Raw genomic sequence first — 72,089 nt, 5'->3', positions numbered from 1 at the left:
AACATTACAGGGACAACTGACCAATAATGGGGGCAATTTAGCCCAAAAATAGAGTTTGCATGGAACTCACCCACAGTGGAGCATGGGAATAGAATTCCCACATTCTATGGGAACCATCATTCCCAGGGACTGATATTATCGCCATGCCAGATTCCAATCCCAAAACAAACATGGGAACGGGATGTCAATAGACATCACATTTCTGGGAAAGTTCGAAAGATACTGCAATAAAACGCCCCCCAAGAATAAAAAGAAGGGGCAGAAAAAAGATACTGTCGTGCATTCCATACTTCCACATAAGGATATTTTCATCGTATTTCTTCTTTCTGACATTATTGGGGTGTTTGCAACTTCTTACACATCATTTCTAACCCATTTTCCACAAAGTAGTATTGGGTCACACCCCAAGCCCTTCCGCTGCGTGTTCCTTTATTTCAAGAGAGATGAAAATTTTAACATACTAATGCCTGAATGTTTGGCAGAGATGTATACCCTTGAGGGAATAGATTTGTTACATGAGGGAATACATTTGTTGCATTTGGTAACATCAGTGCCTGCATGACTGCATACTTGAGCAGGCCTGTAATTTGGGATATCTACAGTATCAATGGATATTCATTGATTCTAAAAATATTACTGGCAGATGACCTCCTAAACAATTTATATGAGTAAAATAAGACACGAAAATATACATATATATTACTAGCAGATGACCTCCTAAAACAATTTATATGAGTAAAACAAGACATTAATATATATATTGCACTAACTTAAGAAAGAGTAAGCTAACCTTCATGTATGGACAGGAGGCACAACCACCATGAATCGAACATCCCTCACCAGTTGCAACTCCAGGTATAACAGGGAGTTTTATGAAATCTCCCATTTCAACAGGATTTAGCACTGGGGACGAATTTCTTGATGTGCTTGTCATTGAATCAAATGAGACTGGAAAAACAATCTCCACATTAATTTTTGCTCTCCCAGAAGAAGAGTCAACAGAACCTAACAATCTACGAACAGCTGCAACAATAGAGGTCACCATTCCTGATTCGGTTCCCAAAACAAATTGAAGGTGATCACTGACATTTCTATCCAAAGCTTCTTGAACTCTTTGCTTTATGAAGTCTAATATGTTCTGGGTGGAACCCACTACTCCCATTCCTCTTCTCTTTGCTTCCATTGCCAGAGAAAACATTTCTCCAGGAACCTCAAAGTGAGCAGTTAGAAACGCATCACAGTACATTTCATTTATCCTGTCTACAACCTCATGTCCAAAAAGGTGGTGTACAATGCATGTCCCATCCTGGTTCAGAAAAGCCACAGATCAATAAGAAATCAAGCACTAGCTAGGCCACACGGTGCACATACAAAATAAAAATTGGACTGCTGATAATAAATCATAGAAATATAACCACTAGAAATATCCATAATTTAAGAGAAAAAAAAATACATCATAACTGGTCGGCTGGGGAGGGACTTCTTGTTAGACATGATTCTTAGCCATGTAGAATACAAATTTAAAAGTAAAATAGGCAAAGAGATCTGCATTAAAAAAATTTATTTTATGACAAAGACAGAAGAAAACGCAGTGAACTGTTGGTCTCTCCTTCTATCTGGCACTCAAATTGAGTGAGGGAACAAAGTAACTCAGCAGCATATGCAGGTAATAATAGTACAGAGTACAGTTTAGTGCATGGTTAAAATACCAAAAACTGACTTATCCAATATACATAAATATAAGCATTATGACAGTCATATTTACAAGCATTCATAGAACACAGCAAAGTCATCTCCTAGGCTGCATCACGAATTACAAGATCTAAAGAGAAAAAATCACCTGATAATAGTGTAGGCGAGGTAACAAAGATCTAATTGAATCTCGATTGTGCTCTGGATGTATCTCAGCAATTTCATCATCAGTCATCATAGTCATCTGCTGAAACAACTCCCTAATATTTGCACCCATGTAGGAGTCAGGGCCATACCATATATTCAAATTTGGCACTTGAGCAAAAGCCTGAAGAGAAAAAAACCACAAGGCTTGCGTTAAAACAAAGTAAACACACTATAATTAAGACTTTTGAGCACTTAATGCACTGCAACAAAAGAAACAAGCACCAACTGATGCTGTGATGCGAAAATATGAACGATAGAAGCCTGTGGTACTACCAACCTGCAGAATGGTTTGAACAACATTTGAGGAAGTACAGGTTATTGTTGGCACAAGTTCATGAGCAAAAGCTTTTGTCTCTAATGAAGTATTTATGTAGATAACATGCAAAGAAGGAGGAGAGATAGAGGCTGCCTCGAGATAATGCATATATGCAGGATTAGCTGCAGCATCTGCCAACGAGCAACCAATGCGTTCATTTGACATCCTGTAGACACCAACCTGCAAGTAGCATAACACCATCAAGATACAATACAGTAAAGAAACCAAATCAGGGTTTTGTTTACCTCTCAGCAAAACAAAAAACTATCAATCCGTAATTGTACTTCCAGGCTCCTATGATTCCCTTTACATTATATATTATGAATGGTCTTAAATTTCCACAAATTTTTTGAGATTCCTTCGAAATTTCCACTTTCCTATGACCCTCGAAATCAAAATGACAGTCTATTTCCATCTTACATAATTTCTGTCAAAATTTTAATGAATGATCTGAAATTTATCAGAATCTCAAGTTCAGCAAAACATGCAGAAATTTTAACTATAGAATAAAAATTTCCTCTCTCAATCTATCTTATTTTTTTTATTGAAACAAGAGATTATAACAAGGGCTTTGAAATTATATGAAAATTCTAACTAAGTACAACATTTATTTTTATTATTCATGCCTGAATTATCTTTCTTTGTATAATAAATAATATTTAATAGATTTTTTAATTTCTTAACAATTGAATATATTTAATACACATACCATATTACAACTATTGCACCTTGTACACAACATAGATGTATTTAGTAATATATTTGTCTTAAAACTAACAATAGTATTAGAAATGACGCATTCCTTGTTTTACTACTAATTTTCATCATTTTTTCAAATCAAAATTGACATGGAAATCAAATTTTCCATGGAAATTTTTGCACTTTTGGAGCTTCAAAATTTTAGTCAAAATCAAAACTTAAGACCTTGGGATCATGCAACAATTGCTAATCACATAGGTTCCTACTAATCACATAGGTTCCTAGAGAAGTTTCTTAATTCATCATTTCCATCTACCTTGTTAGCTGTATAAGACAATTCAAAGTTGCATTGCATATATAAATGTCAAAGTCCTAAAGCAATAAGACATGATTGGGAAGAAAAAGAATACCTCTCCAAAACCAGCCTGATCAAGGATTGCACGAACATTTTCCGACATAAAATCCACACCAAGGACAGTGATGAATTGGCAACCAGCTTCTGCCATCTTGACAGCAGTATCTGCCATAACCAACGAATCAGATATATAGATGTGAGGCCACTCCTTCTGTGCAGCCGTTAAGACACCTTGGACCTCAGGGTCCATGTAAAAGTGAGCAACAACGCCAATTTTCTTCTCCTTTAGCACACTAACAAGTTCTTTAATCTTAATCTCATCAGGGAACAAAAATCTAGCCTGCAATTACACAACGGAACTTAGAAACTCATGGCTGCCAGCAAATTTATCCTTAGGAACAAATCAAAGTCGCTATTAATTAACAATCAATGAACCAGATTCTATCCTTTCCTCATAACAGACAGCAGCATCAAAATCTTAGGAGAAATATGTTTTTCAAAATACAAATTAAGTGCATATTTTCTAACATTTTGTATCCTTTGCTTCTAAAGTAAACATTTTATATAATTTTTGGTAAAAAAAGCTACTTGTATAAATTTTTACGGGGTCACATTTTTTCAGAAAATCACTCAAATCCAAACAAGCAGTTTATTCTTAATGGTTGCTTTACCAACAAGTGCAACTATAATTGGATGGCAAACAAAAAGAATTAGCTTTCAAATAAAGGCATGGCATACAAACCAATATACAAGAACAATGCTTTGAAAGGCAAAGGCATAAAGTAGGGGTGGTCATAGAACCGACTAACCCAACCCGACCCAATCCAAACCACCTACAAAGAATGGTTTGGGAAGTGTTTGAATTGTGTAACTTCGCACAAACCAAACACGCAAATTGGATGATGGGTTGATGGCGAAACAACCGGATCCAACCCAAGCCGAATAGTATGGCAAAAAAGTAAAAAAATAACAAAAAACAGAGGGAGAGAAGGTCGAACGTTGCATATTGTGGGTGTTGCTTTGAAGTTAAGGTTCTTTAGAGAAATTTTTTCTAGTTCAATCTCTTTGTTTCAAGTAATCACGGACTTAAGTCATTTGCATATGTATTGCAAAATTTCATTTTCACTTATAACTTTTATGTCATTTTCTTCTTAAAAAAAAAATACTAAACCACCAACTCAACCAAATCCACCCAAGTATCAAACCGATCCAAACCACACCCAATACAGTTTGTCTTAGGTTTGAGTTCTTTCCCAAACTGACCTAATTGGTTTGGTTGAAAATTTGAGCTCAACCCAACCCAAACAGACCCATGAACAGCTATAGCATAAACCAAGCATTTTAACCCTAATGAGGCAAGATGATAACATGGTTTTAAATAACAGCTGCGACCGTTACGTAACACTGTTACGTAACAGTTTTTTGGCTTACCGATACCGTTACACACCGCGAAATCGGTGAGAAGAAAAATCACAATAGTAGCGGCCATTACGGACCGCGACCGTTACATAAAGGCCGCCATAGCCGTTACGTAATCGTTACAGGACTGTTACGCCAAAAAAATTATTTTATTTTTTACTTTTTCTTCTCACTTTTTTCCTCTCTTTCATAAATCATTCTCAATATACCATGTGGTGAGAGGGGGAAAAGATTATAATGAGGATGACAATGATACAAAATTTACTATTTCTTTAAATACTCACAAGAGAAGCATTAATTAAAAATTTGAAAATACTAACTTGTTAGGAAAATATTTTATTTTGATGATATTAGTAATTTGATATTTATGTTCTATATTTTTCAACTTCAAACTTCTTCTTTTCTAGTTATTCTATATTTGTATGTATTATGTGTCTAATAGATTAATGGACTGTATAATGTATTTTATTTTATTAATTAATTTAGCACACATAAGAATTTATCATAGATAAGAACAATGAGAAGTATAAATACGCACACACATAATTTTTCTTTCAATGGTGGTTTAAAACAAATGTAAACTTACTGCCCTTACCAAATAACTTAGTCAAACTAAGTGATCCAAAATATACTAAACTCTTTCTAACAAGGGTTAAAAGCTTAAAACATGCAACTATGCTAATGCACAAAGTTGTGTGTGCTTGAAAAAAGTTCACAGTCGTTACACCCGCTTCCTGTTATGTAACATCCGCTACTCCCGCTTCCCATTACACCTGTTACCGTTATGTTACGCTACCCGCTACCGCGATTTAAAACCATGGATGATAAGCCATAAGAAGTTGAAGCATAACCCTTTTGAGAATTTTATTTTTTAGATAAAAAATATCATATGTTCTTTATAAAAAAAAATATTAAGTAACATATAAAATTTTAAAAATTAAATATAATTTTAAACTACTTGTAAGTCATTCTACAAATACTAATTAGAATTCACAAATAAATCTTGCCAAGATAATTATGACATTGCAAAGTTCAAATTATTTTCATGATCTAAGACAACTCTCAATTATTTTGGAAAGATTGAGTTTCAAGGGTTTTTAGAGTCAACACATATTAAGGTATTCCTTCATATAAACATGTTATAATTTGCTATTTAAATCTAAGCTGAGGTTTAAACCCAAAATGCATAAGTCTCAATTAAAAATGTGCAAAAAGGATGGCTTTTGTACAAAAGAAAAATTCCTGTGCATAATGCAATGCAATTTTTGGGATTAGGTATTTTGGAATATGCCTCAAGTTGTTTTGAGCCTGCCTTGTCCTGAGGTCAGCCTCCATTGAGTCTTTCAAATGCCTCAACTAGAAAGGTGCAAAAAAGCATGCCTTTGGTACAACTATGTAAGTTTCAATGTTCAATGGGCTAGCCTTTTCGAGATTTGGTATTCTAAACTATGCCTCAGGCATTTTGAGCATGCCTTGTCTTAAAGTGTCTCCATTCAGGCCTTCAAAACACTGTATGGAAACAAACTAGTTTCCTTAATATGCAATTAACCATCATTATTCCAAGTCAAAAGTTAATATAAAAAAGGCAGTCACAAAAAAATTGCATATAAATACAGTAAATATAAATCACTCACTCCCACCAGCGTTCTTGAGGGATGCACTAATTCTTCCCTCTATTTCTCTTTTGTAATTAACTAGGTGTGTTACAAGGGTCAGATGTAAACAGTGCAAGTGCATAACTCTTGCCCATGGTTTTAAATCACGGTAGCGGGTAGCGTAACGTAACGGTAACGGGTGTAACGGGAAGCAGGAGTAGCGGATGTTACATAACGGGAAGCGGGTGTAACGGCCATGAATTTTTTTGGAGCACGCACAACCTTGTGCATATTAGCATACTTGCATGTTTTAAGCTTTTAGCCAACCTTAGAAAGGGGTTTAGTGTATTTTGGACCCTTTAGTTCGAGTAACTAAGTTATTTGGTAAGGGCAACAAGTTTACACATCATTGATAGAAAATTACGTGTGTGCGAGTATTTGTACTTCTCATTGTTCTTATCTGTGATAAATTATTATGTGTGCTAAATGAATTAATAAAATAAAATACATTATACACTCCATTAATCTATTAGACACATAAGACATACGAATAATATAAATATAAAATAGCTAGAAAAGAAAGAAGGTTGAAGTTGAAAAATAAAGAACATAAATATCACATTACTAATATTACTAAAAAAAAAATTTCCCTAACAAGTTAATATTTTGAAATTGTTAATTAATGCATCTATTGTGAGTATTTAAAGAAATTGTAAATTTTGTATCATTGTCATCCTCATTATAATCTTTTCCCCCTCTTGCCACTTGGTATATTGAGAATGATATATAAAAGAGAGAGAGAAAAAGTGATAAGAAAAAGTAAAAAATAAAATATTTTTTTGGTGTAACAGCCCTGTAGCGGTTACGTAACGGCCGTAGCGGCCTTTACGTAACGGTTGCGGTCCGTAACGGTCGCTACGGCCGTGATTTTTCTTCCCACCGATTTCGCGGTGTGTAACGGTATCGGTAACCTAAAAAACCTTTACGTAACGGCGTTACGTAACGGTCGCAGCCTTTATTTAAAACCATGCTCTTGCCCTTATACCAACTGCAAGATTTTGCAAATTTACTCAATTTTCCAATAAATAACTACTAATTTTTTTTCATGTAATTCATAATCTCACTGTTCCATAAATTTGCTCCACAATTTTAAGATCTTTCTGTTTTTTTTTTTGGGGGGGCTTCAAAAACTTCAAAATTAATACATGCTTCTTATCAACTTTTTTATTTCTAAAATCATCACTCATTGATGTTTTTTTCTCAAAATTCATTGATGTTTCAATTTGTCTCAAACTCGGTGCCCCCCATCCCCCCCCCCCCCCGGGGCGGGTCGATGGCCAAACAATGCTGTCCCAATAATTCTGGAATATATTTGAATAGATTTCTCAGATAATCCTAGGTGAACTGGTAGGAGCAAACATAGAATTCTTGGTATGATTGTATCATAATTTTTCTTCAGATGGATATTTAATAAGAACTTCAGAGCCTCGCCCACTATACATAAGCATTTGTGGGCTTTGGGTTGTCATTACCAACCAAACAGCAAAACTGAATATTGATGTAAGAATACAAATTCCAAATACCCAAAGAAGTCCCCACGAGCCCAAGATAGATGCAGAATTTTACAAATAATTAAAATTTCCCATAATAAGGTAGCAAAATAATATCTACAAGAGCAGGTTCTTCCCTAAATTTCTTCCACAGTTTATCCTAATCAAAAGCTATTTTTGAGTTTTTGGTCTTTGAATATTTAATTCCATAATTCTCATTCATGCTACATCCTATTAAATCAGATCTTCCTGCTACATACTTCTGCAGGATATATTAAGCATGCAACCTAATGTAAATAACATTTTCCTTAGGCACCCACAAACAAAAGTTTGAACAAGGTAAGCATGACTCAAGCACCTGCAATCATCATTTTCCCATAAAAGCAAACTAAGGGGTCATCCCAGTAATCCTGGAAAATATCTGGATTGATTTCTTGGTTACTCCTTGTTGAGCGAGCAGGAGCAAACACAGAGTTCACATTGTGTCATACTTTTCCCAAACAAGTGATTGATAAGATTTTTTTTCCCCTTTGATAGCAAAGTGATTGATAAGAAATTCAGAGCCTCATCCACCAAGTATTTTGTGGAAGTTCGGTTTTCAATGCCAATCAAACAGAAAAACCAGCTGTCGAGCTAAGAAAAACAATTACAAATGCACAAAGCAATCCCTAAAATTGGGAGACAGATGCAGGATTTTATACAACCGAAAAAAGAAAAAAAAAATGTTCCATAATAAGGTAAGTAATATCTGCGAGTGCAACTTCTTCCCATCATTTCTTCCACAGTTTTGTCCTAACCAAAAACTTTTTTGAGTCGGGCTATTTGAAAATTTGAGTTTTCACAACATACTTCTGGAGGTTATATTCAAAGACGCAACGTAGTCTAAATATCATCTAGTGTGAAGAAGATAAGCACAAGTCAAGCAAGCACCTGCAATCATCATTTTCCCATAAAAGCAAACAATAAAAGATTAAAGAAACATCAAAAGTGAAACTAATGACTAAAAATGGACAGATTGCTAACTTGTGTCTCAGCGTAGCTTCCCTGTGCCTGAATACCATCAGCAGTAATCAGCAGAGAGGGGAAAGGATCAAACGGCGGCCTTCCTTCTCTCTGTGCAATCAAAGCCTTAGTCCTCTTCTGCATACTGATCAAAACGTTGTGCCAAGTATTTACCCTAGACTGAGCACGCCCAACCACACCAACGTTCAACGCTGCCAAATCCTCCGCCCTCAACCCCAATACCTCTTCCGGCGCCGCCCCATCGAGCACCCAAACTAAGCACGAACAAAACCCCCTCGTGATCTCCGAATCGCTATCCGCCGCAAACCTCATCCTTCCCACCTCGTCCATCCTCGCCTCCAGCCACACCTGCGTCGTGCACCCCATCACTCGGTTGACGTCGACCCGCGCGGCGCCTTCCATCTCCGGAAGCAGAGTCGCGTAGTGCAACAGCCTCTTCACGCGATCGATCGGCTGCGCCAGGGATTGAAACTCCGCCACGATGCGCTGGAGGCGGCACGCCGCGCCCTCCTCCGTCTGCGACGGAGCCGCGGTGACCGCCCAGCACGAGAATGGCGCACTGGGGTTCCGAGAACACGGTTTCAGAGGCGACGCCGATGCAGAGGACGAGGAATTCGAGTCGGGAGCCGCAGACTGGATGCACTTGAGTGATTTGAATAACGATATCCCCTCGCGGAACCTCAGCAGAGGCTGTCTAGGATTGTGCCTAGGGTTTGCCAACACAGAAAAGAAAGAAGAAAGAGAGGAAGAAGACGAGCAAGAAGAAGCCTTCATGGCTACAGATACCGAATCCATTACCCAATCCAATAGCTCACAACACGGAATAGATAGAAAAAATGGTAGAGAGAAGAGAGACAGAAGTTGATTAAGCAAGGGATGGCCTTAAACTGCGGGCCAGAGAGATAGAGAGAGGAAGAGAGAGAGGGAATGGAAGGCAGAGGAGAGCAGAGGAGCACAGAGGAGGTGCAGAGCCTTAAATTGGATGAGGCGAAAATGGCACGAAGGGAGGAAATAGGCGCGAAGGCAGGACGTTGACACTTAACATACGGCGGCATGTAGAATAGCAGTTGGGACATGCTAGAGTTGCACTACATGAAATGTTCCGTCCTCCCTCTTTCTCTTCATTTTCCGTCTGCGACTTTCCATTCAATTTTCGCGAGAAAACCATCATTCTGAATTTTCTTTTTGGGGTGCCAATTTTCCTGTGGACCCTAAATCGAAGTTCGTCAATGTCAGTCCTTCTTTGGATCGAAGGATAAACCCACCTTCGCGGTTGGGGTTGGGCGAGGAGGAAAGAAATTTGAGATGGAGATGGCTTGATGCACTTTATTTTTGTATGGTTCTGTGGTTATTATGCTCGCGTTTGACCTAATAATATCATTCCTTACCAAATATAGTTAATTAATTAATTAAAATTTTCTGATGACGGCAATTAAATTTTAATATATAAATATTTTTATTTAATATATTATTTTACTTTTACATCATCCTATCACTACGAAAAGAGGTGATCAATTTGATATTACTTTAAAATTGTAATTTTGTCCTCACAAATATAGAGCAGTGGAAAGGTATTAGCATGTAAGAAAGAGTATCGAGAATTCAATTTTAGATAGATACACTCACGGAACCAGCGATGCCTGTGGATTGTGAGCATTTACTCTGTGAGCTAGCGAGGACTGTGGATGGTGAGAGTTCGCTCTGTGAGTCAGCGGAGACCGTGGATGGTAAGAGTTCTCTGTGAGCTAGTAGGGACCGTGGATGGTAATGAAAATGTATCTCAAGAGTCGAATTGGCCAAATGTCTAATTGATGCACGGAAGTCGTATCCGCCTTCCAGACTTTACCTGATCAGCGAGACTTACGGGGAGGACACTGATTCGTAGGTATGGTGTCGCAATAGAGAGTCCGAAGGGCTTATTGGTTGGTGGAGTTTCTATGTAATCAAAAAAAAAAAAATGGTAATTTTGAACTCAATTTGGACTTGGATCAATTTTTAAATTTTTAGCCTCAAATTCAACTTGCTAAAATTTAAATTTCATTAAAATTAAACTCAATTTAACTATAGATTAAAACTAACATTATAGCTATATATAATACCAAATATATATTATTTTACTTATATAGCATAAAAATAATAAAATTAAAAAGTCTGATTAGACTTGAGAGTAATATTATAGAGTCTGACTTAACTTATTAGGGCATTTAAATAGTTCAAACTTTACTCGAATTCAAGTAAAAGTGAATTGAATGAAGTTACAAAATAAGTCAAATTTGAGTGACTCGTGATGAGACTTGACTTGCTTATAATTAATAATATAATTAAACATAAAATTAAATAAAAGTATACTAAAAATAATAATTAAATTTTATTTTCTCTTGCTTAAATTTTTTTACATTTGCCAATATTTGGACATGAAAAAATAAAATCTCAAACCAGGTCAAGCCAGCAAATATTATATTTGGTAAGAGGGAAAAGTTGAGAGTAGAAATAAGATAAAAAGTAATTGGAAGTCATTTTGATTCATACAACTAAAATTAAGAAAGAGAAGACTTTTCTTTGATTACATTCCACAAAGTGACACTGACAACTATTTTTCCTTTTGTTTTTTTTTTAAATAATTTTCTTTCAGCCAAACAAAAGGAGAAAATGAGAAGCTCTTTTTCTTTTTCTCCTTGCCCTCCAATCACAGCTTGCCTAAATTCCATTTTTTACCTGTCAACCATAACCTAAATTGTCCTCTTTCAAAAATTTAGGAAAGTAGAAAACTAATAATGTTAACGTTTTGATACCATATTGAAAATCTTAGGGTAAATTGCTAGATTGAAACGTGAAAAAGTAGCAAATCTACATAGGCAAATAGGGTTTGATTTTGATTATGATTTGTTTTTTTCTTTGCATGATCATACTTTAAAAGGTAATAGTAGTCATGTGTAAGCAAGTTATATAGCATGTGAGACCTATGTTCATATAGGTCTAGTGACGCCTCTTGATTCTAAATTCATTCTAATATTTTTTACATGTATAAAAATAAATAAATTCAAGCATATGATATTATAGTCAAGAGAGTTAGTAAAAGCATTCCAAAAAAAAAAAAAAAACGTTATTCAAAAATAAAAATTAAGTTTTGTATTGTGCATATTTGTAATATATATAATTAATTATGCTAAACATCCTCTGGATTTGGTCTTATATCAGGATGTCAAATGTGGCGCAATGGTGGTTGAAGTTCTCGAATCATTTAAAAAAAGGTGTATATATATAATTAATTATATATAGAGAGAATGTCCTCGTCCATAATTTGTTCTTCCAAGGACCATTGGTGTCCACGGAAGAACCAAACCCTACACCCTTCTTTATTCCTGCCAAACAAGACTCTCTATCTCTCTCACACATAATTGTGGTGGCAAATGAACCAAACCCTACACCCTTCTTTATTCTTACCAAACAAGACTCTCTATCTCTCTCACACATAATTGTGGTGGCAAATGAGTTGACAGGCTGAGTTTGGGCAAATCACAAATAGGTGAAGATTAAATGGATTCGAATTCGGGTTGATCCATTTATTAACGGGTGATTAATTTATAAGCTTAAAAACACTTATTTAAAAACACAATCTATTTATTTTTTTTTAAAAAATACTTTTAGAAGAATAAAACAGCTTAAAATGGATGGTCCAAAGGCTAAAAGAATATATATTAGTTCAATGACTTGTCAAAGTAATTAATTCATTAGTGGGCAGGCGCATATGGACATGTGTGGGTATCATTATGATATGCGGAGGGTAGGAGGGAGAGGGACCAAAGGGTGCGTTGGAGTTGGAAGAGGAGGAAGAGAAGGTTGATTTGGGTTCTTCGTCCTTGGTGAGAGAGCTGGCACCAGCCCACCCATAGACGCCACATATGCCTACATGCCATGTGTTCTAAGGGCAATAGTTTCATTATAGGGCATATGCCATTCTATAGACACACACACCTTATGCATCCCCTTGATATATTTTTTCTTTCAAAATATCATAGACATCTTATGCTTAATTACTTGCCCTTCTTAACTACCTCACCCACACCTCTTTCATGCCCTTCATATATATATATATATATATATATATATATATATATATATAGACACCTCATGCTTAATTACTTGCCCCTCTTAAACACCTCACCCACACCTCTTTCATGCCCTTCGTATATATACACACACACACTCGTGTACCTTAAGCACGCCATACATATATATATATATATTTGTATAATCACCTTGATAGGGTATGTAGTTTCAACTGCTTACTTGCTCCTCTATGTTATCTCACCCACATTTCCCTCTCCTTGGCCCTTGATTTGAAGGCTAAGAAGAGTAGCCTTTGCATAATTAAATTCAAAAATTCTATTGGCAATAACTCTTTTTGAACAACAAGTGCATCTTCAAAGTTATGTTTCCATTACCAGCAAAAAATGAAAGATCACATTCAAACATTTGTTGTAATAACCACGATAATTATTGGAATCATATAATAAAGAAAAGAAAAGAGGAAAAGAATTTTAAAACTCTGCTTGGGCTCGTCGACGTGGACGCATGTCTCATCAACGAGAATTTACTGAGAGGCTATTTTTCAGGATCTGAAATTCGTCGACGAGGACACCGTATTCGTTGACGAACTAACTTCATGAACTCGTCGACGAGGTGACGTGGCACGTCAACGAGGCCACGTGAACAGTATTTTTATATATAGCCTAAATCAAATTTTCCTGTGAAAATCCATTTTCCCTAGTTTCTTTCTCTCTCTAAAACGCACTCTCTCACTTCTCTCTAGATTTCTAACTCCGATTCTCCCCGGTTCGACGATCAGAAGTTATCACGATAATCATGAGGAGATTCTCTATAACCTAACTAGAGCGAAATTCAATTTGAACAGTTGGGGAATCATCCCAAAATTAGGGTAAGTAGATTTTTAGGTATTTTCAGTATTACCAATATTATTTGAGGTCAGATTTCGTATACTATGAGAATATATTGGTGTTTTAAAAAATAAATTTGGGGTGTCATATTTTCAAGAATAGGGTGTTTTGGGCCCGTATAATCATATGTTGAGGACCCCAAAAAGTACCTGTTCGGGAATCCAGGTAAATAATAGGTTAAGAGAATTATGAATAGGCAATTTTAGGAATTATGGATGTATTGATTTACTGGAAATATGTGTATATAAATGCAGGTTTTTGAGGTTGGTACACCAGGGGTGCGAGAGTAGAGTGTTGAGTGGAGGCCAGCCTCTCAATTAGATAGGTAAGGGAAATATGATATGCTAAGAATTTTAGAAAGTTTACTAGAAAATTATGTATGTATCAGTATTATTATTCATTTTTATAAAATTTTATTATTATATCAAGAGATGCAAATTTTAGAGCATGGAATTTAATTACTCTATTGTGTGACATGAGTTTATTATAGTTTAGTATAGTATTTATACAACTTTACAAATATCATATTTTACAGTTTATTAGCAGGAAAATATTGATATCAGCTTTTAGAAAATATAATTTAAAGTATTATTTAGAATGTCATGACTTCAGAATCATAACACCCAGTTATTCAGCTAGAAATTTAGATTATGCATATCAGTTTAAAGATGGTATGGTTATTTCAATAGCATGGTAAAAATAGAAAGATAATTATATATATATCAGTACTAAATAGTATCAAACCCTGTGGAAATATTCAGTCAGATTCAGACAGCAGAGCACGGTACCGTTGTAACGACCCGAAAAACATTGATATTCAATATTAAAGAGAGAGGAAAATGGAAACAAAAACAGAAGGAGGCAGTAGGCTTCGTCACATCGCATTTTGAAGATAATAATAAATTTCAAGGATTTGCCAGGGCTTCGTCGACGAGTACATAAGGAATTTCATCGACGAATACAAGACTTCGTTGATGAGCACATAAGAAAATTCGTCAACGAATACAGGGCTTCGTCGACGAGAAAATACCGAGAGGAGGTATGGAGCAGCCTGAATTTCATCGACAAATACAGGGACTCGTCGAGGAATTTAATAAAAGACTCGTCGACGAGGTGACGTGTCTCGTCGACAAATCTGGCAGTATAAATATTTGAAAACCAAGATTTTTATCCATTTACCAGCGCCCCTCTCTCTCTCTCCTCTCTCTCTCTCTCTCTCTACGACTTTCTCTCACTTCTCTCTTCGTTTCCGGGCCCGTTTCTCACCGGATCGAAGGTCTAAAGCTACCACGACGCTCCTGGCAGAATTCTCTACAAGTCTGCCAAAACGAATCATCAGGAAAATGAATTTGGATTTCATCCCAAATTCAGAGTAAGGTTTTTATTCAATTTTTGACTTCCTAGCAGTTATAGGAAATGATGTAAGCAAAGAAATACTGATGTTTTGTTCTAGGGGATTGTGTTTTCAGGATGTTAAGTTAGGAACCCTGCGGGTATAGTGCCAAAATTTTGTAGGGGGCTTTTTAGAGTTAAGGTAAGGGAAACATGCTATGCTAGGGGTTTTCATAATGCTATTAGAGATTTCATCGACACATGTTTATACCAGTTTATTATACAGTATTTACAGATTATGAGTTTAAATACTTGTGTGGCCTAAGTAGACTTTTATGTGACAATGCAGTTTATATAGCTTTTATTATATATATATATATATATATATATATATATCATACTATATTGAATGCATGAAAGTAGACAGTATATACAGTTTAAATAGTTTTTTCCAGTGTATGGAGTTATACAGAATATGCAGATACAGATATATATTCACAAAAAATTATATTGAGAATTGTACATGCATACACAGTTTTTATAGAAATAGTTTCATGAAATAGATATATATATACACACACACACACATATACATGTATATAGTGTTATTCAGATCAGTATTTATATCACAGCTTTATACAGAACAGTATATATAGAGTTTAGTATACCATGTTTCCTATTACCATAACATACAGAGTATACAAACAGAGAATATAGACAGTGATACATACAGATATATATATAGAGATAGCATCAAGATGCTACAGATACAGTATACAGAATTTATAGTATTTACAGTACGGTAAGATAGCAGGATGGTAATTTTGGAAACATGGTAAAAACTGTTAATGGGTATATATGTATATAGTATCAATTCCCTGTGGAGAGATTATAGACAAATACAGTATAGATATAGATTACAGAGCACGGTACCATTTCTATATACAGATAGAGTGCAACCACATATCTCAGATAGTGTGTGGCTACTGTCTAACCATGCTCAGAGAGGATGTAGCTCCCCAGTACGCTAGGTAGAGGGGGCCGGTTAGACAAGGTAGCAGCCAATCCCGCGCCTAGGAGAGGATGCAGTTTGGCCGAGCTGAGGTAGTGTAGAGTATATTGACTTATCTGGAGAGCCGACCAGATAGAGTCTCACCTACGGGCCGCACAACCCTGTCATGAGGGGTCAAATCATGACATACAGAGTCCTAAGGATAAAACACAGTTATGTATATGTATACAGTATTACAGTCTATGATGAGTATAGTATGATATTATTAGTATGAAAAGTAGAAAATACAGATGATACAGTATATTTTAAATTGAGAAAGATAGACATGCTTGAAAGATGTATTTTACAGATTGTTGCATTACAGTTTAGTTGCTATTTTTTAAAAGTATTCTTAACTTAGCTGCCACACACTAGTAATAGCATATTTCCACTTACTGAGCGTTGACTCACCCCGTTACTCTAACATTTTTCAAGTGAGCCAGTTAGGCAAGCAGATCAGGCTCGCGGATAGAAGGAGTGTTTGATCACCCTGGTTTAGGGTGAGTTTTTGACAGAGTTGGGTATATTTTTGGGTAGATGATGATAGAAGGGCATTTTTGTATGGCTATGGTTTGTAGATACTGGATTCTGGTGTTGTTTTGTACAAATGTAAATGGTTGTATGATTTGTGTTTCCACTGCTTAGGTATGAACGTTGATACACGGATATATTTATATATAAAAAAATGGTAAGAATTTTGAGGTCGTTACAACCGTTTCTATTTTATTTTAGAAAGCAACCATATCTCAGATAGTGTATGGATTCCATCTAATCGTGTCAGGAGAGATTGCAGTCTCCCCAAAAGACTAGGTTGAGGTGGTTGGCTTGACGAGGTAGAGTAGTAGCGTGCCCAAAGAGACTGTAATGGGTTAGATTGTTGATTGATAGAGATTCAAATTGACTTACCTGGTAGGCCAACGAGAGTAAGTCCCACCTATGGGTCGTATAACCCTATCGTGAGGGGTTAAATCATGACATTCTGTTCCAAGGGTAGTATCACAGATATACAGTGCAGCAGTAGTTTTATTAAAATATTAGAATTATGTGTAACAAGAAAACTTAGATATACGGTCGTATTTTAAACTATAATAAATGTAATCTATACAGTTTACTAGACTATCAACTTTACAGTTTCTGTATTATAACAGTATATTAAATGTGTAACTCATTTGCCACACACTAGTAATAGCATATTTCCTCTTACGTTGTCTCATCCCAGTGACTTAACATTTTTCAGGTGATCCAGTTAGGCGAGCAGATCAGGCTCGTGGGTAGAGAAGTTCTTGCGCAGTACTTTTTGGAAAGGTGAGTGTTTCCTAGGTTTTGGTTGTTTGGGATAGATCTTAGGGTTCTTGATTGATGTCACTAGGTATTTTGTGATGTATATTTTGGGATTTTATAGATTTCTAGTATTGTAAATAGAGTATACAGTTTTATGTTTATCGCTGCTTAGGAATGTAATGTGGACAAAATTTCCTCAATGCTCCTTTGGGGCCTGAGATGTTTTTGGTAGTTAATACAGAAAGATTTGCTATATATATATATATATATATTAAGGAAAAAAATATGGTATGGAAAAGGCAGGTCGTTACAGTTTGGTATTAGAGCCTAGGTTGTTAGGTTCTGTAGACCCTAGAGTATAGCGGAAACAATACCAAAATATAGGAAAAGGATTTGAGGTTTTATTCTGTGGTATGGGTACAGGATTTTTGTGGTTGTTTATGTGTCTTTCCTGGGGTGATGATTTCAGGAAAGTCATAGTAAACTATTGACGAGTTATGTGTCTAGGTTGCAGGATTAGATTTTGAGTTAGGAATAGGGGGGATAGTTAATAATGAATTTGAAGTTTTAGTTGAATGAAATAAATTGGATCTGTATGGGAGATATGATTCTTAAATAGTGTTGTTTGTATTTTCAGGATGGATCCAGGGAGCAGTGGTACGAATGCTAGAGGTGATAGAGCAGGACCTTCTAGTATAGAAGGTGGAGATACAGATGCGGTGTTGCGCAGCGTCACCCAGCAGATGATGGCTGAGATGGCTAGCAGTACGAGGGAGCGTGGCTGCACAATCGAGCATTTTACTCGGATGAAGCCTCCATCTTTTGCTGAAGGAGCTAATCCAGATGTGGCTGAAAATTGGGTTCAAGATGTTGAAGAGATATTGGTGGTGTTTTCATGTACAGATGAATAGAAGGTGTTGTTTGCGACATTTAAACTAACAAGAGAGGCAAAGCGTTGGTGGAGATCAGCGCGATTGATTGAGGAACAGAGACCTGATTCCGTGCCAGTGACATGGAGTCGATTTAAGGAGCTATTTTTCCAGCGGTATTTACTTGCTATCGTTCGGAGTGCAAAGGTAGCAGAATTTCTGCATTTAGCTCAAGGTCAGATGACTATATCATAGTATGCAGCACAGTTTATTGAGTTGTCTCGATTTGCCCCACACTTGGCACCAAATGAGGAGAAGAATGGCAGAATTTGTTTAAGCAAGTCATTGGTTTTCGAGCTCAGATGTTTGCTGAGGTGGTGGACAGAGATGCCATTATTAGGAGTGGCATGCAGAGGGGTGCTGCAGCTCAGAGTTAGAGGAAGAGACCCACTCCTTAGGATTTTCAGTCGGGCTCTAGCCAAGGGCCATGGAGGGGAGATCGATATGGAGGTAGTCAGGGACTGATGATGGGGCGCAATGGTCCACAAGGTGGATGAGCTATTCTTACTTGTCCCAGATGTGGCCGGAGGCATCTAGGTGAGTGTAGGATGGGAGAGGAGTTTTGCTATCATTGTGGAAGACACAGGCACAGGTCTTAGTCATGTCAGGGATTGCCGGCACAAGGACCAGCTCCCATATCATTTCGAGGTGGTTATCAGGCGCCCCATGGAGGCCAACAGAGGAACACCGCACTAGTGAGGGTCTATGCGTTGATGTCGAGTGACACCAAGGTAGCTGGAGACGTAGTTGCAGGTGCTTTTACCGCTTTTTCGTATAAAACTGTTGTTTTATTTAACATAAGTGTCACCCATTCTTTTATTTCATCAGGGTATTCTAAATTGACTGGGTATGAGGCACGGTTGTTAGATGTTGAGTTGGTTGTAGCTACGCCGATTGGATCAGTGGTGAGGTGTAGGAGGGTACTTAGGGATTTTCCAGTGGCCATTCAGGGAAAAGTACTGTCAGCTGATCTTGTGATCTTAGATATACAGGGGTTTGATGTAATTTTAGGTATGGATTGGTTGGCAGTTAATCACGCCAGTATTGATTGTCATTTGAAAGAAGTAATTTTCAAAACTCCTATTGAGCAAGAATACAGATTTCTTGGTTCACGTGTGAACTCTTCGCCACAGCTTGTGTTAGCTATTCAGGTGAGGAAACTGATTCAAGATGGCTGCTAGGGATTTTTTGCCTACGTAAAAGAATTGCCAAAAGAAGAACTGAAACAAGTAGATATTCCTGTGGTCAGAGAATTTTCAGACATTTTGCCAAAAAAATTACTTGGTTTACCACCATACCGTGAAGTTGAATTTACCGTGGATCTTCTACTAGGGTTAGCACTGGTATCTAAAGCACCTTAATGAATGGCTCCAGTCGAGTTAAAAGAACTGAAAGATCAATTGCAGGAATTGCTAGATAAAGGATTTATCAGTCCCAGTGTGTCACCTTGGGGAGCACCAGTTTTATTCGTGAAGAAGAAAGATGTGACTATAAGGATGTGCATAGATTATAGAGAAATAAATAAGCTGACAGTCAAGAATAAATATCCTCTTCCCAAGATCGACGATTTGTTTGATCAACTCCAGGGGACCCAGGTCTATTCTAAAATTGACTTTCAATAGGGTTACTATCAGGTGAAAGTTAGGGCAGAAGACATTTCAAAGACAGCATTCCGAACTAGATACGGGCATTACGAGTTTCTGGTGATGCCATTTGGGTTTACCAATGCACCAGCAGTATTTATGGATTTAATGAACCGGGTGATCCTTCAGTACTTGGACCAGTTTGTTGTTGTATTCATTAGCGATATACTGGTCTACTCGGGAAGTTTTGAGGAGCATGAGCATCATTTGAGGCTAGTGTTGCAGACATTGAGAGAGAAGAAGTTGTACGCAAAATTCAAGAAATGTGAATTCTGTCTGAGGTAGGTTTCTTTTCTCGGCCATGTGATCTCTGAGGTGGGTGTATCAGTTGACCCGAGTAAGATAAAGGCAATGGTGAGTTGGGTAAGACCAGGGAATGTCCAAGAGGTTAGAAGTTTTCTGGGTTTGGAAGGCTACTATTGACGCTTTTTTGACGGTTTCTCCAAATTATTAGGTCCGCTGACCGGACTCACGAGAAAAAATGTGAGGTTTGAATGGACCGATGACTGTGAACTGAGCTTTCAGGAATTGAAACAGAGGTTGGTCACTGCCCCAGTGTTAGCTATTCCATCAGGAGAGGACGGGTTTGTGATATACAGTGATGCATCCCTGAAGGGACTTGGGAACGTATTGATGCAACACGGCAGGGTTATCGCATATGCTTCTAGGCAGCTCAAAGAATATGATAAAAACTATCATGTGCATGATTTAGAGCTAGCTGCAATGGTGTACACTCTCAAGATTTGGAGGCATTATCTGTATGGAAGAAAATGTGAAATCTTTACGGACCACAAAAGTTTAAAATATTTCTTCACTCATAAAGAACTAAATATGAGGCAAAGAAGATGGCTGGAACTTATTAAAGATTATAACTGCACTATTGGCTACATCCAGGGAAAACAAACATGGTAGCTGATGCATTGAGCTAAAAGTTAGTGGGAGCAGTATTATCGGTAGTAGAGATTCAGCACCCTATTCTGATGGATTTGGAGAGATTGGTCGTGGAGCTAATAGAGGATGATCACCAATCATTCATTTCTAACTTGGTGATTCAGCCTACGTTGCAAGAAAGAATTAAAGCTAACCATAATTTTGATCCAAAGTTAGCGGAGTTGATACAGAAAGTGCAAAATTGACAGGAAGAGGATTTCGGCATATCAGAAGATGGAGCCCTGTGGTTCCGTACTAGATTATGTGTTCCTGCAGATGCCGAGATCAAAAGAACTATATTGGAAAAGGCTCACAGATCCCTATACACCGTACATTTAGGTAGTACTAAAATGTATCGAAATCTACGAGAATCCTTTTGGTGGAGCAGTATGAAGAAGGATATTATAGAATTTGTAAAGTGGTGTTTGACGTGCCAGCAAGTAATGGTTGAGTACCAGAGACCCGCAGGGCTGTTGCAGCCACTCTTCATTCTAGAGTGGAAATGGGATCACATCTCTATGGATTTTGTTATTGGGTTACAACTAGTGCGACAAGGGTTGAATGCTATTTGGGTGATCGTTGATCGTCTGACGAAGACCGCTCACTTCATCCCTATTAAATTCGGCTATTCCATGAACAGATTGGCAGAAATATATGTTCAGGAAATAGGTCGCGTCCATGGTGTATCGGTATCCATAGTCTCAGACTGAGATCCTCGGTTTACTTCACGATTTTGGAAAAGCTTTCAGGAGGCTATGGGAACACAGTTAGCATTCAGCACTACTTTTCACTCTCAGATGAATTGTCATACTGAAAGGACGATCCAGATATTAGAGAATATGTTTTGTGCATGCATGCTAGATTTTGGGGGTACCTGGACCCAGTTTATGTCGTTGGTTGAGTTTGCTTATAATAAAAACTATTAGGCCAGCATCAGCATGGCACCTTATGAGGCACTGTATGGTAGGAGGTGTCGTTCTCCTCTATTCTAGGATGAAGTAGGCGAGAGGCAAGTTTTGGGTTCAGAGATGGTACAGCAGGCGTATGATAAAGTCTGACTAATTAAAGAAAGAATCAGTACTGCTCAGAGTCGATAGGAAAGCTATGCAAACACTCGCCATCGGGAATTAGAATTTAATGTGGGGGATCGAGTATTCTTGAAGGTGGCTCCTCTGAGAGGGGATATAAGGTTTGGAAAGAAGGGCAAGTTGAGCCCAAAGTATATTGGCCCTTTTGAGATACTAGAGAGAGTGAGGTCAGTTGCCTACAAGCTAACTCTGCCACCAGCTTTGTCTAGAATACACTACGTATTCCATGTAACCATGTTAAGGAAATATGTTCTAAACCCATCCCACGTAATCAGTTATGCAGAAATAGAGCTTAAAGATTCACTAGCCTATGAGGAAGCACCAGTACAGATCTTAGATCATAAGACACGGGAATTGCGGACCAAAGAAATTCAGCTGGTGAAAGTTTTGTGGAGAAACCATGCTATAGAAGAAGCTTCGTGGGAACTTAAGGAAGAAATTAGAAAAAATTTCCCATATTTATTTAATGAATTATAGTAGTAGTCGGTGTTGTTTAGATAAAGATAAAATTTGTTTAGTATAGAGTGATATATATGGTTGGATTTTAGATTATAGGATAGGTAATTTTTTGGTTTTAAGAGAATTTTCTTTTTGAGTATATTTGTAATCTCCCAAGACCTTGAATGTAACCATGGTATTCCTCCGCCATAAGTGAGGGTAATAAATAAAATAAGTAGCCAATTTTCTTTAGAAAGTGGTATATGATACAGATAGTAAATTTTGAGGACAAAGTTTTATAAGGAGAGGAGAATGTAATAACCACGATAATTATTGGAATCAAATAATAAAGACAGGAGAAGAGGAAAAGAATTTTAAAACGGGTATAGTCACTTTCGTCAACGAATCGTTAGCTTGGGCTCGTCGAAGTGGACGTGTGTCTCGTTGATGAGAATTTACTGAGAGGCTATATTTTAGGATCTAAAATTTGTCGATGAGGGCACCGTATTCTTTGATGTACTGCCTTCATAAACTCGTCGACAAGGTGACGTGGCTCGTCGATGAGGCTATGTGGACAGCATTTTTATATATAGCCTAAATCAAATTTTCCTACGAAAATCCATTTTCCCCAGTTTCTTTCTCTCTTTAAAACGCACTCTCTTACTTCTCTCTAGATTTCTAGCTCCGATTCTCCTCGGTTTGACGATCAGAAGCTACCACAATGATCCTAGGGATTCTCTACAACCTAACTGGAGCAAAAATTCAATTTTAGCAGTTTGGGAATCATCCCAAAATTAAGGTAAATAGATTTTTAGGTATTTTCAGTATTACTAGTATTATTTTAGGTCAGATTTCATATACTATGAGAATATACTGGTGTTTTGCGAAATAAATTTGGGATGTCTTATTTTCAGGAATAGGGTGTTTTGGGCCCCTATAGTCATGTGTTGAGGACCCCAACAAGTACCTGTTCGGGAATCCAGGTAAATTATGGGTTAAGAGAATTATGAATAGGCAATTTTAGGAATTATGGGTGTATTGATTTACTGGAGAATATATGTATATAAACGCAGGTTTTTGAGGTTGGTACACCGGGGGTGCGAGAGTGGAGTGTTGAGTGGAGGCTAGCCTCTCAGTCAAATAGGTAAGGGAAATATGCTATGCTAGGAATTTTAGAAAGTTCATCAAAAAATTATGTATGTATCAGTATTATTATTTAGTTTTTAAAAATTTTATTATTATTTCAGGCGATGCAAAATTTAGAGCATGGAATTTAATTACTCTATTGTGTGGCATAAGTTTATTACAGTTCAGTATCGTATTTATACAGTTTTACAAATATCATGTTTTACAGTTTATTAGCAAGAAAATGTTGATATCAATTTTTAGAAAATATGATTTAAAGTATTATTCAGAATGTCATGACTTCAGAACCATAACACTCAGTTATTCAGTTTATTCAGTCAGAAATTTAGATTATGTAGATCAATTTAAAGATGTTATGGTTATTTCAATAGCATGGTAAAAACAGAAAGATGATGATAATAATAATAATAATAATAATAATAATATATATATATATATATATATATATCAGTACTAAATAGTATCAGACCCTGTGGAAATATTCAGTCAGATTCAGATAGCAGAGCACTGTACCGTTGCTATTTTATATCAGAAAGCAACCACATATCTCAAATAGTATGTGGATTCCGTCTAACCGTGCTAGGAGAGATTGCAGTCTCCCTAGAAAACTGCCTTGAAGTGGCCGATTTGATGAGGTAGAGTAGTAGCGTGCCTGGAGAGACTACAGTGGGCCAGATTGTTGATTGATATAGATTCATATTGACTTACCTGGTAGGCCAACGAGAGTAAGTCCCACCTACGGGCCGCACAACCTTGTCATAAAGGGTTAAATCATGACATTCAATTCCCAGGGTATTATCACAGATGTTTCTATATATATATATATATATACAGATATACAGTGCAGCAGCAGTTTTATTATAATATTAGAATTATGTGTAACGAGAAAACTCAGATATACAGTCATATTTTAAACTATAATAAATGTAATATATATAGTTTACTAGTCTATCAGCTTTATAGTTTCAGTATTATAACAGCACATTAAATGTGTAACTCAGTTGCCACACACTAGTAATAGCATATTTCCTCTTACCAAGCGTTATCTCATCCCAGTGACTTAACATTTTTCAGGTGATCCAGTTAGGCGAGCAGATTCGGCTCGCGGGTAGAGAAGTTCTTGCGCCGCCCTTTTTGGAAGGGTGAGTGTTTCCTCGATGTTGGTTATTTGGGTTAGATCCCAAGATTTTTGATTGATGTCACTAGGGATTTTGTGATGTATATTTGGGGACTTTATAGATTTCTAGTATTTTAAATATAGTATACAGTTTCATGTTTACCACTGGTTAGGAATGTAATGTGAACAGAATTTCCTCAGTGCTCCCTTGGAGCCTGAGATGTTTTCAGTAGTTAATACAGAAAGATTTGCTATATATATATTATGGGGGGGGGGGGGAATATGGTATGGAAAAGGCAGGTCGTTACATTTCCAAATATAAATAAGTTAGACAATGCTTAGAAGATAAGGGATGTACTCCGAGAGAGTATTTACCTAAATCAGAAAAGAGAAGAGACTTTAAATTGGCAACAATAAAATAATAGAATGATGTATATGTATTTGACCAAGTTGCTTACTCCCTTTTTTATAGACGGGGTCTCCATAATATAAAAGGCTTCTATACTTGATATAACCTAAAAGAAATCATGACACATATTAAACTCAACATTAACTTATGTAAGACTAAAAAATAAAACGACATCAAGGGATTAATGGAAATAGGGTAATGTCTGTTAGTTAAAGTAGGGGGTTAGCACACCAATATTTACTCCCTATTAACATATCCAAATGTAAATCATGTGATCCATTAGTAAAGAAATCAATAAGCAAGTATCCCAAATGCCTATAAAAAGAATCCCCTAAGGAAGGTAATGTTGTGTTGGGCACCCCACTTGTGCCAAATACCAATACTACAACTAATGCTATTGAATATATATATATATATATATATATATATAAACTAAAGCAATGCAGAAACTAATATTAAAAGATAGAAATAAAGAACAAGACAAGAATTTATGAGGTTCCGTACAAAATTACCTACGTCATCTGGCGCTAACGATCAATCCACTACTTTCAGACAAATTACAACTTTATGGTATGTTTTACCAATGGAGAGGGGAGCTCTTTACATAGCTTCAACTTCAAGTTCAAAAAACATTTCCCACCAATGTGGGACAAACAAAAAACTTCAAACAACATTTCCACTGATATGGGACAAACAAAAACCAACAAATTTCCACCTTGATGATAAATTCAACAAATTTTTCAGTCACCAACATTTTCTGGAGTTTCACATCATCGACGTCTTCCAAAAATATTCAGACTTACAGTATATTGATCAAGTCCAAACAATGTTTGAACTTGATTGTTGTAGAAACCCGAATTTGGAAAAATAAAGGAAATAAATAAGAAAAGAAGTAAGGAAATTTTTAAAGGGCAAACATCAAGATTCGTCGACGAACTCCCTATTTTCATCGATGAAGTCCTTTCTATAATTCGTCGACGAAGTTTAGGCTTCGTCGACGAAGTTTAGGCATCGTCGACGAGGAAATGTGTAATGCCCCATCCCTCTTCTCAGGCCCGGAGTGCTACTAAAACATAACATACATGTCTCTCTAATACCACCTATAACACCCCATCCCTCTACTCAGGCTCGGAGTGCTACTAAAATATAACATACACGTCTCTTTGATACCACACATATACAACCCGCCCAAATAAGAGGAATGGGTTCCATATTGATCATCATATACATACATAATGGAAATTACATACCAATACATCCAACACTTACCAGAATTCTAACTATTTTCCACATACATACATAACTAATTCCATATCTTGTTATTACAATCCCCAAAATGACAAAACTACTGTATGTGTTCACCAGCTCCGACAATATCTATTGACTGTATAACACCAGCCCAGCAGTATGCTAGACTCGATTCCTCGAAGGACCTGAAACATGATTTGTATAATAAGGTGAGATACCTCTTAGTATTATTATCAGTGTGTGGCTAGACGGATTATATTATTATCTATGTGTGGCTAGCATGAGTTGTCGTGTACACATATTACTGTTAACATTTAGATACATTTAATAGGCATTCTAAAAACAGTATTGCAATATATCTGTCAGCAAAACCCATAATTTCATAATAAAATATTGATGGCTCAATATAGCCCATTTTATAGTAAATATGTTCATATATGCTGAGAAGATACAACCTGGACTACTGAATTAGCGTCGTCACGCATTCACATACTACTACGACATGCTTCCCCCCATGATGGGTTGTGCGGCCTGCAGGCTAGATCTAGCATATAGTCGGCCGACTATAGCTAAGTCAAACTAAGTAGTAAGTATGATTAAGCCTACCCTATACCCGAAATTCTACATCGAGAGGGTCACCCAGAATTCTACATCAAATGGGGCCCCGGAATTCTACATCAGGGAGTACTTCCTAGGACTCCAATCGACTATCCAATACCAACACTCTCTCTAAGACGTGTGGTTGCACTATCTCCCAACATATAGCTATGGTACCGTGCTCATAACATAACATCATGTTCACAGGGCTCTAAAATCATATATGGCATAAAAATGAAATCATAATTCATTTTCATAAAACTGTATAAAACATAAACTGTTCGTAATTCTGTGGAATATCTATCATATATTGTATACTAACATCGGCCCAAGGCCGTCAATCATAACCCGGCTTGTCACGCCCCAAACCCACGAATGGGTCCCAGGTGTGATTTTAGTAACTTAACTTGTCTCTATATCATTTAAAACATACATGGTACTGTACTAAATAAGGGTTCAACCCCGTGGGGTACACGTACACCCTATACACATTCACATACATATCCATACTCATCAAATACGCAACGGAAATGTTTTTTCTATACATACATCATACCATACTAGAGTCTATACATAACTGGAAATATACATCCCAAAAGAAAATACATAATCAGGATGTCTACAAAAACCCAACACGGACAACCCGGTTACAAAACTTGTACCTACACAGGTACTAAACGTAGCTAAATGACACCCTCGCTTTCGAACGCTAGGATGCTAGTTTTGGCTACCCAAAGGACCTGAAAAAAATTTGTATATTCAGGGTGAGACACCTCTGAGTAAGGAAGAAAGCAGGTTATATGAGTGTGTGGCATACAAGTGTTATTTCGGCGTAAAACATAACACAATACAATACAGTTCAATACAGTTTCAGTATTTTTCACAAATCCGTTCTAGTACATACGATACCAAACATATAGTTAGTGTCGTCACACTCAAGCACCCGATACCTTGCAATAACCAAAGCCTCATAGTGATATCGTTGCTAGTACGGTCTATCTCACACCCATCGGTGACCAGTCAGAAAGAACAGGCAATATTTCACACTCTTGGATATAGAGTCGGACACTCTCGCCCACGGTAATTAGCCAAGAAATGGCGTCAGCATACGGTAATTAGCCGCCCCTAGCTGATTCAGTGTACGGTAATTAGCCGCCCCTAACTAATTTACAAAACTTGGAACAATTTTGGAACTCATGTCCCTATATTCATCAGCGTATGGTAATTAGCCACCCCTAGCTATTTTTACAAAACCTGGAACATTTACATACGACATTTCATTCCACACTTATTTGAGTATACAACAAATCATATCGTTTTCAGTTAAAGAATACAGTTTAATACAAGTATGGGTACGGTCATCTCAATACTACAGTTTTAATACAACATATGGTTTCTCCAACAAAATAAAGATGATACCTGAAACCCCCAAATTTTCCCAAAAACTGTAACTCGAAAATCCTGCATTTTCACTTGATAGATTTTCCCAAATAAATAATCAAAACATACATACGATCGTAAACTACAAGTTTACTGATCCCAATTTCAAAAATAAACTGATATAAACAAAATCCCCTTACCTTTTCCCGAATACCAAAATACGAACTCTATGGCTCCAAAACTATGAACCGAGACACCAAAACCTAAACATCCAAGAACTATACTTCACTATAATTCTTACTACTACACATATGCGTAAACGAAACTGAACTCGGACCCTTATCTTGTTTTTGGGTTAAAACCCAAAAATCCTCGAAACGAAATTCTAATCCACTATACTCGAAGAGATTTCTCCCTTGATCCACGCAGTAACGTCAGATCGTTGAATCAGATGATGAACAGCGAAGAATCGAAGAGAGAGAGAGATAGAGAGAGATCCCACTGGTTCTAGAGAGAGAGAGAGAGAGAGAGAGAGAGAGAATTTAAGGTTTCTTAGCACCTAAGCAATGAAATAGGATATTTATAGCCCCTTTGACTCAGCCAACCTTGTCGACGAGATGGCACCTTTGTCAATGAGTCGTCCATACATGTCGTCGATGAACCGACTCCATCGACGATGAACCCTATTCCGATATTTTAAAACACGTTTGGTATCTCTTCATCGACGAGGCAGTAAATTTCGGTGGCGAAGATTATGAGGGCCTTCATCGACGAGAACAATGGCTTCATTGACGAAGCCTGCAAAATTTTCCTTTTTACCCTTTTGCTATTTAGTCAATCTACATATCTCGGGTCGGGTTCTTAAAACGTCCCCTCCTTACAAAAATTTCGTCCTCAAAATTTGTAATCTCTCTCTTACCAACTCACTATATACCCAACGCATACCCGACTCTAAAAAGAGTCAGCGGCCACCCACATAGCGACCTCATCCCAAATACATACATACCCTCACTTATGGCGGAGGAATACCGTGGTTACATACATACACTATCTCGAGAGCTCACAATATCACATACTCTCCTAGAGACTAACCACACAATACTACTACAATAACAGAGTATTACATACATACATACATACATACCCATACCGACCCTGCTATCAAAACTACTACTCAGAACAACTATGGATGTTTCTGTCGTATTTTTGTCTCTAACTCCCAAGAAGTCTCCTCAACCGCGTGATTTGACCACAACACCTTCACTAACGGTATCTCCTTGGTCCGTAACTTCTGAACTTTATGGTCCAGAATCTAAACAGGTATCTCCTCATACACCAAAGTATCCCCAATCTCTAAATATTCGAAACTAACCACATGCGATGGATTCGACACATACCTCATTAACATGGATACGTGAAACACATCATGGATCCTCGAGAGAGCTACGGGTAGTGCAATCCTATAGGCCACTGGACCCACTCGTTCCAATACCTCAAATGGTCTGATATACCTCGAGCTCAACTTGCCCTTCTTCCCAAACTTCATCACTCCTTTCATCGGAGCGACTCTCAGAAATATCTTACCCCCAACCTCGAATTCCAACTCACGATGGTGAACATCTGCGTAACTCTTCTGCTGACTTTGAGCTGATTTAATCCTATCCTTGATCAATTTGACCTTCTCAAAAGCCTTATGTACGAGTTAGAGCCCCAATATCCGCCGTTCACCGACCTCATCCCAATATAGAAGAGATTGACACCTCTGACCATACAATGCCTCGAACGGTGCCATCTCGATACTAGCCTGGAAGCTATTGTTGTAGGCGAACTCCACCAATGGTAGAAACTGAATCCAACTACCACTGAAATCTAACACACAAGCTCGTAACATATCCTCCAAGATCTGTATTGTCCTCTCTGACTGCCCATTAGTCTGGGGGTGGAATGTTGTACTAAAAGTAAGCTTCGTCCCCAGTGCTTCCTGCAAACTCTTCCAGAATTGAGAAGTGAATTTTGGGTCCCAATCTGAAACAATGGACACCGGTACCCCATGCATTTGGACTATCTCCTGCACGTGCAAATCTGCTAACCTACTCAAAGAGTAGCTAACCTTCATCGGTATGAAGTGAGTAGAGTTAGTCAACCTATCCACGATTACCCAGATGACATTCTGCCCATGTAGTGCTGGTGGTAACCTGGTGACAAAATTCATGGAAATATGCTCCCATTTACACTTCGGAATACTCAATGGCTGCAACGGCCCTGCCGGCCTCTTATGTTCAACCTTTACCTGCTAACACGTCAGACATTGCTCCACAATCTGAGCAATCTTCCTCTTCATGCCACTCCACCATAAAGATTCATGCAAATCCTGATACATCTTCGTACTACCTAGATGTACCATATATAAAGAACGATGCACCTCCTCCAGGATTATCCTCCTTATCCCCTCGTCATTTGGAATACACAGCTTGGTCCCAAACCTCAACACACCTCCCTCAGAGATGTTAAAATCTATATCCAACCCTTGTTGCACCTTTTCTACAACCTCGACTAACTCCACATCATTAACCTGTGCGACTTTAATCCTCTCAAATAATGTTGGCTAGATCACCAAGCTAGCAATGAAAGCCTAATGATTTGCATCCACCAATTCCATGCCAAAACTCTCCACATCCCATCTGATATGATGTTGGCCTACCACTGCAGATACTGACGCATGCTTTGACTTTCGACTTAACGCATCAGCTACCACATTAGCTTTCTCCGGGTGATAGCTAATCGTGCAATTGTAGTCCTTAATCAGTTCTAACCACCTTCTATGCCTCATGTCTAGCTCCTTCTATGTGAAAAAGTATCTGAGACTCTTGTGGTCTGTGAAGATCTCACACTGTTCACCATACAAGTAGTGTCTCCAAATCTTCAACGCATATACTACTGCCGCCAACTCTAGATCATGCGTAAGGTAATTCTTCTCATACTCCTTGAGTTGTTGAGAAGCATAAGCAATTACCTTCCCCTGTTGCATCAGCACACATCCCAACCCCTTCAGCGATGCGTCCCTGTAAATCACAAAATCATCATCCCCAGATGGGATGGCTAAAATTGGAGCAGTGACCAGTCAGTGTTTCAACTCCTGGAAACTCTGCTCGCAATCGTCGATCCAATCAAACCTTACACCCTCCCTCGTTAACCGTGTCAGAGGGCCAAATAACTTATAGAATCCCTCCACGAACTGCTAGTAATACCCAATCAGTCCTTGAAAACTTCGAACATCCTGCACTTTCTTCAATTTCACCTAGTTAACCACTGCTTCTATCTTACCAGGATCGACTGAGATACCACCCTTCGACATGACATAGCTTAGAAACGCGACCTGACTCAGCTAGAACTCACATTTATTTAGCTTATCATACAGCTTCTTCTCCCATAGTACCTGAACTACCAACCTCAGATGGTTTTCATGCTATTCCGAACTCCTAGAGTATACCAAAATGTCCACCACGAATTGATGCAGATATTCATGGAAAAATCTATTCATTAGGTCCATAAATACTGTCGGGGTGTTAATTAATTCGAAACGCATGACCAAAAACTTGTAGTGACCATATCTGATTCAGAAAGTAGTCTTTGCAACATCCTCCGTCCTAACTTTCACCTGATGATACCCTGACCGTAGATCGATCTTCGAAAAGACTTGTGTTCCCTGCAGCTGGTCAAATAGATCATTTATACGAGACAACGGGTATCGATTCTTCACTGTTACCTTATTGATCTCATGGTAATCAATGCACATCGCATCGACCCGTCCTTCTTCTTCACGAATAATACTGGAGCTCCTCAGGGCGAAACATTAGTTCTAATAAAGCCCTTGTCCAGTAATTCCTGTAATTGCTCCTTCAACTCTCTAAGTTCAGCTGGAGCCATATGGTATGGAGCTTTAGAAATCGGCACCTTACCTAGCAACAAATCAATAGCGAACTCCACCTCTCGATCAGGAGGTAAACCGAGTAAGTCTTCTGATTACGCGCTTAAACTGCATAATTAGGCGTTTTAATTTGTGCATTGGGGCTTATATTTTTAATTAAATGCCTGATTTTGCTCAATATGTTAACACGGTGTCCTAATTATAATATTTGGATTTTATTGAGTAATTTATGAATTTTTGGCATTTTTTTATCACATGAAAATTTTCAAGAGCTAAAATCGGTACTAGTTCATAATTTGCGTGTAATTTTTTTGTTCGAGTTTCGATCAAGATGATTCAAAATTTTAGAGAAAGATGAGAAGATTATCTACAACTTTCATGTTTTGAACTTTGAGAGAAACGGGTTATAGGATGGTCGATTTCGGCCTTGTTCGCGGGAAAATAAAAAGAAGGAAACAAGAAGCAAAAACAAAAAGAAGAAAAAAAAAAACCTTGATATGACCTGGTCATGCAACCGGTCGAATCCCTCTTGTTGGGCGTACGAGAGTAGGTCTCAGCCCCCTCCCTCTTATAAATCTTTTTTTTTTCTTCCTTCACACGGCCAGCCCCCGCAGCCCCGAGAACCCCTTCTCCTCTCTCATTCTCCCTTCTCTCCCTCTTCTCTCTCAGCCCTACCTGCTCTCTTCTCCCTTACTCTTCCTCCTTCTCCTTCTCCTTCTCCTTCCCTACTCTTCCCTTCTCCCTCTTCCCTCAACTCCCTATCCTCTCTGCCATAGCTAGCAGCACCAACTCTTTAACTCTCCTTTCTATCCCTTTCCTCTCTCTGACCTCTCTTTCTAACTCCCTTTTCCTTCTTCCTCTTTATCCTTCCATTTCTTCCTCTCTTCTTTCCTTTCTTTCCTTCTTCCTTCCTCCGTTCCTGTTGGCTCTACTAAACCCGACCTTCTCTCGCCTCCAGCTACTTCCAGTCACCCCATGGCCAGCCACATCCGCAACTGCGTGCCGCTGACACTGCTGGTCCCGACAAAGAAGCCAACTCGAGCCTCTATCTCTCTTCTCAACTCATTCTAGTTGCCCACGGTTTCTTGCTACATTTCTGAAGAGACCCAAAGTGCTCCACCATTGCTGCTCCAGAAGATCCGTTCTTCCCCAGCCGAGACTAACCACACCTAAGGGTCTTCCCCAGCCACTGCCAGCCATCCTAGGCTTCACGACTACTCCTCCATTGCTGCTTTAGACAGCTGTTGTGCCCCTGCTTGCCTCCCAGCTGCTGCCAGTCATCCCACGGCTAGCCACCTGCCATAGCCATAGCTCTCTCTCTCTCTCTCTCTCTCTCCCCCCCCCCTTTTTTCCCTTATTTATCTTTAGTTGAATCTTGTTAAATTTTTTTTATTGAGGTTTAATTGAAATTTTAAATTTTTATTAAGGTTTAATTGAAATTTTAAATTTTGAATATTGTTTATAGGTTTTATTATTGTTCAATTTTATTTATTTATTTATTTTCTCTCAAGTAAATTTAGCAATAGATTTAATTAGTGATTCGGGCTATTTAGTTAACTAAGTAAAGTACGGTTTGGTTCTAACAAAAAAAATATAAAAAGAATAAAATACAAAAAAAAAATTAGAAATTAAATTAGTAATTTTCTTTAAAATTTAAATTTTGTTTGTTGAAGTTCGATTTAGTTTAGGTTTAATTTTATTAAAGCTTCCCTTTCTATCGTGTTTAGTTATTGTTTAAGTTGTTAAAGTTTTAATTTTTGTTCAAGTTCTTATTTGCATTTATATTTTGATTTTGATTCAAGTTCTTGATTTTGTTAAAAGTTCGGTTTTTCTTGATTCACGTTTGTGTTGATTGAATTTTTATTATTGCATATTTTAATTACGTGTTAAAGTTACCGTCTTTAGTTTTCATTCCAAAGTTCAATGCATGCTTCAATGTCTGCCTGATTAGACATAGGGTTTTCGTTTCTCGTTATTTTATTCAGTGCATGTTAGGATTAGGATTTAATTTGCATGTTCATTTAATTTGTTAAAAGAAATCTCAAACAATCCTAAAAACCCCGAATCTAAACTGAGTTTAGTGACTTTTTATTTTCGATTGGAGAAACGTAAAATTTGAAATTAAATCGCATTCCCTAACGAGACGATTTGGCCTTTGGGCTGAATATTACACGACAAAACTCTTATACTTGGAATAGCTTCCGAGCTGCTCATTTTTCGAGTGAGTCATCTTTTAGGAATACATCCAAAAATTCATTAACCACTCGGATATATTCAAGTCTCAAATCATCCTGAGGTGGTTCCTTCACACAAGCTAGGTACCCCTGACAACCCTCCAAGAGTAACCTTCTCGCCTGTATAGCTGATAGAATATGTGGCATCGAACGCACACACGATCCCACGAACTCATACTCCTATTCCTCGGGAGGTCTGAACACTACTACCTTCCTATGACAATCAATCACGGCATAGCTAGAGAATAACCAATCCATCCCCAGTATGACATCAAATCCACACATGTCGTACACTACTAGGTTCCCTGGTAGCAGTCTTCCTTGAATACCCACTAGGTAGTTTCCCAACATCTTACTACAGATCATTACACTCCCAGTCGGTGTAGCCACAAACAACCATTTATCCATTACTTGGGTTTCAACCCCACACAGTTTCACAAAACTAGTTGATATAAACGAATGGGTTGCTCTCGAATCAAATAAAACAACGGCTCTATTCAAAAGCAATAACATGTTACCTATCACTACATTCCCAGTGTGTTCCGCATTTGATTACTCCCACAGTTCTGGCTCTGTGCAAGCATATCACTCCTCTGTGCCTGACAGTTTTAGGATATGTAGTCTGGTTTGCCACAGTTGTAGTAGTTACCCTAGAATGGCTAGCATTCACCGTCATGCCATTTAAGGCACTTGGTGCATGGTGCGGAAGATGGATCCCCCTGCGAACCCTGCCGTTCAGTATTCTAACGATACCCAGAACTATAGTTCTTCTTCTTCTTCCACTGTCCCTGTCAAGAACCAGTCTAAGAACTAGAAGATACCGGCCTCTTCTTCTGTTCCTGCACTACCTCATCCCCCTAGAGGTCTACCTCGACTATGGTGGCTTTATCCACCAGAATAGAAAACTCTCAAATCTGCAGCATCCCCACAAGCCTGCGGATGTCCTTCCTCAGACCCTTCTCAAACCTCTGGGCCTTCTCATACTTATTCGAGACCAAATACAGTGTGAAAAGAGATAGCTAGATATATTTGGCAGCATATCTCTGCACCGTCAAGGTTCCCTGAGTCAGGCTCAAGAACTCATCAGCCTTCACATCACGAGTGGATTCTGGGAAGTATCTCTCAAAGAATACCTCCTTGAAGTGGCTCCACATCATACCAGATGGACCAGCTCTCTGCTTCTTAAGCAGACTCACAGTCGTCCACCATCTTTCTGCTTCTTCTGCCAACTGGAAGGTAGAATAAAGAACCTTCTACTGGTCAGTGCAGTGCATAACTTCCAATATCTTCTCGATCTTTTGCACCCAATTTTCTACCACTATTGGATCAGGTCCTCCCATAAATGTCGAAGCATGCATGCGGGTGAACCTCTCTATGGTACAACCCGCAACAGTAGGAGAGTGCTCACATCTCCTAAAACTCTGCCCGTTCTCCTGCATAACCTGCCTCGTCAAACCTCGAGGCACAAAAGGAGACCCATCACTCGCAGTCCCCTTGGAACTACTTTCCAAGTTGTTATCCTTGGGCTCCATTCTCAAAATAAGATAGGAATCGGTTAAAATTCCTATATCCTGCACAATTAACACAATCATTAAAAGCTAATCATGTCAACTACAACTCTCACAGGTCCAAGTTTGTCCCACCACACTAACACAAAGCCATCAATGGTTTACCGTGATTTTACTAAAATCGTCATTCCAGGAAAAACACAAAACACCACCAATAAGTCCCCGTCTAGCAACAAAATAACCCTCGACCTAATCTACCCATTTCCTACATCTTATACTTTGGTATGTACACATAGCTACACCTAACCAAGTCTACAAGACCTAACAACCTGGTTTTACTCTGATACTAAGATGTCATGCCCCAAACCCGCGGATGGGTCCCAGATGTGATTTTAGTAACCTAACTTGTCTATGTATCATTTAAAACATACATGATACTATACTGAATAAGGGTCTGATCCCGTGGGGTACACGTACACCCTATACACATTCATATACATATCCATACTCATCAAATACACAGTGGAAATGTTCTTTCTATACATACATCATACCATACCAGAATCTATACATAACTGGAAATATATATCCCAAAATAAATACATACTCCAGGTGTCTACAAAAACCCAACACTGACAACCCGGTTACAAAACTCGTATCTACACAGGTACTAAACGTAACTAAATGACACCCCTGCTTTCGAACACTAGGATGCTAGTTTGGGCTACCCGAAGGACCTGAAAAACATTTGTATATTTAGGGTGAGATGGCTCTCAGTAAGAAAGAAAGCTGGTTATATCAGTGTGTGGCATACAAGTGTTATTTCAGCGTAAAACATAACACAATACAATACAGTTCAATACAGTTCCAGTATTTTATACAAATCCGTTCCAGTACATATGATACCAAACATACAATCAGTCTCATCATACTCAAGCACCTGATACCCTTCAATAATCGAAGCCTAATAGCGATATAGTTGCCAATACGGTGTAGCTCACACCTATCGGTGACCAGCAAGAAAGAACAGGCGATATTTCACACCCTCGGATATAGAGTTTGGCACTTTCGCCCATGGTAATTAGCCGCCCCTAGCTGATTTACAAAATCTGGAACAATTTTGGAACTCATGTCCCTATACTCATCAGCGTATGGTAATTAGCCGCTCCTAACTGCTTTTACAAAACCTAAAACATTTACATACGACATTTCATTCCACACTTATTTGAGTATATAACAAATCATATCGTTTTCAGTTAAATAATACAGTTTAATACAAATATGGGTATGGTCATCTCAATACTACAGTTTTAATACAACAGACGATTTCTCCAACAAAATAGAGATGATACCCGAAACCCCCAAAGTTTTCCAAAAACTGTAACCCAAAAATCCCGCATTTTCACCTGATATATTTTCCCAAATAAGTAATCAAAACATACATACAATCGTAAACTACAGGTTTACCGATCCCGATTTCAAAAATAAACTGATATAAATACAATCCCCTTACCTTTTCCCAAATACCAAAATACAAACTCTACGGCTCCAAAACTACGAACCGAGACGCCAAAACCTAAACATCCAAGAACTATACTTTACTATAATTCTTACTACTGCACATATTCAGAAACGAAACTGAAATCAGACCCTTACCTCGTTTTTGGGTCAAAACTCAAAAATCCTCAAAACGAAATTTTGATCCATTATACTTGAAGAGATTCCTCCCCTGATCCACGCAGTAACGTCAGATCGTCGAATCAGACAATGAACAACGAAGAATCAAAGAGAGAGAGAGAGAGAGAGAGAGAGAGAGAGAGAGAAGTTGAGGTTTCTTAGCACCTAAGCAATGAAATAGGATATTTATAGTCCCTTTGACCTAGCCAACCTCGTCGACGAGACTGCGCCTTTGTGAACGAGTCATCCATACATTTAGTCGACGAACCAACTCCTTCGGCGACGAACCCTATTTCGATATTTTACAACACGTTTGGTATCTTTTCATCGACGAGGTTTTGAATTTCAACGACGAAGAGTACGAGGGCCTTTGTCGCCGAGAACAATGGTTTCGTCAACGAAGCCTGCAAAATTTACCTTTTAACCCTTTTGCTATTTAGTCAATCTATATATCTTGGGTCGGGTTCTTACACGACCCCCAGCCGTCATATCTAATCTCGGCTCATAGCCATTACAATTCAGTATTACACAAAACCTGTTCATTTATACCAATTAAAACTATACTCATGCCACACAATTTTTCACCTGATAAATCATAAATAAAATAACTTCTTGAGAAAATTGACGTTGTTCTGAAAATAGGGGTATGAGTATCTCCAACTTGTTATTTTACTAAAATATAGATACGTAGTTAAGTACAAGAAAATTAAGATAATCAACCCTACTGCCTTTGGTTCGTATTAAAACATGCCTACGTTTTGAAATCACAAATTTTCAATCGGTGAAAACGTTCAGAAAGTCCATTACTTTAATCCAAAAATATCATGTTTGAATTTAATCGGTTAGTTTTGAAAATAAAGTCTTTTAACCAAACCTTAGGCTCAAAAACCTAGGAAAATTCGTAACTATATAAATATATATATATATATATATAAACATATCCAGTATTTCAATTGGTTAAAACGTGCAAAAGTAACCGACATAATATAATCCCCTTACCTAATTCCCAAAAAAAGACCCGGAACTCCCAAAAAATGAAACCCTAACTTTTGAGGCAAAGCCTAAAAACAAGAATCCACGAGCCGGGAGAAGGGAGAGAGAGTCGAGGAGCACTCATGAGTGATCTGGAGGACTTAGAGAGAGAGTGAGACATGAGAGAGAGAGAGAGAGAGAGAGAGAGAGAGAGAGAGAGAGAGAGAGAGAGAGAGAGAGGAAATGAGAGTTATAAAATAAAAATATAACTAAGCCCTTAAGCAACTTAAAATATCTCCTCCAATATATTTATATATAAATATCTAGAAATATCTCCTCTAAGATATTTATATATATAAATATCTATAAATATCTAAAAATATCTCCTCCAAGATATTTATTATTATATTTATTTATTTATTATTTTATTTTATTTTTTTCTGTTTGGGTTACTACATTAAATGTGATACCCCGTGAAAAAAAGACTTAAAATTGATTTGATATTACTACCCATATCAACAAGGTGCACCTTTCTTTTCAGGAGCCTTCCCATAAGAATTCCACGGTTAAACATGCTTGGCTTTGAGTAATCTTGGGATGGGTGACCTTCTGGAAAGTTTTCTCAAACAGTATGTGAGTGAGGACAAAACACACAAAAAAGGACATGTGTTGGTCTGTGGGGCTAATTATTAGTCTGATAAAGCCCACCCCCTATTTTCTGGTCCAAGTGAAGGAGGAGAGACGCAGTGCTCCTAGCAGACTCAGGTTGGGGTGTTACAAAATGGTATCAGATTCATTACCCAGCCGGAAGTGTGATGAGATTCACATCGCCTAGGTTTGGAAATATGGGTTCACAACGAGGACGTTACATTCTATAAGTGGGGGAGAATATGATACCCTCTGGAAGAAAGGTTTAAAAAGGATTTGATGTTACTACCCATATCAACAAGGTGCACCTTTCTTTTCGAGAGCCTTTTATAAGAACTCCACGGTTAAGTGTGCTTGGCTTGGAGTAATCTTGAGACGGGTGACCTTTTGGGAAGTTTTCTCAGGAAGTGTGTGAGTGAGGACAAAACACACTAAAAAAAGACATGTGTTGATCTATGGGGCCAGTTATTAGTACGATCAGGTCCGCCCCCCTGTTGTCTGGTCCATGTGGAGGAGAGACACAATGCTCTCTGGCAGACTTAGGTTAGGGCGTTACAAAATGCCAAGAGGAATTTCAGGCTTAGGGATCGTCGACGAACCCATTCTTTCGTCAACGAACATCCTTCTGCAGTTCATCGACGAAGGCACCAATTTGTCGACGAAGTTGGCTGAGTCAATAGCCTATAAATAGATATTTTAGTTGCTTAATGGTTAAGAAACTTAATTTCTCTCTCTCTCTCTCTCTCTCTCTCTCTCTCTCTCTCTCTCTCTCTCTCTCTCTACGATTCTTTGTCGTTCATCACCAAATTTGACGATCGGAAGTTACCAGGAGAATCTAGGGAAAATTCTCTACAAGTCTAGTAGAGTAGATTTTTGAACGGGGTCTTTCCAGGCACCACTCCAAAACCAGGGTAAGTAGGTATTTTGGAGTTTTATTGTGGATTTGGAGTATAGAAGGCCTAGGGAATGTTTAATGATAAGTATTTTGTGGGTTGTGATGATTAATTTGGGGAAAATGCATTTTAGGGTTTTAAGCTTTGAACACCGTAGGGCGTGAATTTAGGGTTCCAGAAAGCTTTCTAGTAAGTCAGGTAAGGGGATTAAGTTAAGTCATAATTTTACTAAAATTGAATCGATTAAAGTGCTATATATGTATATTTATGATTTTTAACTGTTATTTCGAAAACCAACCATTCAAAATGGACTTTTCAAACTTAGGATATATGATATGGTATTTTGAGTAAAAATGAACAGTGGAAAGTTTGGTTTGATGTTATAAATGGGATATACTATATACTGAAATCGTGTGGCAAATGGATAATATTTCAGGGTTATTGTATAACCGATTTTATGGAAATGTTTGTGAAATATTGAAAATTTTTGTGAAATACTGGAACTGCTTATGAAATACAGGAACTATTTGTGAAAACACAGGGAGTTTTATATGACGGCCACGAGGGCCTGGATTTGATATAGTGGCTATGAGCCGAGTTTTATATGATAGCCACGAGGAACAAGATTTGATATAGCCGCTGTGAGCCAAGAGGCATATGACAGTCGAGGGTCAAGTTTTATAATATGACAGATTTTATATTAAATGAGTTGAAATACAGTTTTTATTACTTAATTTGCATGGTATGCTTTAAGAACCCTAAGGACCAATTATGTTATGAGCATGGTTCCGTTGCTAGAGATTCAGTATTTGGCCATGTGCGTCCACACTATTCTAGATGAAAGTATAGGGTGGTCTTAGCCGATTAGCCTCAGTAGAGGGTGTACCTTCCCTGGAAGTCTGGACTTTCAGGATGTGGTAGGGCAATCGAAATCTCGCAAGCAAGTTGTGGATACCTGCGTAGTTGGAGTTAGATGCAGACGTATGATTTGACTTTATCTAGGTCGATCACCCCAGGCTTAGTCTAGCCTTCGGTCCGCACAACCCGTACCACGAGGGAAGTAAATGGTGTTTAGTCCCAGAGAGTGTCTTTTATGCATATCTGTAAATTTATGTAAATGATACTATTTATTTACTGAACTATTTATACCATGGAAACGAGATGAATATTTTCAACAGTATAAAGTGAGTACAATGCATAAATGCTATTTTCAGTTAAATGAAGGATGGATGTTTTTTGTATACACTAAATGCATGCTGACCACACACTGATGTTAACTTAATATGCCTTACTGAGAATTGTCTCACCCCCAATATACAAACTATCTTTTCAGGACCATCTCGAGGTCGAGGTTAGCAAACTCCGAGGTGGGTTGATAGCCTGTTAGATTTTTTTTATGAGTGTCAGTAAGAACTCTACTGTATTTAATTTGGGTTTGAAGCCCCTAAGTATGTAATATGGGTGTATGGACTGAGTTAGTTTTAGAATTGTCCTATGGTTTGTATTATGAGTATTGGGAGACTCTGATGTATGTTAGTATCATAGAACTCTGGTAATGGATTATGGAGACTATTTTATTTATTTCCACTACAATGTTATAATGAATATGGTATTAGGTACATAGACGTCAATAGAGTAGCACCCCAGGCTCACGTGGAGGGTCGAGGCGTTATAGGTGGTATTAGAGCCTAGGTTTGCTAGGTTTTGCAGACTTTGATAACGGATGATTACCAAAGTATAGGTTGAGATAAGTTAAGGATAGGAAGGGGTAAGTTAGGTTGGGTTTTAGTATGGAAGCTTAGAGGCGGAGATTCATTGACGATCTTTTGTGTTTTTCTTGGAATGACAATTTTAGGAAAACCATGGTAAATCCATTTATGGTTTCATTTCTAGGTTAAGAGACTGGAGCCTAGAAATTTAGGTTGGGAATGTTAGGTTGGAAGAATATGTACGTAGTGTCAGCATTATGATTAGGGGTCGGTACCTTGGCAGTTTTGTAGCAAAAGTGTATAAATGATTCCTTTAACTGCAAACTCATATGTTTTAATTGTTAGTCATTACATACTTGCATCAACCATGATAAATGTGGAATTTCTAAGTCGGTTTCTATCCAATCTTCAAGATGAATTCTAGGGGGAAGGACGTCGTAGTTGGAGGAGATAATTATGTGGATACCTCCAGTGAAGATGACGTCGATGCCTCGGTAATGCTGCACAGTATAGCACGTCAGGCTAGGAAGGAAGCCCTAAGGGATTCCCGAGAGCAAGATTAGCTATTGGTGAATAGGGGTTGCATGTTCCAGCAGTTTACCCAAACGAATCCGCTGGCATTTTCAGGAGGAGTGAACCCAATTATAGCTGAAAATTGGGTTTAAGAGATGGAGGAGCCGTTAGGTGTGCTAGAGTGCACAGAGGAACAGAAGGTGAGGTTTTCCACCTTTAAGTTAGTGGGGGAAGCAAAGAGGTGGTGGAGGTTCGCCAAGAAGGTGGAGGAACAACGCCCAGGGTATGCATCTATTACCTAGAGCTGCTTTAGAGAGATTTTCTTCAGCAGATACTTCTTTGTTGCCACCCGAGAGGCGAAGGTAGAGGAGTTCCTGCATCTGACCCAGGGGCCTATGACTGTGCAACAGTATATGGTTAGGTTTGTGGAGCTATCTCGTTTCACTCTGCACATGGTCTTGGATGAGCTGAAGAAGGCTCGGATGTTTGAGAGAGGTCTAAGGTAGGAAATACGCTCGCAGGTGGTGGCGTTATTAACGCAGAGTTTTACTGAGCTAGTGGACAGGGTCAGTCATAGTGTGTAACAAGGTAATGAGAGACTACCTAGTGGAGATTCAACTATTCCTCTCAAGAATATTGATTGGTCAAGGGAGAAGGCCGCCTGCTAGTCTAATTGTCTTTGATATGCATGGATTCAACATTATTTTGGGGATGGATTGGCTAGCATCCCTCTACGTAAGTATAAACTGCTAGAGAAAGGAGGTAGTGTTCAAACCTCTAGAGGAGCAAGAGTTTAAATTTGTTGGATCGTGTGTGCGCTCTGCACCATAGATTCTTTTAGTGATTCAGGCAAAGAATTTACTTTGACGTGGCTGCTAGGGGTATTTTGCATTTGTGAAAGAAGCACTGAAGGAGGAACTCAAGTTGGAGGATATCCCGGTGATAAGGGATTTCTTAGATGTGTTTACTTAGGACTTACCGGTATTGCCTCCGGATCGTGAAATGGATTTTTCCATTGAGTTAACTCCAAGGACGACACCAATTTTCAAGGCTCCATACTGAATGGCTCTGGCTGAATTAAAGGAGCTAAGTAAGCAACTACAAGAACTTCTTGACAAGGGGTTCATCAGACCGAGTGTATCACCCTAGGGAGCGCCGATATTGTTCATAAACAAGAAGGATGGGTCGATGAGGATGTGCATCGACTGTAGGGAGATTAATAAGGTGATAGTGAAAAATAAGTACATGTTACCTCATATAGGCAATCTGTTTGACCAGCTGAAGGCCACTCAGGTTTTCTCTAAGATCAATCTACGATCCGGGTATCATCAGTTAAAGGTGAAATTAGAGGATATATCGAAGATAGCTTTTCGAACCCGGTATGACCATTACGAAGTTCTGGTTATACCGTTCGGTTTGACAAATGCGCCTGCAACATTCATGGATCTTATGAACAAGGTGTTCCACAAGTATCTAGATCGGTTCGTGGTGGTGTTCATTGATGACATCCTGGTTTATTCAAGGAGTTCTGCAAAGCATGAAGCTCATTTGAGGCTGGTTCTACAGGTACTCAGAGAGAAGAGGTAATTTGCTAAATTCAAGAAGTGCGAGTTCTAGCTAGAACAGGTTGCATTTCTAGGACATGCAGTGTCTAGGGAAGGAATCTCAGTGGACCCAAGCAACGTAGAGGCAGTAGTTGATTGGGCGAGACTGAATAACGTGCATGAGATTAGAAGTTTCTTAGGTCTAGTAAGGTACTATCGTCGGTTCATCAAGGGTTTCTCCAAACTGTCAAGTCCTTTGACACAGCTTACGAGAAAGAATAGTAGGTTTGAATGGACTAGTGAGTGTGAGTAGAGCTTCCAAGAATTGAAGCAGCGACTAGTCACAGCCCCAGTATTGACCATTCCATCAGGGGACTTCAATTTTAAAAATATCAGGAATCGATTTAAAGATACCCAGGACTCGATTTTGAAAATAACTGGCATTCAAGTTTGAAAATACTAGGACTCATTTTAAAGATTAAAAGAAATAAATTTTGAAAAGGACTCAATTAAAAATAACCTAGACTCAAATTTGAAATAAAATGAGACTCAATTTTGAAATAAACTGGACTTAATCAGATCCTTCCAATTCTTGGGATACAAAGCTAAATTCTTATTATGCAGGGTATTCTCAGAAAGGCCGGGTTAAAATTGGGGTGTTTACAACCCGCTTCCCTGCATCAATAATTTGTTTGATCAATTATAGGGGACACATATTTTCTCGAAGATAGATCTACGGTCTGGGTACCATCAGGTGAAGGTCAGGGTGGAAGATGATCTGAAGACAACATTAAGGACTCAGTATGGCCACTATAAATTCCTAGTTATGCCGTTTGGACTGACAAATGCTCCTTCAGTGTTTATGGATTTGATGAACAGGGTATTCCACCAATATTTAGATCAGTTTGTGTTAGTGTTCATTGACGACATACTAGTGTATTCAAAGAGCCCAGAGGAGCACGAGGAACATCTGAGGATAGTGCTTCAGGTGTTAAGAGAAAGAAAACTATATGCGGAATTCAAAAAGTGCGAGTTCTGGCTAGAGCAAATTACCTTCCTTAGACATGTGGTATCCAAGGGAAGTATTTTAGTGGATCCGAGCAAGATTGAGGCGGTAGTATACTGGGTACAACTGAAGAATGTGCAGGAGATCAGACGTTTCTTGGGATTGGCTGGGTACTACAACAGATTTGTTTAGGGTTTTTCTAAATTGTCGGGTTTGTTGACTAGATTGACCAAGAAAAGTGTGAAATTTGAGTTGTCTAATGAATATGAATGGTGTTTCCAAGAGTTGAAGCAATGACTCATCACTGCACCGGTTTTGACGATTTCTTTAGGAGAAGAGGGTTTCGTAATTTACAATGATGCATCACATAAAGGGCTCGGATGTGTTCTGATGCAACAGGGGAGAGTTATAGCATATGCCTCTCGATAGTTGAAGGAATATGAGAAGAATTACCCTACCCATGATTTGGAGTTAGCAGCAGTAGTTTATGCGTTGAAAATTTGGAGACACTATCTAAATGGGGGTAGGTGTGAGATTTTTACCAATCATAAGAGCCTAAAGTACTTCTTCACGTAGAAAGAATTAAACATGCAGCAGAGGAGAGGACTGGAGCTGATAAAGATTACGACTACACCATCAGTTACCACGCAGGAAAAGCTAATGTGGTGGCTGATGCTTTGAGCCAGAAATCAGTAGGTTCATCAGTATTTGCAGTGGTGATGCAGCATCTGATCCAGATGGACTTAGAAAGGCTTGGTGTGGAACTAGTAAAAGGTGATCACCAAGCATTTATTATCAGTCTTGTGCTGCAGCCGACCCTACAGGAAAGAATTAAAGCGGCTCATAGGGGTGATTCAGAGTTAGTAAAGCTTATGGTAAAAGTATAGGATGGTCTGGAGGTAGATTTCAATATCTCAAATGATAAAGCCTTGAGGTTCCATACCAAGTTATGTGTACCTGCTAACCCTAAGATTAAAAAAATTATTATGGAGGAAGCACACCGATCCATGTATACTGTACACCCTGGTAGCACTAAAATGTATAGGGATCTTTGGGAGTCTTTTTGGTGGAGCAATATGAAAAGAGAGTTTGCCGAGTTTGTAGCGCAGTGTTTGACATGCTAGCAGGTAAAAGTTGAGCATTAGAGACCAACAGGATCATTGCATCCACTCTACATCCCTGAGCGGAAATAGGAGCATATAGCGATAGTTTTTGTCACAGGATTACCGTCGGCATTACATAGACAGGACACCATTTGGGTAGTTGTAGATCGACTTATGAAGACTGCCCATTTCCTTCCTATCAGAATTAACTACTCCTTGAGCAGACTAGTGGATTTGTATATTCAGGAGATGGTTAGACTGCATGGCATGCTAGTGTTCATAGAATCGGACCGAGACCCACGGTTTACATCCCGCTTTTGGAGAAGTTTACAAGGAACCATGGGTTCTCAGTTATCATTCAGCACAGCATTTCATCCTCATACAGATGGGCAAACAGAGAGGATGATACAAATACTGGAGGATATGCTACGAGCTTATGTGCTAGACTTTGGAGGTAGTTGGATACAGTTTATACCACTAGTCGAGTTTGTTTATAACAATAGCTATCAGGCTAGCATTGGGATGGCACCATATGAGGCGTTATATGGCAGGAGGTGTCGATCCCCGTTATATTGGGATAAGATTGGGGAAAGATAGATTTGGGGCCAGAGCTTATATAGCAGACTCAAGATAAAGTCAAACTCATCAGAGACAGTATCAGAATAGCACAGAGTCGGCAAAAAAGCTATGTAGATACTCGCCAATGAGAGTTAGAGTTTGACGTAGGGAATCATATGTTTATAAAGGTGGCACCTTTGAAAGGAGTTATGAGATTTGGGGGGAAGGGTATACTGAGCCCTAGGTACATTGGACCATTCGAGATTCTTAAAAGAGTGGATCCAGTTGCCTACAGGTTGGCGTTACCACCAGATTTGACTAGAATCCATGACATATTTCACGTTTCCATGTTGAGGAAATATGTCCCAGATCCCTCCCATGTGATCAGTTATGAGGCACTAGAGATTGATAATGCCTTATTTTATGAAGAGATGTCACTGCAGATTTTAGATTGGAAAGAACAAGAGTTGCGTACAAAGAGGATTCCACTGGTAAAAGTGTTATGGCGCAGTCATGCAGTAGAGGAAGCTTCCTGGGAATTAGAGGAAAAGATGCGCCAAAAATATCCACATCTCTTCAGTGGAGTTTAGAGTTGTACCAGTCAAAGTAAAAGAAAATATTAAGGTATATATGTTGATTTGTATAGTGTAATGTAGGATAGATAGCGTTTTTGGTTTTAGGATAAGAATGGTTTCGGAAGAATTTTGTTTGGGTTATTGTAATCCCCCAGGACCGTAAATGTAATATTACGGTATTCCTATGCCATAAGTGAGGGTAATTAATAAAATTGGGATGTTTCCTATGAGGATGAAAAGATGATGAGTACCAATTTCGATGACGAAATTTTATAAGGAGGGGAGAATGTAGAGACCCAAAAAAATTAAATGAATGAAAGTACTAAAATAAAAGAAATGAAAGAGAGGGAAAAGGAAAAAAGGGGATCAACAGGGATTCGTCGATGAACCCAAAGTTCTCGTCGACGAATGTCCCTCTAGGTCTCGTCGATGAAGTACACGTGTCTCATCGACGAGAAGATACTGAAAGTCAGGAAAAATTAAGATAATTTCAGGTTCATCGACAAACTAGCCTCCTCGTCAATGAAGTGCCTTCGTGGGCTCGTTGACGAATCACTTGAACTCTTCGACAAACGTCGGCCTATAAATAGTGAAACCCTCATTTTCAGCGAGTATTTTCTCTCTCCTTTCGCTCTCTTTCTCTAAACCTACGGTTTTCTCTCTCTCTCTCTCTCTCTCTCTCTCTCTCTCTCTCTCTCTCTCTCTCTCTCTCTCTCTCCAATTTCGGCTCCATTATAACCTGGATTAACGATCGAGAACCGCCACGAGGTTCATGGGAAGATTCTCTACAACTTTGCTGGAGCAGATTTTCAATTTGGAGTTCCGGGGCACCATTCCAAAATCAGGGTAAGTAAGTTATTTTAGGATTTTATGGGCTATTTGAAGTATTCAGAACCTAAGAAATGTTAAATAAGAATTATTTTGGGAGATGAGTTGTTTAATCTAGGAAAAATGTGATTTTTAGGATTTTGAGCTGCAAACGCTAGGGAGCATAGGATTTAGGGTGTTAGTGGACCTCTCAGTAAGTCAAGTAAAGGGAATAAATTATAGCAATTATTTTGAGAATTATTGGTTGAATTAGTATGTGAAAATGTGAGTATGATATTTTGCCTGAAATTATTATGATACTAATATCAAATAAAATTGTGTGGCATATGATTTATTCTGGAAACGTGTTTGAAATTGGGTGTGTGTTTTGCACTGAGAATAATAAGCCTATGATATATTTATTGAAAGGTTTTATGTAGAAATGAAGATAATGGAAACTAGTTATGTTTTACATACTGAACTGGGATAATGTAAGATTGGAAACATGGAAAATGTTAAAAAGTGGAATACATAACTGCTTTATTAAGAAGTGTTGAAATACATGAAATGTGATATATAACATTATGAGATGAGATGTGAATATTGGAATATGAATATGAAAATGTGAATACTGTAATGTGGATGTTGAAATATGAATACTGGATATATGAAAATTGCAATGAGAATACTGCAATGTGAATACTGAAATGAGAATATGAAAATGTGAACATTGCAATGTGAATATTGCAATTGTGAAAGTTGAAATGTGAATACTGGAATGTGAATATGGATATGTGAATATTGCAATGTGAATGCTGAAATATGAATACTGATATGTGAATACGAAATGTGAATAATGAAATGTGGAAATGATAACCTTGATGGACGATTGTTGATATAGAGCATGGTACCTTTGCTAGAGAGGTGTTAGTGCAACCACACGGTCTTGTGGAGAGTATGGCGTGATAGTCGATTGGGCCTTCGGAGAGACATTGACCACCCTTGGGTCTGGACTAGGCTGCGGTAGGCCAGTTGTACTACAGACAGACAGGGAGTGATTTCTTATTTTGATCTAACCGGGTCGACCAACCACGGTTTAGATCTAGCCTTCAGGCCGCACAATCTCAACTATGGGGGGAAGCATGGCGTGGAGAATATCCTCGGGGCAGCCATGAGTTACAGACGACACATAGATTGGTTACAGTGGACACTCATGAGCTAGAGGTGAAATGGAAATGAAAGAGCAAAGAAAGAGTGTGAGTTTAATAAAATGAATAAATAAGGCGAAGTAAAACTCTCCGCCTAAGGGCTTACTGAGTAAGGTGAGTGCTCTGATAAGTATTAGTTGTAGTCATACCCGAGTTAGTCGGGCAGGATTACAAACGATATTAGAGCAAAGGGCAACTACATGTATGACCGTGTAATCTCCCCTATCCTCGAGAACTTTCGCTGATAAATATGGGTTACATGTGAATGAGATGAAAAATGAAAATAAAGCTTATAAAAGCTTGTGTTTTATATCTATATGATTATGAGAATAATTGGTATATTTTCTCAGATGGTATTATCACTAAAATGAATATATATATATATATATATATATATATATATATATATTATGATATAATGAAACTCATATTGTCACACACTGTAAATAATTATTGAGATGTGTCTCACCCAAATATCTAAATATTTTAGGGAGTCGTGACAGACCAGGAGATAGAGCTCTGAGATAGAGAGGAATCGGTACCCTGATAGACAGGGTGAGTGTTTTGACATAGGGATGTATGTTTCCCCTAGAGTTTTATGGATGGTTAGAACTCTGGTTATTTGTATTCTGAATGGTTTATAAATATTGACTTCCGCTGTTAGGGCTATTTGTATGACTGTTTACTCGACACCCACTTCGGGTCAGGTTATGTTGATATGGTATCAAAGTTGAAACGTGGCAAGTGTTGGATTAATATTTATTACTTACTAGAAAAAGAAATGGTATGAAAGGTGCCACATTCCCAACAATAACCATTGAGATCAACTAGTTCACTCCTCTGAAATGTATTATTTGGCTTTATGTTAAAATTTTTATGTTGAAAGGTCCACCCCCACTCTTTATCCAATCTTCTACATGTGTTATTCTTACCATACTACAAATATGTTCAATTTTTTATTTTATTTTTTAAAACTACACCACTTATCCACCTTACCACTCTCAATTCTAAGTGGGCCAATATTCTAATCCCATATATACCTATCCCTTATTTGATTTTCGAAATGAAATTCAAGTAGAAAAGGAATCTGATGGGGATCAACATGCCTTACCCCTTTTTTTTGCAGATAGGGCAACACGTGAATAACCTCCCAATGCCCACTCCTTTACCAACATGGTAACATGTGGACAACCTCCAAATGTTTACTATCATTAAATTTTATTTTGTAGGTTCACATGGGATGATTTGGAGACTTTCGATTTGAAGACTTTTGATTATTATGTTCATTTTATATTGTGTTTGGATATGTTATTTCAAGAATGTGAGGTGCTTGAAGACCCCCAAGTGAAGTATGGAAGCAAAATCCAACTCAAGACTCATATGGGCCCCCACATGGTCTTGTGGGCCCCACATGATTCCAATGGGCTCACATGGATTTGAATTCCCATTGATTTATGCCTTTTTATTTAATTTGTAATATTGCAAGACAACCAAGCTTGCATATGTGTGAGTTTTGTAAGTTGTGTTAGTCTTTAATGTGCTAGGATTTACTGAGCATTTACTTTTCTTGTCTCTCATACTTATGTGGGAATTGTTAGTTGTTTTTTATCTTGTCCCCCATACTAGCTTAGTAAGTTAATGTCTTGTCTCCCCCTCCCCCTTGCTAAGTCCATATATGTCTTGTATCATTGTAAGAAAAAAGTTAAAAGCTGATATTGAATTGAAAGAATTTCTTTACTAAAGCCTGTGTAGCTATGTCCAATCATTTTGATTGTGTAGTGTGAAAGAATGCATTCTCTTCGGAGATCAAGTGGTGAGAGACCACTACCTATCCAGCGATTCCATCTCCATTTCTTCCCCACCCTCACCCTCACGGCCTCCCATCTAACACCCACACAGCAACCACCAAAATACATCCATACGACCACTCTTCCCTTATTCCATTGCTGCGTTCATCTCGATATTTCAACGCTTGTTCAAAGGACCTACGGTATGATCTGACTACATGTGGAACAACATCAAGGTCATCCAAACAAATCTATTGGTAATCTCAGTACTTGTGTTTGAATCCTTACTATATTTTGTGAACCCTTGCTAATATATTAAAATCACGTCTTTGAATAATCCTTTTGAATCCATAAGATTGTAACATTGGTGCTTGCGCTTAAATCAATTAGATGAATATTAGTTTGCTAACATAAAACTTATATTCTTGAATCTTTGAATAACAATTTTTCAGCATATAACTTGATTTCTTTGTGAAATAATTAATTAGGACTTAATTGCTAAACAAGTCATACATCTTTTCAAAATCCTTAAAAATGTAAAATATTGCATAACTTATGGTATTTATGATTAGTTAATTGAATTCTTAATATAAACTATTTTGAGTGTATGTGCTTGTGTGAAGGTTGAACATTAGGATTAGGTCGATCCATCCCCTACATCAAATCAAAGAAAGAATGGAATTACTTTTGGAGAGTAATTCTTGTGTTTAGTTAGTAACATGGAATGACTATAAGGATCCCAATTTTGTTTCATTCTAATATTTGATATTCTTCAATAACTTTTATAACAGAATGAAAAGTAAGTCATTTTTTTATATTGTCTCTAAGCATAAATATTTAATTTTAATTTTATTTGATAATAATGATTATTAATAATGTTATTATTATTTTTAATTGTTGTTATGGTTAATTTTATTAATTTATATAATTTAGTATCCTTAAAATAATAATTATTATTCTTTCCTTTATTATTATTGTCCTTGGTGTTATTATTTTTTCTATAATGATAAATATTATTTTTTAATAATTATTAGTTTTTATTATTTTTATAATAATTATTATGCATAAAATAATAATTATTATTTTTGGTTATTTTTTATTGCAATAGATAATATTGTTATTGCAATTATTATTAGTTGTTATTATTTTTATAATAATAATATTTGTTTTTTTTTTATTAGTTTTTATTATTTTTTATAATAGTGATTATTATTAGAGTAATTATTACTTTTTATTGTTGTTATTATTATTATTTTATTATTTTTAAAAATTAGCATCCTTAAAATAATATTATTATTGCCTTTTTATATTATTATTGTTCTTGTTGTTAATATTTTTTATAATAATCATTATTATTGTTATTACAATTATTTTAGCTATTATTATTTTTATAATAATAAATATTATTGTTATTGCAATTATTATTAGTTCTTATTATTTTATTATAATAGTAATAATATTAAATTAATATTACTCCTACATGTTGATTTTTGTAATATTTTTTTAATTATAAACTGTGTTTGATTCATGAAGATCAATTCTAGCTAAAATTTCATTCTTCAATCAAGCCACTATCATTGACAATTTCATTTTGAACATTCCTAAATAAGTTCATCCATCCCTCACACAAGAAGATTAGTGCTTAAAGCAAACTCTTAATGCTCTCTACCTATAAAGTCTATTATACATTTTGTAGTGACATCTGTATAATTTGATATTTTAAGACTTTCCTATGGTACCTTATCTAAGTTTTCTCTATCTCAACAGAAATTATATAGGTCCTCTTTTGATTCTAAATGTTTTAGTAATCTTCTTAATAGATATATAACTCTTCAATTTTACTCTTACAATCTTATTTTTGCTATAATAATAATATGCCTCATGAAGCGAAGTGAAATGGTTTTAGGCATGTTGAGATGATCTTAAAGACTCTCGCCTAAGATGACTGGCTTGCACAGTTATGCACAAACTTCTTCAATTTCTTTTTGTCCTTGCAAGTTAAGGATTTAAATTTATTTATGAAGTTTCAGGTGGAATAAAATTTCAATCAAAACTTTGGGAACTAGACAGAATCCGTAATTTTTTACATATTTTGCATCATTTGCTTTAACATGTAACAAAAACAATAAACATAGTCTAATCATATTTTTGTAAGCTTAGATTTTATACTTTAAATTTGAATTCATGTGAACTAATTAAAAATGCAAAATTACATTGAATTCAATCAATATGCAAACAAAAACAAATCTAAAGTTTAAATTTTATATTTTAAAACGCTACTTTAATTTTATCAAAAATTTAACATTACTAATATTTTTAAAAAATAGAAAAACTTTAATATACTAAATGTAGTTGTAATACAAAACTTGCGAGTACATCCATGCTTATTCTGCACTCCCCTCTTAAGTTCTTCATTCAATTAAAAACTAAAAACAAAGAAAGTCTAATTTGGAACCCTGTTTGCAAGGTAAGCAACACACCCACAAACCTCTTCCATATTTTATCATGGTAAAACCCATAAATAAGGAAAGATGACACTAAGCTTGCTGACTAATAATAGAAACTTGCATTAAGAGCGAACCGCTTTCATTGGATTGTGAAATAAAATCATGCAACAAATCCACTTTTAACTTTGGATAACTCTCATAGTTGGCGTTCACTCTTATGCGCACCTCATTTAAAGACGATGATAAAATGACTTCGGACACCATCTCAAATATGAACAAAACCAGTGCAAACAAATTCAACAATTATTATTATTATTATTATTATTATTTAGGGCAAAACAATATTGTACAATTTCTAAGTGTGACACCCCCCCCTCCCCCACTAGTCTTGAAATAAATTGGGGGCTAATTTAGACAAAACTGGTGGGAAGGCATATATCTACACACACGAGTCCACCATCTAACCCATCATACCATTCACATTCACATTCACATTTACCAGGCAGCAACCTCAGGAGCCCAGGGGATACTCCATTCAAATAAATTGTTCTGATCTGTGGCTCTACTCTTCGCAGTTATGCCAGTTCAGAAAGAAAGGCTTCTTCATATTCAATCACATTTTTCTCTTCACTTGCTTACCTCCTGAGGCCGTCCCTGTTGAAGAGAGGATGCCTCAAGGCCTCCCGAGCTGTCAGCCTGTCCGCAGGATCATATCTAAGGAGTCCCTGCAATAGATGTATCACGTCTCCTGCTGAATGGTCTACGTGCTGCATTATTAGGTTCTGCAAATATGCAAGGGGGAAAAAAAAACCAAAAGAAATAAGCCATCATATCATATACAGGTAACTAAATATTAGCACACTCGCACACTAGGTTTCAGACGCTTATGGTACTGCTTCAGCTGGCTTCAACAGGTAGAGCTAACTAAAATAAGCCAATAATTTTATGGAGTGGTTTCCATTTGCCTTCGGAAAAAATTAATTTTAATTTTTGTCACCAGACAATTTTAAACTTTATATTGTTTACCACAATTTTGGTTCTGCAAGGACGCATCTAGTCAGTCAAATGGAAACCCACATAAAACAAGTTTCACAGTAACTAATAGCAAATAATGTTTAATTTAGCATCTATTAACCTGGAGGCGGGGCAACTTCAGGACAGCTTTGATACTCTCTCTTGACGCTGCACCCTCCGGCCAATCCAATCTACCCCTTCTAACATACTTCTCTGCATGTCGACTGAGGAAAACAGACAAAACAGTTGGTGCAATTGCACATCACCACTCAAATAATCCTTCTTTACAATGCTCAATTAAAAGACATACTCTATTCTCTTCAACATATGCTGTGGCAGTGAACCCAGTACCCGCTCCATCATTGCAAGATGCTCCAAGTTCTCATGAGTTTGAAACAATGCTTCTCCCTGGACAAAGGACAGGTTATTTGGATAAGATATTCCAAATCCTTCTCATCTTGTGAAGAACACCAGCAATTGACAAACCTACCGAGCACAACTCCACTAAGATGCACCCAATGCTCCATATATCACACGGATAACTCCATCCAAGTCCTGCCAGATCAAATGAAGTGAATATTTCTATTCTAATACAAAAATAAAGGCTGCAAGGATCAATAACATATGTTTACATACCAAGAATAACCTCTGGAGCACGATAATGGCGTGTTGACACAATGTAGTTCTGATCTTGACGTTCATAAGTAGTGCTCCCAAAATCAATAACCTTAATAGCACTTGATTTTGGCACTCTCTTAAAATAGGAACCATCCTTGGGAGATCGCGATGAAACCTGAAATTGGAAAACAAAAAAATTAAGCCTATACAAGGATTTCTAAGCCAGACAATAAACAAATGGCATAAAACAACAAAATTAAAAAAGATACCTTGTACTCTGGAACCTTAATGTACTCGGGAGACACTAGGAGAATGTTCTCAGGCTTCAAATCGGTGTGTATGAGGTGTAAATCATGCATAACTGCCAAATTCATAAAAGTAACAACTAAGCATGCAAAATGGTAGAGCAATTTAAACTGATTTAGTATAAATTTAAATAAACTAAAGCCAGATCACAGCCACCATCCATCTTGCACGCATAAACACAACACAAACACACATTTCCCTACTTGCCTCTCAAAAATCCCCCCCCCCCACCTCACACAAAAAATTATAGAACCACCGCCAAACACCCAGGGTCCCCCCCTGCACATGCACATGTGCATGTGCATGACTAATATATACAAGGAACAAAAGGAAAAACCAAATATATTATACACAAATTGAAACGACCATATAGCATTTACCCTCACAAAAAGGGAACTGAGAATAAAAAAGAAAAAAAAAAGTGCAACATATTTAATAGCAAGAGAAACCAGCATAAGTAATTACTACACACATGCTACACATTCCAATAGTTGTCTGCCAATCTCACGGACAAGGTCAATGGGAAATGAGCGATAATTGTTTTTCCGTAGAAAATCGTATAAGCTTGGTCCAAGCTTCTCAAAAACCTGTTGAAACCATTTGAATTCATCCAGTCTTAACCCCCCAAATATGTGTGAAATTGGGGAAATCAATCTATCACAAATTAATCATATACTTACAATACAGATATGATTACGATAGTCAAACCAGTTCCGTATTTGCACACAACTGCAAGGAATAAACCCATTTAACCATTGACACAAAGCTTTTAGAATCCTATCGGACTGCTAATAATGGTACACAAGGGAGCCAAACCAAGAGTAATACGCACCGATTGCCACCTTTGTCATGTTTTCCAAGCTGCTGTAAAACTTCAATTTCTATCATTGCAGCTTCACGATACTTCTTGATACCACGGACTATTTTGATGGCAACCATTTCCTTCCTTTCTCTGTCCCAGCATTCAAGAACCTGGCCAAACGTGCCTGTAAAAGAGGGAATGTCATCAAGAATGTGTGATGCGACATATGTACTAGTAGAATACTAAATGAGGAATGACAAATTAAGACTTCATGAAGACTTACCTTCACCCATCTTGCTGTGGATTTTATCTGCACCAACACAAACCAAGGGATAAATAATCAGAAAAAGTCACACACACAAGCAGACACATGCACTCCAACCATGACAGTTTTATTGAACAAAAAAAAAGTTTAAAAAAGATTTTATTATCACATGAAACAAAATGGTTTTAACCATTAGGAAAACCAACTTACACCCCCATAAAACTGTGTAGCCAACCTAAATACCCCTAAAACGAAGCGTACTTTAAATTCACATGACCCTACAAATAGAGGCATGCTGATGTTCCAACAAGATGACTAATGAAATAAACAAATACCCTAAAACTAAAATAATTTTACGTTCACATGACGCTACAAGTAGGGACATGGTGATGGTCCAACAAGCCGACTAATGAAATAAACATTAACACAAGCAATAAACATAAATTGTTTTAATGTGGTGAAGTGTAATTACAGCGAGAAGTTAAATTTTCTCCAACCGCAAACATGTAATGTCCATCTTTGTCATCATCTCGCCATGGAGGGGAACCATTTCGAGCCACTCCTTTTACAAAAAGAGAACTAGTAGAATGGTCTGAGGGTGCAGTTGAAGATGCAAGGCTTGTCACATTCCCAACCTCTTGGCCACACAACATCCCTAGCTGAGCCTACACACAGCCATCCATTCATGTTCCAACTAAACATTAAAACTTAAAATTCCATACCTCCCCAGATATCTCATCTCGTGGCCTTTCAAACAACCATGCAAGAATTATTAACATCTCAAAAATAGATAACGAAAACAAGAAAGTATAAAAGGAAAAGATAAAAAAAAACATGTCAGATTACTAGATGGGAATAAAAGATAAAATGATGAATTTTTAAAAACATAAGATAAATTATTACTCGAAAACTGTAGATCTACAGCATCTAATACTTTAATACAAGAATTTTCAATAAAAACCCAGGTATCTAGCATAGACAGATCCACAAGCCTAGCAATATATTCTGCTCAAAACAGTAGAGAAACAACTAGGATGAACTTTTTAGGAAAAATCAAGGAAATGGGATGTCTAGCTTCTCCCTGACCTGATCTTTGAAAGGGAGATCTGGTTCAGAGAGGAGTGCAGATTTTTTTCTACAACAGCTTTAAATACAGAATCTTCATCGTCTAAAATCGATCAAGCATAAAGAATTTATATTCACAGAAGATTTTTCCAAAAATATGTAACAGAAACGAAATCGAGTATTAAAAATTTACGTTCGACAAAAACTACTCTTTTAAACAAAAAAACTTGTCGCTGGGAAAAAATACCACAAAATTTCTTAACCTCCAACAAAGCATAAATATTCCACAAATCAAGTAAATAACACAACAAAATGAAAAAAAATTAAAAAAAATAATAACAATTAAAAAAAACCTACAAACGAAAACATGTATAATGTTTTAGATCCAAATGATTAAAAAAATCTGCAAATCCATCATTAATCCATTGTGATTTCATTAAGCATAGAAGATCGGACCATACCTGATCCAATTTACACCTAATTTAAAGAAGCCTCACCAGATCTAGCAAAACAAAAACAAATAACAAAAAAAAAATCGAATAAATTAGACAGCAATGAAACAGATCTATACCTTGGGAAGCAGAGGAACGTCCCAACCCAAACGCTGCCTCTTTCTTGGCCGCCTGTCCATGTGAGTATGAGGAAATTCGATAACGCGTTCCATTTCCATTGTCGCAGAGAGAGATCACGAAAGAAAAGTTTGATGAACAACAATCCAAGGAGGAGAAGAAGTTGATAGGAGCAACAACAAATGTGCGGAAACCCTAGCCCTATCTCAATGTAAGGAGGCGTAGGGCGGTGAGGTCGAAATCTGTCCGTCCACGTGTATCGATCCTAACCGTAGTTTGATCGAATAGTCTTAACTATAGTTAGAAATAATGCCTCTGGTAACCGAGGTTAGGTTAGGGTTTCGTAACCGCGCTGGGGAGCTTATCGTAAAGCGCGCGTCCTAACGCGCCGGGCGAGAAATGATCAAGCGTGCTCTAGCACAATTACCGGAGATAGGTTCGAGCATTTGATTAGATGATTTTGTTTGACCCTTGACCAGGAAAGTTCTGATTTTACGTGGCGCAAGATGATTTGGTCGAATTAGAATCCAAAGATGAGTGAACATGCGATAGTCGCGTCCTTCGTGTGAAAAGGACTTTTGAGGTCGAATCCGATGGACGAAAAGGAATAAAAATAATAAAACACATTTATTTATTTATTTTTATTTTTAATATGGTAAATAGGAGCAAATAATTTAATTAAAACCGAATTAATCAAGTAAATTTGGTTAGTTTGGTTTGGTTAAAAATTTATTCGCTTCAGTTTGAATTTTATTTCATTGAATTTCGATTTTTCAATTTTTGGTTTGATTTTTCGGTTATATCCGATTAACAATAGTATAAATTAATAATTATATATTTTATATATATTAAAATAATTTATATATTATATTTTTTACATATTATATATTAAAATTTTGAAATGTGTCACATATATCATTTTTTATTTATATATATTAAAATATTAAATCAATTAAAATCAGTTAACTGATTTAATCAAAATTCGGTTTAATTGGTTTTAAGTTTGGTAAATATGAAATTTTAATTTGGTTCGATTCGGTTAATGAAATTTTTTGACTAAAAAATTTCACTTAATTTAGTTAATTAACCAAATTAACTATATCGACCGAATGCTCACCCCTAATGGTAAACACATTGGTTTAATTTTTAATTTATATTATCAAATTTTAATTGTTGTTATAGTTATTTAAAAGTAAGAGACAATTGATATAATGTTTGAAAATTATGAAAATAAAAATTTTGTTGTAAAACATTTGTATTTATGTAGATGACTATCTAGATAATAGATTACAACCTTTAGTATGCCCACATAATGGTTCATTATGTGGTTAACCTTTGGATGCTAATGTATTTGCTTATCTAAGGGCATGTTTTACAACAAAATGAGATATAAGATGATTAGTAACATCTAGTTTCTAAAGAACTAGACTGTTGAATTTCTATAATTTCAAATTTTTTTTCCACTTTTTATTTCATTTACAACACATTATCAGGACCATCAAGTCTCTAAAGGTATAACAAGTTTCGTTGGTATTATTCTAATGTAAAAATCTTGTTTCCTTTAACATTTGTCATTTATATAACTTTAGTTTTTCGTCAAATTATATTTATATGTTAATTATATCTCTTATATTGAGTACATGTCCTTAAATGTTTTTATGTTGGGATATATGTGAGAATACATTTCCATTTAATATTTACCTAACTTTGAATTTTTATTTGTTTTCAAAGTGACTTTATGATATCAAATCTCACAAAATTTGAATTCGTTGCCCTTGATATTTCTGGAAGAAATTATCTGTCATGAGTACTTGATACTGAGATTCACCTTAATGTTATGAATCTTGGAAGTACAATTGAAGAAGGAAATTAAGCATCCCTGAGGATCGCACAAAGGCAATGATTTTCCTTCTACACCATTTATACAACAAATTGAAAATTGAGTACCTTACTATTAAGGATTCATTAGTCATTTGGAATAACTTGAAGGAGAGATATAAACACCAAAAAGTGATAATTCTTCCAAAAACTCGATATGATTGGATACATTTACGATTGTAAGATTTTAAAATTATAAATGAATATAATTCAGCCTTATTCAAAATTAGCTCTCAATTGAAGTTATGTGAAGAAAAAATTATCGATGATGATATATTAGAAAAAACATATTAGACTTTTTATGCCTCAAATGTGCTCTTACAACAGCAATATCAAGACCGTAGATTTACAAAATATTTTGAGTTAATTTCTTGTTTTCTTGTGGCTGAATAAAAGAAAGAGATTTGTTGAAAAACCATCAATTTTGTCCAACTGGCTCAACAACATTCCCTAAAATGAATATGGTTTTTTTCACAAAGTCGTGGACGAGGTCATGGTGGTAAAAGGGGTCTTGGTAGGAAAAAATTGTTGAACCCATGATGATCATCCTTCAAAGTTTGAAAGCAAAGGTGTTGAAAAGACTCAAAGGAAATGGGTAAAGAATAAAGAAACTTTGAACAAAATAACAAAGTGCAAAATAATAACAATATTTATTATATGTGTGGAACAAAAAGTCATTGGTCTCGAATATGTTGCACTCCTAAACACCTAATTAATCTTTACAAGGTATCATTAAAAGAAAAAGAGAAAAATGTTAAAGTGAATTTGTCTGAACCCATTGATGCTAAGTATGAGTTTCCTTTGGATGTTGATTTTGATGTTTCTAATTTTTTTTTTTAGGATTATAATGGTAAAATTGATCATTTGATTGAGAATGGAAATGTCTATTATTAAACTATCTTCATATTTATGTTATTTTGAAAAAAATAATTTTTGCAATTTTTAAAAGTTTTACATATAATATGCTTGGTAATATTTTGTTATCTTTCCTAATTCTTAAATTTTACTTTTCATTTATTAGATCGTGCAAAATAAACTTGATAAAATGGATGATGACATGTGTTTGGTGGACAGTGGCACAACTCACACAGCTCTTCGTATTAAAAAAATATTTCTTACAATTAACATTAGCTGAAATTAATGTTAATACAATATTTGGCTTTATAAATGTAATAGATGGCTCTAGAAGAGTTCACATTATGTTTTCAAATGGGACAAAATTGTATATTGATGATGCGTTGTATTTTTTGTAAATCCCGAAGAAATCTATTAAGTTTTAAAAATATACGTCGCAATGAATATCATGTTGAAACCAAAAATTAAGGAGATATGAAATATCTTTTTATTACATTTACAGTTTCAAACCAGAGGATCATATTAGAAAAATTTTCAAGTTTTTCATCTGGCCTATATTTCACAAAAATAAAGATGGTTGAATCAAATTTTATACACCAGAAGTACTACGAGCCTAGAAGTTTTATACTTTGGCATGATCATCTTGGCCATCCTGGTTCAACTATGATGCGACAAATCATTGAAAATATACATGGACATCCATTAAAGGATTAGAAAGTTCTTTTACCTAGTGATTATTTTTATACTTCTTGTGCTCAAGGAAAATTGTTGACCTTATAGGTCATATCCCGTTCTGATTATGGCAAATACTCTGATATTTAATGGTTGATGAGTTTATGCGTAAGATCAATTGGTTCATATGGTGCATATGGACGTGAAAGACATTGGAGACCCAAAATATTTATTTGTAGTATTTCAATTAAGTTTTATTTGGGTCTACAATATTTAAATTCTAATGGTCTATAATAATTAATGCATTGTAAGCATGATAGGACTCAAAGACCTTAGACTAACCATAGGTCCAAATATATTGCATGTAAAGCCCCCACATATCTTAGAAATAATTATCATGAAGAATAGAGGTGATTTCAAAAGAAAAAAAATGACTTAAATTGAAAATTTTATATGGTAGGTCAACCAAACCAAAATACACTAAGCACTTTGGTCGACTGAACCTCTCCAGGGTAAAAAAGTTTACCAATTGGTCGACCATTTTAAAAATGAACTGCAACGCCCTGGTCGATTCGAATTGGCATGTGGGAAATCCCAATGTCCTGATCGACCGAATTCACAGTTGTAAAATGGCTTGGTTAACCAAATCTCGGAGGTTCTGAAATCGCCTCAAGTTTGGTTGACCATCTCCTCAGTTCAAAAACACCCTAGTCGACCGAACTGGGCAACTTGGTCGACCGAACCTCAAAAGTGGTCAACCGACCCTCTCGAGTTGTCCAAATTTTACTGAGGTTAAATTGGGTTGTTTTTAATTGAACTCACTTAATCTTTTTCCAAAATACCCAGTGTGTCCCCAACGACCATAATTCTTCCCAACTCTATAAATACTTCCTCATTTGCAAAATTAAGACAATATTAGGGTTTTGAGATTATTCAAATTTTTTTGAAAATTATTTTGGTCAAAATCATTCATTCTCCCATATTTCTTCAAATATCTTGCCAAAATCCACTTCCTATATTCATCTAGCCATTTATTTTAGGTGATGTTGTTTTGTCATGCTCATATTACAAGTTCAAACTCTCCCTCACTTGTATTTAGTTGTGCTTTGATTTTTGGAGAGTAGCTTAAAGTTTTCCCCATAATATTTCATTCATAAATATTATATTAGGAAAAACTCTTACTTGACTTAAGATCTTACATCCTCGTTGCAAGATTCATAAGTTTGATTTATGCTTTAACAAAAATACTTTTTAGCAAGCTTAACCCTATAATCTATTGTGTTTTACATTTGAAAATCATTATTGTGATACTTACTTAAGGGTTATAAAGACATTTTTGACTTACTCGAAAAATGAGCAGCTCGGAAATTATTCCAAGTGTAGGAGTTACGTCGTGTAATAAATAGCCCAAAAGTCAGATCGTCTCCTCAGAAAATGCGATTTAATTCCAAATTTTACATATTTCCAATAGAAAATAAAAAGTCACTGAACTTAGTTTAGATTCAGGTTCTCTGGTTGTTTGAAATTTCTTTTGACAAATTAAATGACATGCAATTTAAACTCTAAAACCTAAAATGCACTGAATTAAATCACGAGAAACAAAAATCCTATGCTTAATCAGGCCAGAATTGAAACATGCATTTAAATTTCGAAATAAAAACTAAAGACGATAACTTTAACACGTAATTAAAAATGCAATAATAAAAACTCAATCAAACTCAAACGCGAACGATAAAAACCAAACTTTTAACAAAATTAAGAACTTGAACAAAATCAAAACTTAAATGCAAACAAGAACTCAAAAAAAATTAATGCTTTAACAACTTAAACGATAATTGAACACGATAAAAATGGGAACTTCAATAAGATTAAACCTAAACTAAATCGAACTTCGACAAATAAGATTAAAATTTAAGGAAAACTACTAATTTAACTTCTAAAAAAAATATTTTTTTCCTTTTTTTCATTTTATTCTATTTTTTTTAGAACCAAACTGGACTTGAATTAATTAGCTAAGTAACTCGAACAATAATTAAATTTAATGATAACTTTAATTAAGAATAAATAAACTTGCTTGAATAATAATAATACCCCAAACAAGATTCAAAGTTTACAACTTTAATTAATCCTTAATAAAAAAACTAACAAAGATTCATTTAAATATAAATAAGGGAAAAGAGAAGAGAGAGAGAGAGAGAGAGAGAGAGAGAGAGAGTAGCTCGTGGGCTATGGCAGTGTTGTTGCAGCAGCAACTGGCCGTAGGGGAAACTGGTTGAAGCAGAGGAGTAGTGGGCTTCTCGGGTCCTTCAATTAACAGCAAGTACAACAACAGCTAGTCCTCCGGTAGGGTAGCAGCAAGGACTGAGGAAGCTAGCCGGAACAGAGTAGCAATAACTTCGGGTCTTCAAGTCCAGCTAACACAGTAGCAGCAATGGTCTTTGGGTTGGTGGTCTGGTGCAGCAAGAAGGTTTCGGGTGGCTAGGATGGCTGGAATGGCTGGTAGCAGCACTGGAGGAGCCGCAGCCAGCAATGGAGGAGAGTACAGTCTAGAGGAGATTAGAAAGAAGAAGAAGAAGAAGAAGAAGAAGAAGAAGAGGAAGAAGGAAGAAGAGAAGGAGATAGGGAAATAGAAAAAGCTGAGGCTGTGCGGCTATGGAAGAGAAGAGAGAGTGTGACGCCCCGATTTTCGTACAAATTTTTTTTTCAATAATAAATAAATAATCACTCAACGTCCACAACACCCACAAATCGGCCACGTCAACAATTCTACTATCATTCATACTACCCGACCTGCATTGGGTACCGGGTAAAAAGTTATTTTATTATACAACCTAATAGCGGAAGACAATATATATGTCTCAATTAGAATACAATACCCAGAGTATCAATATACACATAAATACACAATACTATCTCATATCCAAGAACAATACAACCTTAGGGAATCACACCTCCCAAGTCTAAACTCATCCTGTATATCAGGGTATTAGCTCCCTATGATCACAGAGCTCTACCACTTAGCCTATCTCTGTGCCCTGAAAAATTTAGATAAATTGGGTGAGACACATCTCAGTAAGAAGGAATAAACTATTTACAATGTGTGGCCATATGAGTTCAATTATAATACACTTTACTTTTCAAATCAACCTTTCATTTGAGAAAATACACTGATATACACATTCTCATAATCGTATAGATATACAATACAAGCTTTTATAAGTTTTAAAATCATTTATCAAATTCAATAATTTCCACCACATATTTACCCGCGAAGTTCCTGAGAATAGGGAAAATTACCCGCCCATACAGGTAGCTTCCCTCTACCCTAACACGTTATGCAGCCGGGTATGGCCACTTCTGATACCTATCAGGGCACTCACCTTCCTCAGTAAGCCCTCAGGTGGAGAGCTTCACTTCTCCTCAATTATTTATATTATTAACTCACACGGTTCCATTTCTTAATTTTATCATTCTTTATTTCTCACTTTTCATTCTTTCTTACATTTCTCATTTTAGCCAATTTTATCATTCTTTCACTTTTCACTTCCACTTTACTTTCCGGCTCATGAGTATCCTCGGTATCAAATACCAACATCACGTTTGTAACTCATGGCCACCCTAAGGATCTTTCTATACATGCCATGCTTCCCCCCATGGTCAAGGTTGTGTGGCCCGAAGGCTAGATCTAACTGCGGTTGGCTGACCCGGTTAGATCAAATATCATATCACATATCGTGTCTATAGTATGACTGGCCGGCTTATAACCCTGATCCGGACTCAGGGGGCCCAACAACCCTACACAATGGCACAGTCGACTGTCATGCCACACGCTTAAAGAGTCCGTGTGGCTAACACCACTCACAACAGTACCGTGCTCAATATCATAACCATCAAACAGGATTTACCACCACATACCCGCAATCATTATGCGGTATTGACATTTTATCATTCATATTTCACGTATTTCCACATTTCTCATTTTTATATTGCAGAATTAACATTGCAATATTTTCATTTCATATATTCACATTTCAATATCAATATTCTCAACACATTTCATCATTTAAATGATATTTTCTCAGTTCATAAATCATCTCATCTCACACTATCATATACATATCTTATTTCATAATTACTTAATATTTCTCAAAGCACATTTCCATATTTCACCTTTTTTTTCATTTTCTCAAAGAATACATTTTTTGCACATTTCACTTTCATCATTTCCCATATTTCAATTCTCATATTAAAACACATTTCAGTATCACATATTTCACATGGTAAATCATCTAACTTAGTTAAAACATTTCTCAATATAAATCATATGCCACACAAATTTCATCTGATATTTATATCATAATAAATTTCAGGTAAAATAACATACGTCATTTCCACATATTTCTCAACCCATAATTTTCATTAAAAGATTGTTATAATTTATTCCCCTTACCTGACTTACTAAGAGTCTCGCTAACACCCAAATTCTCACACCCTTGGCGCCTGAAATTTAACTCTTGCAATTTACATTTTTCCCAGACTAATTAATCTATTTTTCTAAAATGATACTCATCTAGCCTTTCCTAGGCTCTATACACCTTAAATTAATATTTAAACTATTATTTAACACCCCCACTTAATTTTTCTAAATTTTGCTTACAAGTCCCAAAATTACACTCGCGGCGCTCACCCGAGCCCTAAATTTTAAAAATCTTACTTCAGCCCCAGATGCTCAATATTTAGCATTTCTAAATTAATACTAATTAATTAAAAATAAGCCCCTTAATAACCCCCGTATTCCAAATTTGGGGTTTTGGCCCAACACCCCCACGAGAATTCCGTTTCTCTAGACTTGTAGAGAATCATCCCTAGATTCTCGTGGTGGTGTCCGTTCGTCAATTGGACTTATATTTTGCAAGAAATTAAAGAAAAAAGGAAAAATGACTTACCCCAAGGAATATGCCTACGCCGCTCCTACCACCGTTCCGCTCCGGTAGAAATGACGGCAGCGGCGAATGGAGTACAGTGGTATTTTTGGATTTTCGATCGAGCGAAAATCTGTCACGAAATCGAGGAGAGAGGGAAAGAGAATGTGAGGAGAGAGAGAGAGAGGGTCCTGTTTTGCAGGAATAAAGAAAAGAAAAGAAAAGAAAGAAGAGGAAGAAGAAGAAAGAAGAATTGATTTGAATCTCCTGAAGCTTCTGGCTTCAGGATAATAATAATAATAATAATAATAATAATAATAATAATAATAATAATATATTTTATTAATAAAAATAAAAATAAATTTTAATTATTATTATTTTTTTTTAAATCCGATTAATTAATTAATTATTATTATTATTATTATTTTTTGGAATCATTCTACTAATCTTTTATATCTCTTTTTGGGATTTTTACAGAGAGAGCATTCGAGAGTAGGAGAGAAGAGAGGGGAAAGGATGGAGAGGAGAAGAGGCTGGGAAGGAGGAAGAAGGAGCTGTATCCGAGAGCAAGGAGAAAAGAAAACAAGGAAAGGAGAAGGGAGAGAAGGGAGAAGAAGAAGGGTAGGGATGAAAAGAGGTGCGGCTTGGCTCGATGTGCTTGCAAGGAAAAATATAAAGTGGGGAAAGGAGATGCCCTACACCCAACCACGAGAGAGTCTGGACCTGGCTACATGGCTGAGTCACATAAGGTAAATATATATATATATATATATATATATATATATATATATATATATATTCTTTTCTTCTTTATCTTCCTTTTCTTCTTTAGTGAATATGGATGATTTTGGCCATCCTAAAGCCCATTTCTCTCAAAGTTCAAAGCATAAAAGTCGTAGATAATCTTTTTATCTTTTTCTAGAATTTTGAATCGTCTCGATCGGAGTTCAGATGGAAAAATTATGCATGAATTATGAACTAATATCAGTTTTAGCTCCCGATAATTTTTCTATGATAAAAAAATGCCAAAAATTCCTAAATTTCTCAATAAAACCCAAATATTATAAATAGGACACCGTGTTAAAATATTAAGAGTAATTAGGTATTTCATTAAAAATATAAACCCCAATGCATGAATTAAACCACCTAATTACGAAGTTTAAGCGCGTAATCGTTTTTGATTATGCACATCACAATCACATTATCTTGAAATCAAAAGTCTTACTCTCACATACACACTTTGACATACATATTGTTGATAGTCAACACATCGATTAACAAAATCTCACTTGAACTTAATATCCCATCATATGTGAGTGCATAAATTGATTTAGCATAGTGGTACATATCTGCTTAGTATAAGAAGCATATTTGTTCGTACACAAATTTAATTATCTGTTGTATTCCAGGCGTGAGCCTGAAGAGAGAGACTTGCCCTGTGAAAAGTCCCGGATTGACTTCGACCTAGTTAGGAAAACTAGGTGCACTATCTTGTTAAGGTGTTGTATTAGGTGTCGCTCCACCCGTAAAGTGAGCCTTAATGGAATCCTCTTGCTTGTAAGCTTAAGACAGGAACATAGGCAGTATTGGTCAAACCTCAATAACATTTCTTATGCCTCCTTTTAATTTTTGTAATTGAAATTTTAATTAAATGTTTGCGTTTAATTCTTAATTAAGTTCATGATTGTATAGAAAGACCCTAAGCTTGTGTAATACTACTGCTGAAATTTGAATTGACCTAGGAAATAAATTTTTAAATACCCAATTCACCCCCTCTTGGGAATACACCAATTCCAACAAAAACTACTTGTTAGACTTTCTCCATCTAAATTATCTTTAGAGTCTCCATCTTTCTTGCAAAGAATACAAGGAGATATTTGTGGTCCAATTCATCCATCTTGCGGACCATTTCAATATTTCATGGTTTTAATTGATGTTTCCATTCAATCATCACATGTTTGTCTACTTTCAACTTGTAATGTTGCTTTTGCTAAATTTCTTACTCAAATAATAAAGTTAGGATCAAGTTTTCCTGATCATCCCATTCAGACTATCCGTTTAAATAATACAGGAGAATTTTCTTTAAAAGCATTTTATGACTATTGCATTTCAATAGGAATAAGTGTTGAATATTCTATTGCACATGTTCATACACAAAATGGTTTAGTGGAATCCTTCATTAAGCGTTTACAATTTATTGTCAGACCTATGCTTATGTGATTAAAGCTTCATGCATATGCTTGGGGTCATGCTATAGTGCATGTTGCGCCTTTGATTAGAATTAGACCAACTGCATATCACAAGTTTTCACTTGTGAACATGTGTTCAACCACCAACTTAATATATCTCATCTTAGAATTTTTGGTTGCGCTGTATATGTTCCTATTGCACCTGCACAACGGAGTAAGATGGGACCACAACGTCGTCTTGGTATTTATATTAGTTTTGATTCTCCTTCTATCATTAGATATCTTGAACCACTAACAGGTGATCTTTTTAGAGCAAGATTTCTAGATTGCCAATTTGATGACTTAGTTTTTCCGTCATTAGGAGAAGGAAAACTTAAAGGATTAAAAACACAATAAATTTGTTGGAACACACCAACTTTGTCTAATCTTGATACACGCACAAATCAATGTGAACTTGAAGTTCAAAGAATAATTCATTTATAGAATGCTGCAAATCAATGGTCAAATATTTTTACAGACACCAAAAGGGTCACTTAATCGCATGTTCCGGCTGCAAATATTCCTGCCAGATTGATTGTTCCTGAAGAACACTCAATGGGAATAGCAACTAATGAATCTAAAGTGCGCCAAAAGCATGGTAGACCAATTGGTGCAAAGGAAACTGTTCCTCGAAAGAAAAAGGAAATGAATAAAAATGACACTCCAAAAGAGTTCATTAACACTCAAGAAGAGGTTAAAAGAAATATAGATCAACAATCCCATATTTCCACAGAAGCAACACCAGAAGTGGTTCTGATACCGAAAAATTATGAGATCTCATTAAAATTTGGAAATATGCGAAGAAGAAATGAAGTTGTTGTTGATAATGTGTTTGCATATGCGATTACTTCAGAAATTATTAATGATAATGAGTTTGAGCCTCAAACTGTAGAAGAATGTTGATGTCGAAATGATTGGCCAAAATAAAAAGAAGCAATACAAGCTGAGCTAGACTCATTAGCCAAACGTAAGGTATTTGGACCAGTAGTCCAAACTCCTGAGAATGTCAAACTTGTTGGGTATAAATGGGTTTTTATACATAAAAGAAATGAAATGAATGAAATTGTGAGATACAAGGCACGTCTTGTAGCACAAAGTTTCTCCCAAAGGCCTGGTATAGATTGTAATGATACCTATTCCCCTATTATGGATGCAGTTACTTTCAAATTTTTGATTAGTTTAACGATTTCTCAAGGACTCGACATACGCCTCATAGATGTAGTAACAGCTTACTTGTATGGCTCATTGAATAATGACATATAGATGAAAATCCCTGAATGATTTAAAATACCTGAAGCCTATAATCCAAAATAACGACAAATGTATTCTGTTAAATTACAAATATCCTTGTATAGATTGTGTGACGACCTGCTTAATTTCCATATATATATATATATATATATTTATTTATTTATTTATTTTTATTTTTTTTACAAAATCACAAAACTCAACTCAGCAGATCATAATCTACCTGGACCCATAGGTACCAAGGATACATCAGAACACATAACAGAAGTCTAAGCAGTAAGAAACATACAATCACACTATTATAAATACGAAAACATCCATCACATTACCATAAATACCAGAGTCACTATATCCACTGTATTTCAATATACACATCCAAAAAATAAGATCAAGGGACATTTCCAACAAAATCTAACTGTCCCTTCTAAAACTTACCCTTCAAAGAGGGCAGATAAACAATACTAAATTAGCGGAGCTTTTCTCGCTCTCCTATCAGGGGCTCCTAAAAAGTTTATAGAATTTTGGGGTGAGACACCTCTCAGTAAGGGATATAAACTAATATCAGTGTATGGCAACATGAGTATTCCGTGTTATACATATACCATACAGAACATATTCAATAACTGTTATGTCAAATATGGGAAAACATATATATCATCAAAACATGGCAGAACATACTGTATTTTCATAAACATATTTCATCTCATACTATAATAATACAAAAACATTCCTGATAGGTTAGCTAGCTGTTGTCATGTATTACCCCCACATGACTGGATTGTATGGCCCAAAGGTGGAACTTGACAATGGTTGGCCGACCACTGCCAAGTCAAAAGTACAGTCTGTAAGTCTAATGGGTCCGCCAGACTTGGTCCATACACCAGGGGCGCTCACACACTTTTTAAAAATCACATCGACCATCTAATCTCACACCACTTCGTACAGTGGCGTTAACATAGATATCATGATCATGATGACCATAGACACATAGCAACGGTACCGTGCAAGTGCTAGCCTAGACCAAGCCAACTAGGTTCTGATACCATATAACATATATTGAAACTGTGATACATGGATATTTCATATCATTAGTTTTCAGATCAATCATATCATTTTGCATATATACGTATATCACGAAAATCATCGGCCCATACGCCGATATTTCACATTTTACCATAGTTGGGCCCGTACGCCCGCAAATCATAGCATAGCCCATACGCTGGCAAATCATTTCCATAGCTCGGCTCGTACGCCAGCAAACATATCCATAGATCAGCCCGTATGCTAGAAAATTATACACATAACTTGGCCCGTACATCGGCAAATCATACACATAGCTCGACCCGTACACCGGCAAATTATACACATAGCTTGGCCTGTACGCTCACAAATATATCAAAATCTCGGCCCATACGCCGGTTTTTCCATTATAAAAATCCGTATCATTAACACATTCCCAGAAAACAGTATTTCATAATAATTTCTACTCATGCCACACTAACAGGTTTTTACGCATATTCAACATACCATCATTTTCAATAGTATTTTCCTAAATATATAAATCATATATAAATATATTTATTTCCTGAAATCAAATGCTATAACAATATACATATTTTCATAAAATTACTAGCTTAGTTTATCCCCTTACCTGATTCTTGAAAAGCCCTTAAGAAAATCTGTTCCGCATCCGCTGGGTTCCCTACTCAACACCCTGAAAACAACATTCCTCAGAACTAAAGTTCAGTTATTCTACGCGTATAACACTTCCTACAACTGTTAAATAACCAAATACTGAGTAGAAAGTCTTACCCTGGATTTGAGATGGTTTCCAACTCAGCCCCATTGACGATATGCTCTGGCAGACTTGCAGAGAACTTTCCTAGGAGCGTCGTGGTGGCTTCAGATCGTCGAACCGACGGAAATCTGGCCCGAAATCGAAGAAAGAATGAGGAGAAACTGTATGAGGAGAGAGAGAGAGAGATTCGGCACAGGAAAATGGATTGAAAATCACGTTTAACCTATTTATATTGCGGGATTCATCGACGAGCCACGTCACCTCATCGATGAGTCCTATAGGAATTTCGTTGACGAACTTCAACCCTCATCGATGAATTTCAGGTTTCC

At 36.7% G+C, this 72,089-nt stretch overlaps 2 protein-coding genes across 4 annotated transcripts in view; both read right to left on the bottom strand.

Annotated features, from left to right (window-relative positions):
* Positions 1-10,179, bottom strand: part of LOC131145536 (quinolinate synthase, chloroplastic) — a 12,500-nt gene extending 2,321 nt beyond the window's left edge. Inside the window, exons 1-5 of the mRNA XM_058094679.1 lie at positions 8,857-10,179; positions 3,325-3,609; positions 2,177-2,395; positions 1,841-2,020; positions 791-1,306 (exon numbers count right to left, since the gene is read on the bottom strand). Of these exons, the coding sequence (XP_057950662.1) occupies positions 791-1,306; positions 1,841-2,020; positions 2,177-2,395; positions 3,325-3,609; positions 8,857-9,651 (1,995 nt within the window). The 5' untranslated portion in view covers positions 9,652-10,179. The remainder of the gene's footprint in view (positions 1-790; positions 1,307-1,840; positions 2,021-2,176; positions 2,396-3,324; positions 3,610-8,856) is intronic.
* Positions 10,180-53,805: 43,626 nt separating this feature from the next.
* On the bottom strand, positions 53,806-58,345 carry LOC131145535 (serine/threonine-protein kinase AFC2). 3 transcript variants are annotated; one of them, XM_058094676.1, is made up of 12 exons: positions 58,162-58,345; positions 56,998-57,190; positions 56,544-56,570; positions 56,291-56,444; positions 56,139-56,187; positions 55,931-56,045; positions 55,422-55,513; positions 55,171-55,327; positions 55,025-55,089; positions 54,845-54,942; positions 54,656-54,758; positions 53,806-54,302 (listed from the first exon to the last, which is right to left on the bottom strand). In XM_058094676.1, exons 1-12 carry the CDS (start codon positions 58,258-58,260, stop codon positions 54,156-54,158), a joined length of 1,299 nt encoding a protein of 432 aa, XP_057950659.1. In that variant the 5' UTR covers positions 58,261-58,345; the 3' UTR covers positions 53,806-54,155. The 3 variants fall into 3 exon arrangements, with proteins under 3 accessions (XP_057950659.1, XP_057950660.1, XP_057950661.1); XM_058094677.1 differs by lacking the exon at positions 56,998-57,190 and having other exon boundaries at positions 58,162-58,339; XM_058094678.1 differs by lacking the exons at positions 55,931-56,045; positions 56,139-56,187; positions 56,544-56,570; positions 56,998-57,190; positions 58,162-58,345 and having other exon boundaries at positions 56,291-56,441.
* Between the last annotated feature and the right edge of the window lie 13,744 nt (positions 58,346-72,089).

The sequence above is a fragment of the Malania oleifera genome, chromosome 13 (assembly GCF_029873635.1).
Source record: "Malania oleifera isolate guangnan ecotype guangnan chromosome 13, ASM2987363v1, whole genome shotgun sequence".
In the NCBI taxonomy this organism is placed as follows: Eukaryota; Viridiplantae; Streptophyta; class Magnoliopsida; order Santalales; family Ximeniaceae; genus Malania; species Malania oleifera.
Note: the sequence above shows the minus strand (reverse complement) of the source record. Positions and strands in the feature narration are given on the sequence as shown.

Excerpts from the sequence above, each read along its gene's own strand:
- LOC131145535 (XM_058094676.1), bottom strand. The coding sequence starts at position 58,260 with ATGGAAATGGAACGCGTTATCGAATTTCCTCATACTCACATGGACAGG. Across the intron at positions 57,191-58,161 it reads ACGTTCCTCTGCTTCCCAAG|GCTCAGCTAGGGATGTTGTG; the intron begins GTATAGATCTGT and ends GGCTGTGTGTAG. Across the intron at positions 55,514-55,930 it reads ACTATTGGAATGTGTAGCAT|TTATGCATGATTTACACCTC; the intron begins GTGTGTAGTAAT and ends TGAATTTGGCAG.